Consider the following 72,089-nt stretch of genomic DNA (forward strand, 5'->3'; position numbering starts at 1 on the left):
CTTGTGGGTTTAGAGTACCAAGCGGGTATATTTTGACAGTCTTTTTACTTTTATTAAACTCTTGTTACTAGAAATTGCTGGTTTTGTTTGCTGTTCTTGTCACAAAGTGCATTACTGGCTTCTCCAAAGTCCGTTATGAATCATTACACTTACAGATGGTGCAATCATAGTACTGTAGCTCTGTCAATTTCTAAATATTCTGTATGTCTTTATCAAAATGTTGTAGTGTTTACTTGTATTTATTAAAAAATGCTTCACAGAAAAATGTTTTGCTACTCAAATAATCAGTAGATATGTCAACCATGAGGTGTGACCTTTCAGTGCCTGCTTCATTTGACTCAGTGCACCTGTCCTGGCTGTGGTATTCAAAATGGTAACAATATCTGTTATGGATCCAAAGCACAAATATGTGCTTTCAGTCTACAAAATTCAAAACAAAAATAAAGGTAAGTATACTACAGGTATGGCAACAAAAGCATCTGACTGAGATACTTTTTTCTAAAAACTTAGAGAGGAAGATAAAACAAAGATTCGTATAGATACAAATGTCAGAATGGTAAACGAGGCCCAGTTTTTGAAAACTGAGAAATGGATTTAAGTATAAGGATCCATTTGCAGTGATCTTATTTGTATAGATTATTAGATGCAGTGTAAATGTTGCTGTTACTGCAGACTTGAGAGGTTTTGAGGTTTACAGAATTCTTCCCACTGGCACAAATTGTTTCTTGGTTTATCTCAGAAAAACATACATTGAAAATTCTGAAGAATTTTTAATTAATAAATATAAATCATTTAAAAATATTTTGTTTCCCTCCACAATTTCTACACCTACACAAAAGCGTGAAATTGAATACCATTATCTCCTTCAAGGAGGAACATATTATAGGTTAAGCTTAAGTAAAAAGAAATAAAACCAAAACCCTGACAACATACTAAAGTTTTATTTGTTTCATAAGATTAAGTTCCAAATGGTAGGGGGGAAAAAAATTCAGTAAACATTCATTATTTGCTAGCTGGAACTCAGCATCAACTGGAATTTCTGAAAATACTTTACATTTGTAAGCACAGGGACTCCAAAGAAATTAGAGCACTCCTCACTCTCTGTAATCCTTCCTCACCAGATACACGCACAATTTGAGTTATAATAACCATTTCCTAATTATTCTGTAACTCTGTTTCTATTTAGAGCACTCTGAGAGGCTTTGCTCTTGCTATGAAAAACATATTCTCACCATCTTATCACGTTTACTGAGAGGCACTGGTGCCAAGAACTAGGCACATAAAGCTCTTCCCTACACAGTCAAGAACATTTTTAGGACTCATATCTCAGCCTGCCTGAGGCTATCGGAAAAGGAAATGAGGAATCACAACAGTAGCCAAAGATAAGAAATTAAGTGAGTCAAGATGATGATAGCTAAGTGATTACTGTTCAGAAAGCCTGTGGATGATACTTAATCTTAGAGTTTTAGATTGAAAAAAAAATTAAACAGTTAAACATTTTCTGAGAAGATGGTGATTCAGTCTTGAAAGTACCTCCCACAAAGAGTAGTCCAAGGCACAGAGAGATACATTTGTGAGACCAAGACACATCCAACATTTGAGAGAATAAAAGGGACTCGGGTGAATAATCTGGGCATTGTTTCCCTGGGATCTAATGTCTCTGAGTGCATAAATATTGGATTTTGTTAGGGTTTTTTAATATGCTGTTTTGAATTAGCCACTCGTCCCAGAAACCTAGAGAAAATATTCATCCAGATATCTAATTTTGTTTCCAGGTTCCAGCACAGGACCAAGTCAGGGGTCCCCAAACATTCAAGTGCAAGATGATACAGGGTTTAGGTCTAATCCCCCAGTTTGCAGATGGGGTGAAAGTCTACTCATTTACTTAGAATGTTTGCAAAAAATAGAGGTCAAAAATAAAGCCAAAGATAAACGTCATCACTCTGTGCTACATAATTAGGAATCTTAAGGGTTTGGCACAGACAGAAGGCAGAGGCTGATGTAGTTAATGTCATGCTTTGTCATTACCAGAACAAGTAGCAGAAACAGGAAAGTCAGCAAGGGAATTTACCCTGCCTGTGTTTCCAGGAACACAAGTTATTATGCATAAATGTATATAAGTGCGTGGAATAAGCTCAAAGAGAAAAAAGATGGATACAAGTTAACAAGATGTGGGGGTAATGAAGTAAGCATGAAATCAGAAAGTCTAAGAAAAGGAGAAGTAGACTGAAATAATGCATAGCTATATATTTCCACACATATAGTGTATGCATAAATTGAAAAGCAAAAATCCTACTGGAAATGAAAGGAGTTTGCACATAGCTCAAAATCACTCATGAAAGATTTTCAAGTAGATGTCAAAGATGGAGAAAGCGTGACAAATCCCTAGAGGGTTTGTAAGGTGACATAAGAGGGCAGAGCTGATTGTCTTCCCCATATTATTTTTTATCATCGCAGGAAAAATTAAAAAGAAATGCAGAAGTTGAGAGTGAAAATGAAAAACATGAGCAATGAGAACAAATACAAAATGAATGGAAATAGGTTTCAAAAGTACAAATAGACTAAAATACAAAAAGAAATATGAACCCAAATACAGTACTGTGCTAATCTGTTAGTAATGATATGGAAAAGGAAGAAGAAATATTCTGGTGTGTATATACACATATAATATTTATACAAACACTTCAAAATAAAAACATTGCTTATACAATACATTTGAAAAATAAAATCATAAAAGTTAGAAGTGTTTCTAAGTATGGGGTCATTTTTACTATTAAATATCACTTAGGATACTTGAGCAAGACTCCAGAAAGACTTACATTTACTATTTAACAGAAGTCCAAGCAGTCTGATCAAAATTCTTTTCCTTAAAAGAAAACAAAATAAGAAATACTTTGGTTTGAAATTGCTAGTGCTTTCTGCAACAAGATTTTGCTTGCAGATACATAAGAATTTAAAAGAGCTGTAATAATTCACAACAATGGTTCTGAATTTAGCAGTACACAATTGTGCTCTAAGAAGCAATATTTGCAGCTAATAATGCTGCCAATAGCACTCTTAGTAATGATTTTTAAATGTAAAACTTTAATATCGCCCTCCACGAAACAAGGATCTCAGTTATTCTAATAAGAAAAACCTTAAGAGGTTAGAGAACACAGAAAAAAAATTCAAGCCTTCTGTGGCAGAATAGCCCACCCTGATAAGGTCTAGAATCTGATCAGAGAATGCATACAGTGCAAGCTATCGTGCAAGTTCAACTGCTGGCTGCCAGGGTGCTGTATTGCTGTAGAAGTATGCTAAAACCAGCCTGGTTAACCAGACTTCGAATACAGGATTTGACAGATAAGCTAGTCTGTGGTCTGTAAATGTGTGACTACCAGTCCATCACATTATAACTATAAAAGCCCAGGCCAACTTTCATAGAGTAGATTCTTCCACGTACTTTCTTGGAGTGTGGAGGTTGTCCCGTGAAGCAGGGACGCCTCTTCATGGTTACTCCCCAGGGGCTGAGAGAAAGAGAGAGATCTACCTGCTGTCTCGTATGGTGAGTTGTATCAACCTCTACTTAATGATCGTTTCTTTTGCTAATTTTGATACAATTGCTTTAATATAATTGCTTTGATAAAGTATGCTATAATACTTTATGCTATATTATACTCTACTAGTAGATTTTTAGCTTTTACACTGTGTAGTAAATAATTCTGCTTAAGATCTTTCATCTGTTTACTTTCCTGTTCGTTTGTCATAATAAATAATTCATTTTATATGAATATATCCATCTTTACATTATTATAACTTATGGGACAAAGTGATTTAATCACACCTCTATAATTCCTTACATTTAAAGGGTTGACACAGTCTAAGGCTAATATAGGATTCAACCGCACCTAAACCCTGCTCTGAGAAGGAGTTTAGAAAGCAGGGGAGTTGTTTCTGCACCTCGTGACTCAACTGCAAGGCTTTTTAATAACTTTGTCTAAGCCTTTCACTCTTCCGTGACACCTGCCCAAAGCACCAAAGTCAGCCTGATTAAACACCTGAGATGGAACAAGGTTTGAAAACGCTTGTCTGCAAAGATACACCCCAATCTCAAAAAGATCAATCACACTGATCACCACAGGGAAATTTCAGTTAGTTGTAAGGTGCTAAATGCCTTTAAAAATAAAAGTAAGAACACAGCTCTCCTTGGGAATTTTTCCCTTCACTGGTATGAAAAGTAAGAATATATGCAATAATCAGTGGGATTTTTTTGGCTAGAAGTAGATATACACCTCTGCTACAATCAACTTCTTCTATAGTCAACACAGAAAAAGAATAATTATAGTAAGGTATTAACCTCTTCCTAAAGTCAACAAACTAAACAGATTACAAGAATCATGCCACAGAAGTAAAAATGCCACTAAAAGGCTGAGGGTTACAGAGGTCTGCATTGCAAACATCCAAATTCAAACAAAGATAAAGACATGCATGACTGTTTCTTTACACCTTCAGTACACTGCACAAAGTCCCACAGACTAATCACCCACATTAAGTAGCTTGATTACTTTTCTTAGAGCTCATAGTACATGAAATATGGTTAACTCCTGTCTCATTCCCTCTATAGTCAAACTGTTCTTAAAAAAAAAAAAAAAAAAGAGTCCTGCCTCTTATTTTCCCCTGGTTTATTTTTCTGTTAAAGTCTTTTCTTGCTTTTTATCCCTCTTATTATTTTCTCTATCCAATTCAAATTAGTTTTACAAAGCATTTGACTTTATACTTCACCTACATGATTAATTCCCCACAGTACAACTAAAAGCCTAGGCAGAGATAAATAGATGGATATAATACACCTCTGTTGCTTTGACAGAAAAAAAAAGATTTATTTTGCATATATGTCTAAGTGTGAGTGCATTAAAATATGTTGTTTTGGTAGTTTATCAATTTCAACTTCCAACAACCCACATTTTAAAATGGAAGTAGTAATTTCCTGGTCCTAATTTCAGTCTTCAGAAATGGCCAGAAATTTCAGCCTATGTGTTCCCCTCTGTCATAAATCAATCCACCTATTCTGGGGATTTCTAAGCAAAGTGTTCAGAATGTACATTTAAATTAAAACTTAAATTGCAGAAACATAGGACACAGCAATCTTGATAACTCATAGGATAATGTCCATAACAGATCAGCAAGCATGAACAGTACAATGAGGAGACACTGAGGCAACTGGGGACTGAGGCTACTGAGCTGCCACAGTCCACTGTGTCTTACGCTTTCTATTGCCACACAACCAGGTGGTACCAATGCTCCTACCCAACCCTCACTGTGATAGGATTCCATACAGAGAGCAGTTGGTTTTCACAATCCCAGAGTTCATTTAGTTTCACTTCAAAGTTGTGCTTTCTTCTCTCTCAGTAGCTTCCCTGTTCTCAGTCAGATGCTTTTATATCTAGTTTTAGAAAAGAGCTTAAAATCTATATATTCCACAAGAATTTTCCTGTTCAAGAAAACGGCATAGAAATGAAAGAAAAAAAAGAAATGTCTTTGTATTCAGAAAAGGCCAGGAATGCATGTCATAGAACACATAATAGCAAAATGCAGGAGCAGGGAGCAAGGAGGAAGGTTCAGCAGCAAAAATGTTTGTTGAGAACAAAAATTCTCCAGAACAGTTTGCTGCAAAGTAATATATCATTTAAAGATCTTCTGTTTCCAGATGCTATAATTTCCCCAGATGCTCCAGCAAGCTTAGATTATCTTTTTTATTATGCAAAACCTTCCGTCACCCTCTTTCTCTCATATTTCAAGTTGTAATACAGAAAGACACACTGAATTGTCACCACGAGTCACCCAAGAGCCCTTCAACTAATCGTTTAAATCACTTTTTCATCTTATGAAGCATATAGAGAAGGCAACATGCAGGCTGCAGAAATATTTTACTTCTATCTGCATTTGTCTTACTAGGATTCATATTTTTTCAGAGCTGTATATATATTTCGGGGGAGTCACCATGTAACAACTCTTTCTAAAGAAATGTCCAACTGAAAGTAGCTTTTTCCCTTTAACTTTGAAGGCTGTTTTCTTTTGCTTTATTTACCTGATTTCCAGCACTTCCCAACAGACAAAATCAAGCTGGGCTGAGCATGTTTCCGGCAATCTTCTGGCTTTGGAGATCGTTTTTTGATAGATGTGAGAATCCTTTGACCTTTTAGCTTTAGAATGTTTCATGATGAATGATTGAAACATTCTTTTCTAACTTTCCTTATACAAACATAATAAAGTTCGTACTTGATGGTGAGAGTTTTATCTACAATGAAAATAAACCATTTGTTCTATTTATTGCTATTTCAACTTTGCTACACTATTCTTCAGAGGGAAAAAAGTAGAAGATCAACTATGACCCAGTTGCCACTAGCTACCTATCCACAATACACCTGTACAAAAGCTCTAGCTGTTCCTGACAAAGAGTTTCTAGAAGACTTTTCTAAAAGGAATTAAAGAAAAAAAACACACTTTAGGAAGTTCATTCTGCTCTGAGTTACACCAGAGGCAGAACTACCATAATATATTATGCAGGAAGATGAGAGCATATGGGTCCCTCAGATCCATGGCTCAATCTGAGTCTCTTTTACCAGTTTGTAGGCTCATTTAGAAGGCTTGATTTAGGCCAGATAACAGTTTCTTGATGAGGCAGCAAGTCTACTGCAATGATTTTTCTGTGGTGTTCTCTGGAGTGTTGTAGTCAGACTTGGCATAAATTCCTGGCCCTCCTGAAGTATAATTAGAACTTGTTTTGGACTGGACTCTGCACAGTTTTGTTTAAAGAAGCAACAGATTCAAGGCAACACAAAATGACAGGATTTACTGTCCTTATTTTTGCACACTGCCTCAAAGGAAATCATACATTAGCCAAAGTGTTAGGGTTTCTTCACCTTAATCAAAAGAGGTATTCCTTTAAGCTAGTCCAGAGGAGAATAATTTTTCAGATTTTTCCTCTACACATAGTCTCCCCACATAGCGTTTCCTCTTGCAGTTCACAGATAATCCTCCATTTCCAGAAGTATCACCCTGTGGCCTGTGCACAAGCTAAATACTGAAACAGAGACAGTGCTCACATTATTTCTTCATGGGTTACTGGAAATCAGTTTGATTCTTTACCAAGACTTGGAGAAACAAGTATTGTCCTAAATCATCTTTCATTAGTGATAGCACCTAAGGACTATTAAAGTAATATGTAATTGGTGGATTGCAAAATCATCAGCAAAGTAGGAGAAAACACTGAGGCTCCTGTACAGGATGTCTTTCCTTTTTTCACTTTAGTGTAGCACATGAAAGGAGAGGTTTTGAAATAGAATAGAGAACTGACATGAAGAAACTGGCAGCTGTGAGCCATAATGACTTTCACTGTACTAATTTTTAAAATCATAATATTAGCTTCATGAGATTTACAAGTCAATATATTTAATATAATATACTTTTCTGACAGTTGCAGCAAAAACAGCTCCTGCTGGATGTAGTATGACATTTATAAAACACGTGCAGAACATGTTGCACATCATACCTCCAAAGACAAATGTTAGGTTGAAGGACAGCTCAGCGTGGTGAAGTAGTTCAAATTCCCATTTAAAGTAGGGCTAAAAAATCAGGTTGCTTAGGCCTTGTCTACAGGTCCTTTGTACCTACACAGAGTTGGCAGATACTTTTTCATTTAGGACTGAAACTCTCCTCTCTGAGAAACCTATTTCACCACTTAAATTACTCTCATTGTAAAATTTAGTCTCATTAAACAATGAACTAGTGTTTTCTCTACACATTACTTCCATTGTTAAGGTAACAGAGGGAAAGATAACAGTGTAAACAATAGTGAGAAAAAATTAATTGACACACAGAATTATGGAATCATTTAGGTTAGAAAGCACCTTTAAGATCATCGAGTCCAACCATAAACCTAACACTGCCAAGGCCACCACTAAACCATGTCCCTAAGTGCTACATCTACACATCTTTTAAATACCTCCAAGTTTAGTGTCTCAACAACTTCCCTAGGCAACCTGTTCCAATGATTAATAACCTTTTAGTGAAGAAATTTTCATAATATCCAATTTAAACCTCCCCTGGTGCAAACTGAAGCCATTTCCTGTGGCTTGTTACTTGGGAGAAGAGACCAAACCCCACCTGGCTACAAACTCTTTTCAGGTATTTGTAGAGAGTGATGAGGTCTCCCCTGAGCCTCCTTTTCTTCAGGCTAAACAACCCAGCCCCCTCATCTACTCCTCATAAGACTTGTGCTCCAGACCCTTCACCAGCTTTGTTCTCTTCTCTGGACACCCACCAGCACATCATTGTCTTTCTTGTAGTGAGGGGCCCAAAGCTAATATCGTTAGTGATCAAAATATACTATGTACCTTTGGACTAGTGTGCAGAGCCAAAGTTTTTGCAGCAACGTACTCTTATAATAATAGTAATAATAATAAAACATACACCATACAAATGCCAGTAGAACTGGGCGTCAGCAGCTTCATGGTGAGAAATCACCAGACAGATAACTTGAAATCACCTGAAGGAAAAAAGTTTAAGATAGAAGCATTATCAGCAGGAGGCTTCCCTAAGGATGATAAGCCTTTTCTCAGCTTTTTTGATGGGCTGAGGAAAGTCTTTCTTATTCATATTCTTTCAAGTTACAGATAGAACATTCTCCAAATAGCAATTAAAGGAAAGCTGCTTTCTCTATTCAGTTTCTTTGTTCCACTTCAAATACGAGAAAGACAGATATATCCAGTGTCTAGTGCTACACTGCCTTTCGCATTCCATTTCCTTCCAACTATTTCTTAGTATCTTACAGCCTTTTGACTATCTGTTTTATTAAGCAAAGTACTTACAGAGTCTCATCTTTAGCAATCGTGAATGATCTGGGAAAGACATTCACACTGAGAAACCTATTTCACCACTTAAATTACTCTCATTGTAAAATTTAGTCTCATTAAACAATGAACTAGTGTTTTCTCTACACATTACTTCCATTGTTAAGGTAACAGAGGGAAAGATAACAGTGTAAACAATAGTGAGAAAAAATTAATTGACACACAGAATTATGGAAATAATATGTAAATAATAAAACATATTTTTAAATTAGGACTGGAAAGAACCTCAAAAGCATCTGGCAATCCTGAGTACCTGCACAGGAAATGGCATACAGAAAGTTTAATGGGAAATTTCCCTTTTCAAGGGAAAGAAATACCTCTAAATATACCTGAACTTATCTCTCAGAGGAGACATAGAAAACATTGATGATAATTCTCTGAAAGCATTGGTTCCAAGTCCAGAAATAAGTAATAAATACATTTCTGATATACTAACTACTTACATAGGGGAAGATGTGTTAAGAATCATTCTCATACACTTTTTTTTTCCTACACATGTGTTATCAATCACTGCTAGAGTCAAGACAATTTCTATTTAGGTTTCGGCCTGGTCCAGTTCTCAGAGGAAGATGCAAACCCATATATTTACGCCATTTATGCCCATGTTGAGCTCATGTAACTTAAAAAGAAAATGTAGGAAAAAAGCAGAAGTCCAGGACACCAAATAAGTATTACAATTAAAACTATAGAAAATCCCATTTTGTGTGGAAAAAAAAAAAAAAGAAGGAAAAAATCTGAAAGATTCCTGCCTTTTATAACCTTTAAATTGGAAATTGCTCTGAAACCTCAGCTGTATAAAGGGTATCGACAGTTCTTCCATTGGTAATATTGAAAAAAAGTTAAACTTCGGAGTCCTGGTTACAACTGCCATTTTATACCTTTGGTGCTTTTAGTCTATTTTAAGTTTATTACATGATGTGCAACACAAGGGACTCCACAAAATGTGCCTGGAATTTGATTTGCATTGTTTTCTGTCATTTGGAAATTGAAAGAATTAAATGCCTGCATCTCATATTTAGAACTAAAGAACTAAAATGTTTAATCAATTTGCTGCTTTTATTACCCCTGCATTTACTGGTTGCTATTTTTCTACAGCATAATCCTTCAGGTAGCACCATTATTCTTTTTCTGTTACTTTTCTGCTATGATAGAACTGTCATGATATTTATTTCTAAGTATAGTTCTTAGATGTACAGTACTTATGTTTCACTTGACATATGAAAGTCAAGAGAATAATCAAGCGTACAATAAATATGATGGATCTTTTTAGGTCCTGGCTTCTGGCTCGTTTAAATTAAGAGTTCTGTAGCAGTTCATATAACCATAATTTTTCAAATTAGTTACTAGATCTCATAAATAACTTCTTCAATATCAAAAATATTTCACAGCCTAAAAATAAGGCTAAAATTCTAGTCTCCTAAGAGAATTACACTTGTCAAATCTCATCAGACTCTTGCAGAAGTGCTCAGAGCACAATTCCAACAAGCAGAGCACGATATTTCTTACAGATGATGGGCCATGCTGCACTTTTCAGTCAGTTTTCTAGCTTCCTGGCAAGTACGTGTTTTTCTTCCACTAAGTCCCTTGTTAAATCTCTGTGAAGGTCACCTTCAAAATTAGGATACTGGAAAGCTGAAGGGGGATCTTCCACACAGGACTGCAGAGTCTCCTAAATGTTGATTTTGGTGTGAATGGATTCTGTCTGTCCATAATTTCTGTTCTACATTTATTTAATGAAAATATACAAGTTAGAATACACAATTTAGAATCTATGATTCTCAGTGCCTAGGGAAACTGAACTGTAGTCCAATGGCCAAAATCCTGAGAATAAAAAGAAGAGAGGCAGATGAAAGGCATTTAAAGTCTGGCAATCATATCAAACTGGGTGGCTGCAGATATGCCTAATTTTTCAAATAAAGTTGTGAGAACAGAAAGGGAAACAGATTATCATATTATTCATAAACCTCAGAGTTCACTCTGATTTACAGAAGCAATTTTCTCCTGAGCACTAGCAATTTTTGAGGAAGTGCTATTAAGTAATTACTCAAAGATATTTTAAGAAAATAAAATATACAGAAGTAACTTAGGAGTTTGTTGTTTTGGGTTTTTTTTTAAATGAAGCTAGAATGTTCTTAAGGAAACATGATGTAACAGTTGTAAATACTGTGTAAAGTAAGTCTACTACTTTGAATACTGCTTTGTACTGACTTCCACAGAAGAAAATGAAATGCATTGAATTTTCAATACATATGAAAATAGTGGGGAAAGAATTACAGTTATTCATTAAATATTGCTATACTAGGGAAACCCTAAGTTTAATCATAATCAACAAAGAAGATGGATCTATATGCTTGATTCTTCAACAGAGAACTTGTAGGTCTTCCATTCACATATGGATATAAGTGCAAAATAAAACTAAGGCACCGTACAATTCTGTGAGCAAGAAAAGTTCTCTAAATTTTAAGTTCTACTTCCTAAAACCGTGGCTGCAAGTCATTCTATGTCTGTGCTCACAGGTGAAAGCCAAGACAAGGAAAAGGCTGATTAGTAACAAGTTTTGAGAACTGTTCAGCATGCAAGTTACACCCAAAACACTATTACTTCCTCTATACTTTTCTGAGTAAAAAGTCAGATTGTAAATCCTAAGTACAAGGAGGTATTGAATGATTTTGCCAATATGTAATCAGAGTAGCTAGGCTAAAAATGTAATAACAGTGTGAGGTTGTATCTAGGCAATATAAATTTATCTAGATTTTACTCTCACTGGCTGCCGCCTGAGAGGAGCCCCGAAGAAAAGATACAAGGACTCCCTGAAACGACATCTCAGCCTTGGCCATATTGATCATCATAACTGGTCTACTCCGGCCTCCAGTCGGGAGGCCTGGAGACACACCATCTATAACGCTGCTGTCTCCTTTGAGAACACGCGCAGGATCACTCTCGAAGAAAAAAGGCAACGCAGAAAGAACTGTGTATTGCAGAATACACCACCTAAGGAGTCTTTCTGCTGTGCCTTTTGCAATCGGATATGTCTGTCACGTATTGGCCTCATAAGCCACCAGCGTGCCTGTAGCAAATCTGGATAGAGCCTTCCCAAATCTTCGTTCGCGAAGCCTAGCCATGGGACTCTCATCATTCAAAAGTCAGTCAGGTGAGTTTACTAAATTTCTTTACATGCACACTGTTTATTTTATCAATTTTGTTTTTAATTCACCACTGCCTGGTGCAGGAGTACCAATGTAAACAAAGCAAAGCAAAAGCTTTCTGCAAAGGGGCAGCAGAGAAGTAAGCAGGTTGTCCACTACACCTTTGTCTACTTCAGAGGCATGAAAAACGTGTAACAGTACATGCTTGAAAGAGGTCAAAGAATTATGAAGTTAGCACAAATAGCTGTGAATCTCCTAAGGTTTCACCTGTTAGAACAGACATTACAGCTGTAATTAGGACAGGTCCGTTAAGTCTTTGAGTTTCCTTGGTACGTGATTTTAAATTAAGTAAAGAGAAAACGTCAAGATTAGATGATCAATCACATTTGCAACTGTTACATTGACACGTTTACAAAGCCAAGTGAGCACTTTGTAGATGATCACCTCTCAAGGTTGGACTCGAAGATCTTGGAGGTGTTTTCCAACCTTAATGATTCTATGAATCTATGATTCAACTGCAACAATGCTCATCACTCACAGTCACAAAGACAGAACCTGCTTGCCCTGCCATTATAACATTTACTGGGCAGTACCAAAGATATAGGTTTTTACACAGTTCTAAGATTGCCCTACTCAACTGCTTAGTCACACAAAAAAGTTTCTTCCACAGGTAAAGGTGGATTTTGTTCAGAAAGCTTGTTTAAATATGCCATAAGTGAGTATAACAACGCTTGATGTCCCCCACATTCCTATTTCTGTAAAATTTTCTGTAAAACTGTACCATCACACTTACTGTAAGTTGGTTTCTCAGAGACAGGCTCTACCTGCTTTCTGCCAGAGGGATGGGAAAAAGGCATAACTGACTGCGACTATGTTACTTCCCCACCACCACAGGTATTCCAGCTTTCCATGAGACTCTTAATAGACCATCCATCTAACTTTTTAAATATGTTGTTTTTATTCTCCCTATTGCATTTAAACAACCAAAACCTCTTAATATACATTTGTTTCCATCTATATTAAAAGCAAATAGAATGTGCCTAAGAGCCAACACCCAACCTAATCAGATAAGACTATTCCTTCACAAAACAGTGTGTTGAATACTCTCTTCCCCTTTTGGTCTACTGAGAAGCTCCAAGGATACCATGGACAACATGAAGTGATGCATTTCCACCAGGACTGAGAGGAGGTGTGTACACCGAGGACTACTTGTACTGTCTGAGGTGTTACATTCACTGAATACAGGTCAGGGAAGCCACCATGGCTGGCAAGAATCAAGATGAGAACTGAAGAAACAGAGTTTACTGCTCTGTCATGGGACTCCCCCACACACAGTTGATTCAAGATAAAGTTGAAGATCTCTCAATGTAACACATTGCTGCTGATGGTGTTACTGTTTCTTCCACTTCTGCACTACAACGAGCGAATAATTAAGGGGAAAGATACCAAGTTTGACTCATACAGGCGGAGATTTAGGGGTTTTTTTCTGTTTCTTTACAAAACACAGTAGGGGTGGAAAGTTCACAATTTCTATATCTAGATTTAGCCATTAATGTAATTTAATAGATAATGAAGCATAAGGGGGGGCGGGGGGGGGAGAAACAACCACAAAAACCAAACCAAACCAAACCAAAAAACAAACCACCCAAAAGCCCACATAGAAACTGAGATCAACACAAAGAAATTTACAGAATGCACCATAGCACCCAATTCAAACCTCATTTCTTAATGCAGTCTAATTAGGTAAACTCAACTTTGCAACTCAGAGCTAATGAGTTATAGATAGTCATGGTTTGTTAACTCAGGTACCAGATCAGGGAATTCAGGTGGACTGCAAGTGGACATATACTGACTTGTACCCAGTTACCTCCAACAGCTCTGCAACTTCTGGCACGGAGGCTCTGGCAGAACAACTGCAGCTGCAGCTACACTCACTGGGGTGTATTATCTCTGTGTGCCTCAAACAAATGATTTCTTGTTACATGAAAGCAGAGAGCCTGATGCAATGAGGTTACTCAAAACACAAATTTAATGCAGATAAAATAGTCTGATTTCCCTGAACACCATATCTAAGCTTATCCATGTCTTCTACTCCACTTTTTCAATTTTTCTAGTGGGTTTGAATGCTTAAATCTGCCCCTACAAGGAAGTTTCTAAGTAAAGCTAGCTACATAAGATATCCAGTTAAAGAATGTAACATAACAAGTAAAACACAATTTCTTTGAATGTAGAAAAAGAGGTTATAGATTCATAGAATGATTTGGGTTGGAAGGGACCTTTAAAGATCCTCTAGTTCAACCACTCTGCCACGAGCAGGAACACCATCACTAGACCAGGTTACTCAGAGCCCTGTCCAACCTGGTCTTGAACACTTCCAAGAATGGGGCACTCACAGCTTCTCTGGGCAACCTGTTCCAGCATCTTAACACCCTGTTCATAAAGAATTACTTCCCTTCAGCCAATCTAAATCTCTCCTCTTTTAGTTTACAACTGCTGCCCTTGTCATGTCACTATAGGCCCTGGTGAAAAGTCTTGCTCCATATTTCTTATAAACCCCCTTTAATGATTAAAAGGATGCAATAAGATCTCTTCCTCAGGCCAAACAAACCCTATCTCTCTCAGCCTTTGTCCACAGGAGAAGAGTTCCAGCACTTTGATCATTTTCGTGGTCCTCCTCTGGACCCACTCTAACAGGTCCATGTCTTTCTTGTACTGGTGGCCCAAGAGCTGGTCGCAGTTCTCCAGGTGGGGCCTCAAAGAGTAAAAGGTCAGAATTGTCTCCCTCGACCTGCTGGTCCCACTTACCTTGGTGCAGCTCAGGGTACAATTGGCTTTCTGGCCTGTAAGCACACATTGCCGGGTCACGTCCAGTTTTTCATCCATCAGTATTCCCCGAGTCCTTCTCCACAGGGAGAAGGTCTCATTCCATTCATCAACCACTCTCTATTTATATTGGGGATTGCACTGACCCAGGTATATGACCTTGCATTTGGCCTTGTTGAACTTCATGAATTTTTCACATTATCCCACTTCTCCAGCTTGTAAACTTCCCTCTGGATGTCATCCCTTCCCTCCAACATATCAACTGCTCGGCTTAGTTTGGTGTTGGGTTGTATGTTCATGTTATGCAAAATATATTAGGTACACTAAACATTGCTTTTGTACCTGCATGGTTCCAAATTGGTCTGACTTTGTCTTCAGCAGGTGCAAGCAGGTTGCTTTATAAGCTTACAGGTATAGATGCAATTAAGAGGACTGCAGGCTAAGCCTATGCATCAGGCCTTGGAAGCAGTTATGAATGCACTGTCAACCTTAATTTAATGTCCTGGGGAAATAAGAGAAGGTTGATTGTTCTCCTGTATGAACAGCACAGGTAGCTCATTAATGGAGCTGCACTGCCTGTTTTGTCATTCTGCTCACAGTGCCTTAGGCAATAGTGACAAGAATAAAACTTAAGAAAAACAAACAATTCACAGAACCTGCCAAAACATGTTACTGTGACTTGTGCAGGTCTGTACCCATCACTATCAAATATCAGAGTGCACAAAGGCCAGTAAGTTGGCATGTATCTCAGCCTGGTGGGCAGTCAAGTGCATCAAAATCTTTCTGATGCCTCACAATGCAGATGACCCTGACAGGAGAAAAAGAGAAATTGGATAATTAATGGTAAAGGAAATAAAACAAGACCAGATGTATAACTGGTTGAAATTGAATGGATACTTCTGGAATCTTAATTCTTATGTTTCCCTCACAGACACATTTATTATATTTAAACTGTGGGAAAAATCCACGAGATTACAGCACTAGCAGCTGCTGTTCAGCCACTGCACCAAGTCTATAATCATAATCCATCAAATAGTATAAAGTAAATTATTGTACACTCAGTGCTTAGTGTTGCTACTTTTACTTCTAGAAATAGCTTTGGCTCATTTGGGCAATATGTTCTACTTTTGATTAAAATAACTGCCTGGGATCTGATTGATGTGAAAGTTTGAACAGATAGCAATTGCCAACCTGGTTTGCTCATCAAAAGCTGGCATTCAGAAAAAGTTCATTCATTCATTGAATGAAGAGCTTTTTGCTCTGTGAAGAGTTCTGATACATAACACTGTGACTAGCCATGACCATCATTCTATACTGCAAAGACCCAAAGATAATGTGCTAAGATAGAAGGATTTTAATTACACTGAACTCAGCTATAAGGTATCTGTTTCTTGTATTCTCATCCAGAATAGATGGAAAGAGCAAGTACTGCAAACAGTGACAAAATTGTCATAATAAAACTTCCTCAGAACTTTGAAGGCCATCATTTTGTAAATTACTGCTGCTCAGAAGCAGGGCACCCCCTGACACTAATTATTTCATATTATTGTCTTGGAAGATGATTAGACCTTCTAATCAAACTGGTAATCACTAGGATTAATTTCTCTCTTGCCCTGTGAACTGTCTTTGCAGAAATATTAGTGATGGCCAGTGGGAGGGGCCTTCTGCTCTCATAAGAAAAAATCAAGTTATAGGGTAGCAGTTGAGGTAAAATAGTACAGCTACATGTAATTTCATAGTAATTATAGATCATAATTACAACACTATTATTGCACTGTTCTATAAATTTCCACATAGCTTAATGTGATTGCAGATAACACTATCATCTCTTTAGGTATGCTCATGGAAGCAACTTTACTCATTTAATGATTTTAATGTGAGTAGTTCAAGAATTTAAATACATGCAAGCCTTTGCAGAATTGAGACTCAAGAGCCTCATTCTATACTAACAAAGAACTAGAAAAAGGACCTTTATCTGGAGTTTAGAGAATAGCAATACATGTGTCAATTATAAGCAGATTGTCCTTTTAAAAGTGTAAATAAAACAATTACAAACTGAAAGAGAAAACAATAAGGAAAGTAAACTTCTAAATGTGCTGTGGCAAAGAATACTTCATTATATTTCTATGTGTTCTGATCTGAGAGTGTTTGTGTTATATATATATATATAATTTAAGTTATAATAAGTTCATATTGCAAGTATATACTGCAGCTAAATTAAGGTAAGAATTTAATTTGAATTTTAACACCATTTATACACAAAAAAATCATATCAAGAAAACCATCTGAGTTATGGGGTCAATTGCTGGATTTTAATTCGTATGTTTTTGTTGGAATTATATGATCTTTAAGGTGCCTTCTAATCCAAAACATCCAATGATTCTAAGATTATTTTGTACGAATGGTGATAACTTGCTCAGTACTTCCTGCACAATACTCTGACCTCTCCTACCTGTGTTAACCCCATTAAGTGAAACCCATTAACTGCATTAGTTAGGGTATGAACTTCCAAAGGTTTAAGTAAGATGAGACTATTGATTTCTGATTTTTCCACTAAGTGTTCACTGAAAAAAAAGGGTTAAATGTCAAGAAGGTAACATATGCTTTCCTATAGAAAGAATCTCAGCAAGGAGCAATTGCTGAGTGAAAAAGTGAAAAATACTTAGAAAGGAAGTTCAGTGTCATTTCCTTTGCTTACAATGGCTGCAAATACAGCCAATGGAAACAGGTACAGCTTAGCCTGCCTCAAAGACAATGCTTGATTTGGGGCCTATTAACAGAAAAGAAAGAGAATAAGTAAGGAACCACTGCCTGGCTTACTGCCATACATGTCAGTGATTGTTCAGAAGCCGTCAACTGCAAGAAAAAGAATTCCACAGCCAGTTCATCACAAGGAAGAAATGCAAGAGAACAGAACATATTTTACAGATTCACTCGGCCAGCATCACGTTTTAATTAAAGTAAAAAAGAGAGACCATAGCAACATCCAGCACTCCTTAGCTACCACACAGCTCAGAGGAATTACTGAATGTGCAAATCAATACCTGTCTGCCTTCACAGAACAATGCAGGTGGTTTGACAGAGAGTTAAAGTCCTTTCTGTAATGAGCTCAGTAGAGCCATTGACACTTTAATTTGAGTTAAAGCTAATTCAGGACTTCTGACAAGAAACTTTGCAGCAATGAAAGAAAATAAAAAATATTGTTCATCTCTCCTTTCAATAAGGAGGAGGTGGAAAATTTTCCTTATCAGCATTATAATTCCCTAACTGCCCCAACAAAATCCACGAGCAGAACGAACTCATACTCAATACATGCTTTAATTTTCCATACTCGTCTCTGCAAACTTGATGCATTGGATTACTGAGAAAAATCTGTTATAAATATGCTATGATCCCAGTGCATCCATGGATCTTGCTGATCAAGCTTCCACGTGCCCTATGGACTCACAACAGATCCAACAAGATTCCACATCAGCTGGATTCATGGTCCAGCCACATGTTTAATGTTCTGTTGCAGAGGTGGTTGTATCAGACAAATGCACCATGCTAAGTCCCATTAAAAGGTACAGATAGGAGGCAAAATCGCACAGTAAAAGTAGGAAAATCTCTTTCTGAATTGTTTATTTTATGATCCTTGTAGGTCCTTTCCAACTCAAAATATTCTGTGAAAGTTAAAGGTTCTGGGAAGTCTACTCAAGCCATGAACTCGGAGCTTGTTCATGAGTCCCTGAGAACTTAAACACTATGTCTGATTTAATTTGCCCCTACATGTTTTCAAGTTACTACAGCAAATTGGATATAGCCTCCTAAACCACACTGGTTAGAAAAATCAAACAAGCTAGGGCTTCAAAAGAATGAGAAAAAGAATAAGATACCACAGCCACTGTCTTTAGAGCAAAGTTGTTCAGTTCAAAAACCTCACTATTTTCCATGGCAAAAAAAGAGGCACATTCCTTTGGGCTTACCTTTAAGCGTAGTATATGTCACAGTCAATACAAACATAAGCCACCAACAATGTAACATAAATTTTAACAAAACCCCAACTTTTTCTCCTAAGAATTAAGAGTAAGCAAGACATTTGAAATGTGCCTGGATAACTGGAGTTGAAAGCAGTACAGGACTTGTTTAAGATTAAACATGGCATTTGCTGTCAATATTCACACGTCAATGCTTCAGACTCTGCATATTCTTAAACTAGAGAGAATTCTGTTTACCAAAGTTACTGGCAACTGTAGCTTCAACACAGTGAATCACCACTAAATGTCTGAGGTTGGAAGAGACCACTGAAGGTCATTGGGTCCAAACTTCCTGCTCTAACAGGGCCCCCTACAGCCAGTTGTCCATATCCAGATGGTTTTTGAATATCTCCAGGGAGGGAAACTGCACAAAGTCCCCAGGCAGCCTGTGCCAGTCATCCTTCACACTAAACAATGGACCTGCACTCGCACAGACAAACGGCATTTCCTTGTCCCACCATGTACAGCTGTGGCTGACAGCTGAAAAAAATAGCACCCTTGTAAGATGTATTATTTACTTGAAATAGTCTGAGTTATTACAAGACCCTGTTCACCCAGTTTAACCACGTTACCACCACACAGAACATATAATCCTTGGGAAGGCGTCAGTGGGCCTGTAGCTGATGTTGTCATTGACCTGTGCCATTCTGTTGCATGCTTCTGTTTTGCCCTTCCACTTCTTTTAGTTCTGAGTTACACTTCTTAGGTTTTTCTTTGTGAATCACTGGGATTGGACATATTGATGGTTTTCAGTACTGATCTTTGACACAAAAGTAAGATCTCACCAAATTCAGTCTTATAAAAGTCTGGTATATGTTAATGGCTTATCAGTAGCTGAAAAGTTTGATGTTTATTCTTTCCTGCGTTATCATCTATTTGTTAGATTTTTGTATCTGTATACTTATCACTTTCATGATTGCTTGTTATTCCTCTTATACTCCATAGTCCTTAACCAGATAACTTAATGAAGCAGATATTCTCGTGTTCCAAATATCATTACAGATTTCATCAGAAATGCACCTGGCTTAAGAACAATTTCCCTAACTTTCCATCTGTAGTGAACCAAGAGACATGAGAATTGTTGCCAAAAAAATCCCAAGTGTAGTTATAAAATAACCAAAGTCAGAGAGTACATTTTTAGACTAGCAAACAGAATGGAAAGGAGGGTGAAATGATTGAAAACTGAGCTAACTTACAATGTTATTTCAGTCAGAATACTCTTCATAACACCATTTCATTGCTCAGTTGTAACTGAATTATGTTTATATTGATGAATCAAGGGAAAATGTGTCAAACAGCTCTAAAACCAGGAAACAAATTTGTCAGCATAAATTCTACTCAAACTTAGAATAATGTGATAAACAATGAGAAAACAGCACACTCATTTTTGTAGAAGTAAGAAATAGGTAATAGTTCAGAATTTAGCCTGAAATAGCTTGAAAGGAATTTTGATTACTAGACAGTACAGTTGCTAAAAATTGCAAATCAACTTCTGATTTTCCCAAAGCAGATAGATGAAATTTGTCTAAATTTTATGCATGGCTGTTTTAGATGAGATCCCAAAAGCATTTTAATCATTATCCATTTACATTGTTGTGTAAAATATATCCATTTCCAAAATAGTGTTGCTCTCATTAACACCTGACTGTGAAACATTTTGGTCACCAAATTGTTAGAGACATAACAATTTTCTGTCATCTTCTTTTATAGGGTAAAAAAAACACCTTCTGGTAAACATATGGGGAGGAGTTCTCTATTTAGAGGAAAACAGTACTGCTTTTCTGTGAATACTCTGTCAGACACAGGGATTAATTTGGAGGAGATAATTTACAGATACCATGTTAATGCACCAGCTCACATGTTAACATACCAGTTCATATCTGTCAGAACTGATAAACTGCCAATTTCTAGTTCTTTTGTGTGATTTTGACACTATTTTTCCTTTTTTTTTCTATTCTATTCTATTCAAATTGATAGATGACTAAAATTTTCCCCAACCATAGGTGATATAGGTTCTCTGTAAAGGTTAAGACAAATGGATTTACTTGTCAGCTTGAAAAAAACCTACATGAAAACTACCACACTAATCTTAAGAAATTAAAAAAATAGTTTGGGTTTTACAAATGTGTGAAGTTCCAGGTATGTGGACTTCCTCAGCTACTTGGAGCTTTAACAGGGTAAAAGTCTCTTCTTCTCATTGTCTACTAAATCACTTTTAAAGAATGTGACACTTAGTAATTTTTTTTTCTTTTTTGTAAAATCATCAAGGGGAAAAAAAATCTTGAAAGTACATGAAGAACATATAGGCTACTGTTACTCTCTCTTAGCTGAACAGTGATTTCAAAAGTTACTTTACATTCCAATAATTTTGACTTGGCTGTTGAAGAGAGGATAAGAGTAAGAAATCAGAGTAAATGAAGAGCATGCTCTTATTTCTCCCTTCTTCCATTGATTTATAGCTTTCCTTCAGCGAACATCAATGTGCCAAAAATTACCATTTCCAAGAGCCCATTGGCCAGCAGTCCGTAACATACAAGCCGAGAAAGACAACCAAGTTCACAAACCAGTTCCAACTCCTTCCAGATGTTTATGTAATTTTTAGAAAATTATTCCAAATGCTTCTCCAAATTTAAGTCAATTAATCATTTCTGTATGAGGATAGGAACTATTGTGATGGCAAAGAGGCCTTATGCCAAAGAAATGCTAGGATTCAAACAGAGAAAATCACAGCTCTTGAAAAGGTAATTACCAGCTACTGTGCAGTAGCACTTCCCTTCTATTAATATCCAGAAAAGCTTCAGTTTCCCAGAAGTCTCATACAATTGCATCTTCTGTATGCTGAGTATTAATTTCAGCTGCTCTGAAATCAAACACTCCTAACAACAATACTTTCAGCTCATCATAAAGATGAAACATATCAAAACAGAAGAACATGATAATACTAATAAAGAAGAAAAAAATACATGAGTTATGTATGGATATCTCTGTCTTTTTTCTCTATAATATTCTCTGAAAGACCAACTCTTAAAAATTTTTAAAATAATAAAACCCCTTCATAAACTGAGAAAAGAGAGAATAGGTTCCAAGCAAAGCAGATTATATATGTAAAAGTGCAGTTTTCAGTGGGTATTGCTCATGGGATTTGCATAATTTGAATAATTTTGCATTTATTTATTTTCATTACTGCCTTACATTTTTAAAAATAATTTCATATTTTGTACTTTGTAAATACAAAAGCCTAATCATATGCCTGATATATTGTGGTTAGTCCTAATATCATGTGCAAATTACCAGCCTTTTATTTTAAGGGGTTTTTTGTCATTTTTTAAAATAAATATTTTCCATTAAACCTTGAAGACTTCTAGGATTTCTGGTATTTTTTTCTCTAGGTGTTTATTTCCTGAAATCCCTCTCTTACTGACCTTCACTAAAATTTAAAAATAATAAATAGCAAATGTGTAGTAGAAAAATCTATTTATTGAGACAGGCTTGAATTCATAAATTCCTTAAATAATTTCCTTCAAGTTTCAAAAAATACCAAAAGATTTATCTTCAGATGTACTGCTGTAGATGTTTCTCTCCATGTTGCCCTGACAGCGTGCCCATTTGCTTACAGTGAAGGACCAATCCTTTGTTTTCAGATGTTTAATTTGATGCAACATTCAATAATCAGGGTAAGATTGTCAAAGAAATTACTGGAAAGGTATCACAGCAGTCACTTTATGAGAAAAAATCAGCTAATTTCCCCACAGTAACCATTTATTTTAATACCAGTACCTCCTTGCAAGTCAAACAAAGATCAAACCAGTTCTCTTACAAGCTTTCTGCTTTCCTGGTTTCTTCCGAATTTCAAAAATTTCCCTCATTTTTTCTTAAAAACTAAAACTTGAGAACCTCTATCCCCACTTTGTGATCAATGCAACTACACCCCTGCCATCGCCCAGTCTAAACTTGAAGGTTGTAGTTTAATCGGGCTTACAGGCATCTAAACTTATCTGACCCTCTTGATTATAAAATGTTAATTTCCTTATTAATTACAGTATCTCTCTTCTTCCAAAGGAACTTTTAATTGCTAAGTATTTTTACTGGTCTTTTCTTTCAAGGTAATAATATCTAGTATTTTTCTTCATCTTTGTCATTGTATGGAACTGAGTTAGTTCCTTTGTCTAGAACTTTAAGGAAACTTTGAGTCACTATCTGGCATTCTGATTTATCTGAAAAACTAAGACACATTCAATTTTTACTAAAACTACTTGCTTTAATACAGCATGGTTTCTAGGATTTTCCAGATTACAGCAACTAAAATCCCTACTTTTAAAACTAACCCAGGAAAGCACATAATAATATCTCATGTTATCTATTGCATAATATTTACTATTAATATTTGTTAGTCTGTAGTATTTAGAATCGCCAAATAGAAATGATAGCTGTGCACAAAAGACAATCTGTTTTCCAAACAGCTGAAAATGTATACTTTTAATTTAATCAAATTTGTTATTTTAAACTGTTAGCACAGAGCACTGAGACTGTCACAAAAGCCAGAAATAAAACACATCTCAGCAGGAGAAGAAGATCAAAAGGAAGAAGAAAGGGAACCTGAAGGAGTATTCACTTGAAAGTTGAGAGGTTGGGGTATTAAAGAAAGGAAAAGAGCAAGAAATCAGATTAAATGAAAAAGAGAGGGAAGACTGCACAAAACAATGACAACTGCTTCAATTTTTAGAATCGTTCAAATGCAATACATCTGCCATTACATTATTGCATGACAACAGACAGACAGAAAAAACTTGAAGGAATAGAAGTTTTTATCCATATCATGATTTTCAGTCATGTCCTCTGCTTATCTGGGCCGGGAGACTCTCAAAATATGTTTTTGCTCCCTTCTTCTCACACAATATTTTAACAGAAACAATGAAGGGGAGAGGAGGATAAGACTACTGAGAGATGAGTAAGCAGCTACATCTTGTTCTGAAATGGATCAGGCTCCTAATCCAATTCTCTAATATACACTGCCAAATTCAAAGAGGACTTTACCCTTACAGATTTGAGTGGTCTTATCTAATTTGTTTCTGTCAGTTTATGCCCACTCTTCAGTTTTTTCAGGATCAGCAGCTTGGCTGTTGGGAACAGTGTGGAGTTCCTACCAAGGCAGACTGATTTCTCAGATGACCTGCACAGCTTACAGAGACTGGTCTTGGGGACACAACAGTTAAGACACCAATGCACACAACACCATGCTCTGTTTTAAGTACTGGATTACAGCACATTCTGAGTAAGCAATTCTGTTCACTGGCTAATTATGCATGGGTTTCTGAGACACACTGGTGTGATGAGCTGTCATTTCAAACCAAGTCCTCCAGCGGTATCTCAAAGATTGTTGTATTTTTTTATATGAGCGTAACTCCCTAGTTACATGATAGTTCAATTTTGTATGCAACTAATTGACTTTCATCTTCAAAGTTACTTCTAAGAAACAAAGTCAGAAGCAGAGATTTGACACTGTACAAGTGGGAGCTGTAGACATGATAATATACCTCCCACAATAGCATGAATAATTGAAATTGCCCTGTGACACATCATGTGCCACTTGACTTCAGGCAACCAGTTCCTTGATTATCAAATCATGATAATCAGTGCAAGACCCATTCTTTTGCCTGGTGCAGTTTTACATCCTTTCAGACTCTTCTACTGATGCATAAAAAGATCAGAGCTATAAAGATGAAGTATATCTTTTGAGACATGGCCACTGCTGGCTTTGGCACTACTATGCAACAAGGGTGACTCATTTGAAAAGAATAATCCTTAGGAAGTAATGATAAATGCATGATACCCAAAAGAAAAATTCAGTACAATCTTTTTCACACACTTATACACATGCAGAAACCTTCCAATAGTTAAGAAGCAAAATACTACACCAATAATGATTTCCAGTGGGCAGAAAAAAAATTTAAAGTCTAAATTCCATCTCTGCTGTTATGAGACTACAAAGTAATCAGAGCAAGTAGAATTTTCCCCCTTTTTTGCTTGTTTGTTTCTGGGTCACATCTATTTTACTATTTCTACAAGGAAAAGAAAAGCACTAGATCTTATACCCAAATAACACTCAGGCATTCAAAGGCTTCATAAGGTAGCATAGTACATATTGGCTACTCAGTAAAAATGGTATATTTACCATGAATTGCAAGTTGTTTGAGAAAAAAACTCAAAAAACTACAAAGATAATTTCAATTTCAAACATATTTTTCAGTCTATATCTGGGAATAACTGGCATCTTTGTTATTTCAGACATTGCAGAATAATATTTACACATAGAAGGGAGATAACCTTAGACAGACACCTGCGAAAGACAGAAAATCCTTAGAAAACACATTAACAAAATTAGTATTAAGCTAGTAACAATACAAGTTTCAAATATTTCCCGTAGTGCCTATAAAATAGTCTCCTGGTTGAATATTGTTTACTTCTTAAAAACATAGGGCACACTTTCAAAAATCTTGAACTTGTGTTTAACTATTATTCACCTATTTTTCTGGCTGTACACTTAAGAGTAAGGATACCTTACCTACCAGAACAGTTTCTGAAACTATTCACCTTCATATGAGCACAGATCTACAGGTCTTGTATTCCAATAATAACTTGAAGCATTATGGCAAAATTATGAAAATTGTCTTTTAGTAATTAATTATTTATATAAATAACATATTACATTTTTATTAGGAAACATTTTTGTCTCCCTGTAGGCCAGATGGTTCAACTAGTTTTGGGAGAAAACACATACAAGTCATGTTTGCAAAGATAGAGTATCACATGTTGCATATCAAAAACAAAACCTAAACCAAGCAGGCATAAAAGGTTTTGTCTGTGCAGAGTTGACTTACCTTACACACCTTCTTCCACTCTTGTCTCCTGCTTCACCTCAAACACCACTGCAATTCCTCCTTCTTTCAATCTCTCCTCCACACATGCAATCATTGTCTTTCCTTCAGTGAACAAAAAATCCAGAAAATTCTTCCGTTTCCATGAATCTTCAGTATTACCTTAATGCAAACTAAAAGCCTAAGTCTTTGCATTGTGATAGACCTACAATAAGACAGGCCAAAAACCAGACTTCCAAGAGAATTATTTCCTCTCTGATGCATCTGCATTGATGTAATTTCCACAGGAAGACTGCACTGTATGCATATATTTCGTATCTCCAAGAATAACCCAAATATTCTTGAAGTCTGGTCTAATTATTTTTACAATAACTCTCAGAGCTTAGGGTTTAATATCACATTTTGTTATAATTTCAGGGAATACTTATCCATGTGTGTGTATCTAAATTCCTTGCTTTATTCACTGTACCCAAAAGAACCTCAGTTTTCTGAACAATTCCTTTCTGTGTTTTACATAATGGTTTGAAAACAGCTCTTTTGCTACTTCTCATTGAACCTTTTATCTACTTGGAGACCAAAAGTTTTCTTTTGCCAATATTCCTTCTTAGATGTTGACCAAAATAACTGCTTAGAGAATAGTAGAACAGTTCAAGAAGAATATTTTCATTTTGGTAAAGCAATTACCCCTATATCAATAGTGGGTATTTTCCATCACTCTAATGAGCTGACATAACAGTAAAAAGCTAATATTTGTCCAAGAAGAACAATCTTTTTGAAAACTTAATTTTTATTAGATCTTGACTTTTAAAAGGCATGCTTATTAGATGTGTCTTCTTATACTATTTACAGTAGCATAGGCCATTAATAGTGAATATAATCCATACCCTGCCAAGAAGAATGTTATAAATGATTAGTAATTAGATAAGAAGAAAATTGAAACAGTCCAACATGCAAGGAATGATGGCAATTCAGAGGATCATCTTAACTATTTTGCGGAAAAAGGCTTCCAAGAAGTTAATTGTGTGACACGCTAAACTGTATCATTTAGAAATGCCTTAGAAACATTAGATATTGTAACTAAAAAGGAATTTCAATTACATATTGCTAAATCAGACTTTGAAAGCCTTTCATTTTCTGTCATTCTCTGTAGGGAGGTCATACAGGGTAGGAAACACAAAGGATGAGAACACAAGGAACATATCCAATAATTTATAGCAAAACAAGATAATAAAAATTTCGTTTGTATTCCCTGCTCCATTATAATCAGCAGATGGAAAACTACCAGGATGTCAAAATACGAAACATTTACAATTGACCTTATCTTCTCAAGGTTTCAGCCTAACGTATTTCAGCCTTCTGATGACGCTACTCTGTAGACATTTTAGAAATCTTAGGTAATTTTGAGGTACACTGTTGGAAGCAATGTTAAACCTGACCCAAGTTACTATTTATAAAGCACCACTGTTTTGTTCAGAGTACAAAGAGTTAGGAAACCATCAAAGTGGCAAGTGTTCTGTGATAGCCATATTTTTGTACATATTCAACAGAAGAAACAACAGGAAAGACTGTAAGCACATCCAAATCTCAGGGGTGAGGGTGGTGTTTGGTTTTTTCGGTTTTGGTTTTTTGTTGGGGTTTTTTTGTGGTTTTTTTAATATGATAATAAAAATGTTTACCTTTATCTATTTTGCACCCAAGTAGACTCCCTGAGGCCATGCTTAAGGCTTTACAGAAAGATGGCAATAGTCTGTAGAATCTTAAGATCTACAGAAGTTGTAGTACACTCCAAAAATTTCAATTAGTATCCATTTTGACTAAACCCTTGTTCAAAACACTGGTGACTTTTAAGTCAAACAGGCAAACCCCTTTCTCTTCCTCAAACCAAGATAAATTTCTTATCCCTTAAGTTCAGGGATGGGATGAGAAAGGAAGCAAGAACAGAGAGAACAGAATGAGCCTTTAAAACAAGGTCCAACTAACTCTGCCAGTATCTAAGTTTGAATTCACTGGGAGCAGATCTGAGGAGTTCTTGTGATCCATCTTTTACCATCAGCTTCTGTAACCCCATATTTTGAATACAGTTCCTTGTTGACATAATCACATAACTCAGGATCTGCCACTTTGAAGGCATATTTATTTTTCCTTGCTTGACTCTTTTTAGCTATCTTTACTAGAATTTTCTATCTCTCTCTCTCTCCTTAGTGAATACTTTTTTAACCAGCAGTCGGCATATGAAAAAAACACTTTTCTTCTAAGAGGGAGAATAGAACATAAGAGCTACATACATATATATATATATGTCTGTGTGTATATACACAAATATAGCACTGTGTATGCGCATATATACATATAAACTACATTGTAAATTATAAGCTGTTTGATTATGAACTGTTATAGGTTAGACATTCAGGAGAATTCTTCTTTCCCTGCTCCACTCCAAGAAAAAAACGGAGTGAGTGGGGATGAAGGGAGCCAATTAGCTTTACAAAAGATCTGGCCGAATTCCTGGCTAATGGCCCATCAGAGGCTGGGGGGTGGTTGGCTCTGCTTGGGGAGGGGAGAGTCAGACTGCTGAGTTGGCTCTCGGAGGGAGATGGGGGTCTGTGTGTAGGCATTTGGGGAGAGGGACTGGAGATCTGGTTTTTTGGCTTCTCATCCTGGTCAGCTCGGACTGCTGGTTTCGACTTGCCTGGCTGTCCCGCTCCCCAGATCTGCTGTGTTTCATTGAAGCATTGTGTGCCTGCGGGAGAGAAGGGAGGAGTTTTGAGACGCCGTCACCTGGGACAGCGGTGAGTCCCGTGGGAATGGACTGCTTCCCTTCCCTTTTTCCTCCCACTGAGGGAAGGGTCCCCCATTTCCTTTTCGGCTTCTCCCGTGGTCCGGGATCACCCCCCCTTCCCAGACCCCTCTCCCTGTGTGGTGACCGTCAGAGCCCAACAGTGCCCCCTGCTGGCCACGGTTAGGACTGTGCTAAAGGACAGAGAAGTATTCAGTCAGACCTTTTTTTTTTTCCTAGGACTACTGTCTAGTGGGGTTTTTTTGTGTTCTGTTACTGTTTTGCCAACATACATATATCTTTTAATAAAGGGTTGTTATTTCTTCTGTTTTTTTCCACACTTCCTCGATTAAAGCCCCTTAATTTTGAATTTACAATTGCTAAGAGAGAGGAGTTCGGTCTATCTTATAACTCATCCTCTTTAGCAAACATCCCAGTCTCCTCACACTGAGACATGAACACAGGAAAGTTGCAATAAGATCTTGCTGAGGGAAGAGTAGGTTCTCCACAGAATAAGCACGCATAATACTTCTGTCAATCTCACAGTCATTATTTTTCTATCAGAACACAAAAATTAATAATAATTTGCCATGTTTGTATCTCCTTTGCATTCTGGTCTGCAGTTGAACAATTATCAGCTACAGAATCCAGTTAAGCTTTTAAATAGAAAAAGTTCCCAAGTGCTCAAGGTACAATTCTGCAGACTTCAACATCAGATTCGTGAACTATCATAGCATAAATTTTACCCATGTCAGACAAAAAATACATTGCATTTCTAATCATCAGGAGTGTACAACACACTTACAGTCGCTTCAACTTTTTACATCTATGCTCATAGCAGTATAATAAGCAAATCCCCACCCAGCAAAAACACCACCAGTATAAAGTTAATTTGCTGGTATTTTTGGAGGAGTTTGAAACAGCAGCATATGGTTATACTAGATCACAGTTCTATATAATTTCATTGAGTAAGGACCAGAAATCTGCAGGTGCTGTATAATCAACCTACAGTCTCACAGTTTTTTAAATTACTTCACCCTGCCCAGAAGCTGAGCCAAACTGAACTTATATGAGCTATCAAAAATAGAGACATAGGTGAAAGAAAATAAACTTTCTTCTCTCTTGTGATTTTTCAGTACTCTATGAGCCATGACTAATTTGAACAACAACTTTTAGAAAGTAGGAAATTCTTAGGTAACTTCTCTGCAGGCATTATGCTGTGAAACAATTTTTGTAGTAATGTGGTTTTTCATACAACAGTGGGAAAATTTATGTTACTTCTTTCTGAAGAAGGTAGAAGTGTAGTCATTAAAAATCAGACCAAAAGTTTAGAAGAGAGAATATACAAATAGACCCCACCCTGGATAAAACAGATGGCTATATAAATGGTACACTAGTTAGGGTTTTTCTTCCAAAATTCAGGACTTTCCATTTTAGTTCAAGCATGACACCATTATGTAAAGTGAACTGATTTGGGCTGCTTTCATGAAAATCAGCAATTTATAAAATAGCTTCTGTTCATTTAAGGTTACAAATTAGATATATAAGGCAGCACTTCATCCACCACTGAAGTGCAGCCATCTGTTTTATAGAAGGAATTTATACAGAACAGCTCAAAAAATTAAGAAAAATACACGAAACTGAGAAGAAAAATACAGACAACTTGAACAGAATGCTGAGAACAGCACCCCTCAAGCAGTCAAGAACTGTAGTTCCCACAGCCCAAAGGCCAATAACTACAAATTTCGACCCTAAAAACTAGGTATATAAATCCATATTGAGACAACTAAATACATCACTGTATTTTTAAAGCTGTTGAGTATGTTTCTTTTCAAGAGAAACTGCATATGTCAGTTCTTAAATGTGAACTTAAACAAAGTTAACAAAGGTAAGAAAGTTACCTTTGTTTACCCCACTCTCTAAAGCTACAACCTTAGTCTTCATTGGAGTATGCAAGTGTCTATGGTATGATGTGTTTTGTCCACCATTTAGTGGCCCACAAAATTTTGTTGTTTTTAGTGAACAACACCTCCAGGTGGTCTGTCATGAGTCTTCTGTGTTGTCAGTCATTATAGCAGCAATGAACTTTTGACAGTTCATAGAGCAGACAATGTGTTTTGTGAAAACTGATGTAGAAAACCTGCTTTTCATGCCATTGTCTGAGAAAATAGGGTACCGTTTTCAAAACAATCTTCCACCTAAAAAGAAATTTTACTTTCCTTCTTTAGCAATATTAAACAACTTCTGAGTAGCTTGTCTCAGAAACAGGGGCCTAATGTAAAGCCTGATTTGCATATATCTGAATATATCAAATATTTTTATGAGAAGCTAGAATGTATTTAAATAGCATATTAAAAATTAGAACTCCAAAGAAGGACAGTGGTACTTTAATTATGCCTTAGAACTGTATACATTTAAGTGTAGTGTGTGCATGTCAAACCAATTCTTTCTTTAGATCCCACCATAAAAAAAGAGCAGTTCATAACTGCTGATATAAACTCATATATATGTGACTCTAGTTTGTTTCTAGAAGCTCTAAACATCAAGTAGAAATTAATGTAGAACTGTAGAAAAATAGTAAAATTTTAAAATGATGGTCGTTTTTTAAAGAATTAAAATTAGGAAGCTCACAAAATTCAGTGCTAGCATCAATTTTTGAATGATGACAAAGCATAACTCTGCAGAGAACATATTGTGATGATGTCACATCAAGCAAGTCAAACCTACTTGAATATACATGATGAAAACCTGACAGCCAAGCATACTGACCTATAGTGGCACTAAATCCTCTGAGGTCACTACAGACCAAGAAGGCCACCATTTTTGAGTATTAATTTTACAAATTCTGTACTTTTTCATTTCATCACATATTCATTTTGCTGATTGCCATAATCTTACATAAAGCATAAGAACTGATATTGAATTACTAACATCTTTCTATTAAAGTGATTACTTGGCAAGGAGACACACAACATCAAAAAATATACAGGCCACAAAGTGTCACCTTCACATAGAAGGAATTCCCTGCAGTGAAACTGGCAAACCTCAGGCTGGTCATGAGTCATGCTAAAGATTCATTTAAATTACTGGAGGGCATCCAACCTATTTAAAAGTCTGGCTACAGGGAGTAACATGTTGCATTTCTGCCTTAGTGCTGATGCATTTGAGCATAACTAGACCATCTCTTCATTTCTCTTCCTCCCACTCTTGCCAAAGTACACTCAAGTAATATTCCACTTAACTATCAATTCCTCTCCTTGACTCATTGTTTTGCCTCTTACTTCCATTTAATTTGCATGCCCCTGAAGATGCTTCTGCTTGGAAGACTAATGACCCTACCACTTCAAATCAGTTTTTTGAAGTGACCTCAGATTTATGAAGACATCAGTTCTGTTTCAAGAACATTCAGTATTTCCTGGGCATGTGTTTGAAGGAAAAAACAAGAACAACAACAACACACTTCAACCAACATTCTCAAGGAGGCTTTCATCACAATTCAGCAACACAATAAGAATCTCTTGGACATGACTGTTAGTAGACAGATTATCTGCTGACTGCTGTGTAATGTAAAAGTGATTGCTCTGGAGGAAAACAGAAACCATGTTATGCACTACAATAACAAGACTACTGAAGCTCATTATCTTTATGCTGTATCTTTGAATAGATATGTATCTGGTTTGGCTCAATATTAGCTTGTAACTCTTAATTTTTCTGTGTCTCACTGCTAATAGGAGCAAAGTCTTGTTTACATGTCCATGTTTTTTTCACAGATAAAAATAGAGTTTTCAAGCTGAATAGAAGAATAAGCTTATCTCAAAATTTCCTATTCAATAGCGATAGTTTAACGTACATTTTTCCCATGCCCAAAAAAATTTCAGCTCAACCATTATTTTTTGTTCCCTTAAGAAAACAGCTGTTGCACAGACTGAAGAAAAGAAGCATATTCTGCTCCCATACAAAAGGCAAGATAGAGACATTCAAAGTGTGAGGTCAGAGACAAAACAGCAGTGACACCATCAACTGATGTGATTGCCCAAAATGCACACAGACTGCAAAATGCATATTAAAATTCCATCATATTTTACCTCTAATAATTTTTCTGTTCTTCCTTTCAGCATCTCTGGAAAGATCATAGGCAAGTTCTGTCTTACAGAAAGAGAAACTAACAGGACAGAGTGCAAAAGCAAGCATATATTTCTTAACTAACAGCATAAAATTGTCACCAGCAACTCAGTTTCTGAAAATTATTTCCCCAGAGTTACTAAACTATTGTTCTTAAGAAAGAAATGAAAATAATTAATTATGGTAGCACCCTCCATACCCAAGTCTAATCATCTAACAGTTAGGTGCCTGGAGTCTAGCATATAGCCTGAGCAATCAATAGAAAAGTATAGATTCATCCTCATTGATTCATCCCCTTGCCTTCTGGGGAACTATTAGTCACTTAGCTAACTACACTGGACACCCATCTTCTAAACAGCTTAAATTTACTGGGATAAATTCCAAACAAAGCTTTTTAAACTTTTATAAATTGAGAACAGGAAAGTTGATCCCATATCTAGAATCCTGAAAGTGTTGATTTGCACCAATGTTGTGCAGGTAAAATATTCAGAATACTCAGTAAAATAACATGTTTAAGTTAGGGAAGTACCTTTTAGTAGTTTAAATGACTGATCACTGGTTATGTTCTGGTTCTGTGTTCTTGGCTCTGACCCATGCATTATGTTCAAATGGCAAACAGTTTAAATATAGCAAGATCATACAGTATTCTGACTAGGTCAGCATACAATGTGCCCTAATCTGAACATACAGAAAAGCCTTAGGGAAAGTCACTTCACATCAGACTAATAAAGGACTTACAACATTCTTATATACTTCATCAATAGACCCTTTGCACTCAGTTGTACAGTCTTACCAGATCATTTAGTAGATTTATAATACTTGTCCTCAAATCATCCATCAATGAATTGAAATAATTTTGCAGCTTCAGGAAGCTGGACAAGTAAGCCTCTTCTGGAGTCCTATTTATAGCAGTCTATACAGTGAAGTATAACATACCAGCACATTTTGAGATGAGCACTCAAAACTGTCCATGCTTTTGTTACATACTCAGTGCCATACGTCTGCTAGCCCTCTGTTTACACATGTGCAAAGGCACTGTGTGGAGGTTGAAAAAATTTTTACTCATCTTCAGAAAAAATAGTTTTAGACTATAGTCAAACAATGAGTCATCCTAGATAAGTCACAGAATTCTCATTTACTTGACTGCTCAATATTTAGTACTTTTTCTAATGCTAATGCAAATAGTCATAAATCCTAGTAATCCTTTGGGACCTATTAATAGTGGCTTTTCACCAACATAGTCTTTCTCTGTTGTTCGTTTTATTCCCCACACAATCAGAGACATACCACAGACTATGCAATATAAATGCATATCCTAAGAGAGAAAACTAAAAGCAAGCATAACAGATAAAGAGAGCAAAGAAGTAGAATGGAAGATGTATGAAGACGAGACAACCAAAGGCAAAAGCCCATCTAAGTAGGCCACCCACACTGTTAATGTGAATAAGTGAACAATTTTAAAGAGGAGTATGAATGTTAGCATGTTTGTATTACAAACTGGTAAATGCTCCAGTTACATCTTCCCAAAATAGCAAGAAAGTGGCACATCCCTCCTCCTGAGATCTCAGCATCACACTCTGAGCTACAAAGTAAACTAGGTTACACAGGTTTATTGGAAAGTCTGCTTATTGCCATTGGGAAAAGATCATTTAAAGGACTTGGCTAATTATGAGGCTGTAATACTGAAACAGGTCATATGAATACACATAAAACATACCTCTCCGTGTATTTCCACCTTCAGCATAGTTAAAAGTGTAAAAATTCTCACAGTTCCCCCCAGGGATAATGAAACAAAAATTACAAGTAATGAAACTTCAAAACAGAAGTCTTTAGGAGATTTGTTTTAAATGTACAAGAGGAATAACTCCATCGGGCAACTTAAGTTATTCCATGATAGTTTTTCTCTCAGGCAGAGATATTTTGAAATTTGGCTGCTGTAGAATAGTTGAGTATGTCTGTATTTTGTGCGTTGAGCAGCCTCTGTAAAAATCCACTGGTTAAGCATACAACAACCTCTTTTATTCAGGGCTCATTTGATGAACATCAATGGTTTGGATGTTCTGAGGAAACCTAAGACAAAACCAAGTAACATGTTTATGTCTTCATGTTTATGTCTATAGCTATATGGCTACAATTTCGCCATCCACAGTTTTACACACCTTGAACAAAGTACAGTACAGATGGCTCTTTTGGTATTTGCTTCACTCTTCTTTATTATGGGGATATGTACTGATACTCTCCTTGACAGAGGGTTCCTAATCCTAAAGCCAGATGACCACATGAAGTCTAATCAGATCTCTAGAACTGCTTAAGCCTTCCTGTAATCAGTTGTAATTATTCTCTTCCTTTCCTAATGTAACACAGAACACATCTTCTCCATTTCCATTGAAATGGGGATGAAAGATGCCATTATTTAAGTCTTATAAGCTGCTCACATAAAACACACAGAAATGCTAGATGAATCCGCAGAGAGAAAACCTGAACCCAACTACCTTACTTGTTTATTTAAGAGAGAAGAGAGTGAAAACTGTGAGTCATCTGGATTTTTAGATCACTTGACTTATATTGCTCCTGTCTTCTGGTCTTTAGTAATCTTTCTTGTCCATTATTTTATGAAAAGTTAAAGAACAAATTTTTTCTGGAGTCTATATATCCTAGGACACATTCACAGGAGACTCCTGCCTTCAGATACAGTAGATTTCCTGACACAAGTGTTCAAAATCATACAAATATTCAGGAAGAAAAACTTTTTTTTCCTACCTTCTCTTGGGTACATTAATCTGATTAGAGTAACAAATTTTAAAGAATGAAAACAGGTAGTTATATCACATTAATATCACTGAAGCTATTGCAAGCCAATCAAAACTATTCAATATCCAAACCCATTTTATAGCTTTTAGGATAATCAGCCTAATAAGAGGTTGATCATCTTCAATTTCCTTCAGACTGAATGCCAGAATATTTCTCCTATTAAGTTGATTAAATCAGCATCATCATCTTCCAAATGGGATATGTTTACAGTAGAAATGGCTAGATCTACAGAACTCAAAAATAACCCTTAAAATCCAGAACATGGATTTATGAGCACAAAGTTCAATGCTTTCTTGTTCATTTTGCAGCACTGTTGAAATTCTGTTGGTTTGAGCTGAACCTCCTCCATGTAACTGAAAGGAACCCCAAGTTCTACAGAAATCTATTATAAAATGGGCTTGAAATATTAGAGAGCAACTAAAATTCCATTCTTTCAACAGCTGTCAGAGCTCTTCAGGAATTTGTACTGTTTCTTTGCCTAGAATGAGGGACTTTGTGCTTACTGAATTCCCACAGAGTTGCATGGGAGCAGTACCCATCACTGCCCAAGCAGAGGTGGGATCTATACTCAGATGCCCCAGTTGACAATACTTCTGTATAAGAGGGGAAGAGGTCCTACCACTGAAATTTGAGATCTTCGGTACTAGAAGAAAAGTTACACATGAAATACGTAATTTCAAAAAGTTCTAGGTGAGCATCATAGTATGGATGATTTACCTGAATGAACACTTCAATGAAAGACATTTCTATATTACTAAGACAGAACATGAGCAGGGTTGGTTGTAACTCTAAGATAAAAAATTAGGTTTCACTAGAACTGCTTCTTGTTAATTTGTTAAATAATGCCAAATCTCAGAGGAGATTATGTACCTATAGCTCATTTACACTTGGGCTTTGTCCATGCACATATTGTCTGTCCTGGACTGAAACAGAAACAATACCTGTTTGAACAGAAATTACTCACAAAACAGAAAATAATCAGCCTAATTTTACTAATTTTTAGGTAGCCGTGTTGATATTTGTCATGTTACACCTACCAAATTTAAGAGCGCAGTTTGCAAGGTGCTGTTTTGGTTTGGGGTTTTTCCTTCTCCTCCCCTATAGACTTATAGCAACATATTCATTTTGCAGTCCAAGACCATTTATGTTCCTAGAGCTGGCAGTAAAATAAAAGTCAAACTCAGATGTACGCAGCCTCTAATTAAAAGAAGGAAAATGGTGTTTAAAAAAAGGAAAATGGTATTTAACTAAAACAGTTTTAAACATAGTTCTGTTTTCCAGTTGAATGAAAACAAAGGTTACCGTGAAACAAGTGCACATCCACAGATGTTACAGAATGAAGCTTTAAGAAACAAAGATAGTATCATCTAACTATTTTAAAACTCTCACTGTACTTACTAAAGAATCCTTAAGCTATAGAAAAAGAAGATTTTTGGAAAGCAAAGTCCACTTTTCACAAAATATTTTGTAATGAACACTATGCTACATGTAAAGAGCTAAATCTGAAAATAATGAAAGCATCGTAACTAAAATCACACAAGACCATTGAGAAGAAGGTCAAAACCAGCAAACCTTGTACCATCATGACAAAATACTGGTTAACAAACAGGAGACATACTTGGAAGAAAACAAAACCTCTTTCTCACCATGAGGGGAGAAGTAACATGAGATTTTGCCTTCCCTTATTCTTAGGAGAATTGGGTCCTCCTTTTCCTTTTTGTTTCTAGATAAAGCAGGGGGGGAAAGTGGAACAGATCTCTGATACCTTTACATGTAGAGAAACACGTATGTCACCAAACCACAATAAGAATCTTTGCCCCCGTAATTCATTTTCTGCATGAAGCAGAAGAGAAAAGAAGGTGGTGGCAAGAGATCACCTTCTTCATCATTACTCACACAGCTTTATACGCACACCAAAATAGGTACTAGCTATCCTGGAGCTAAATTTCATGTCATTTGCCTCTGCTGTTTCCAGAATAATAAGCCAAGTCAGACAAAAAAAGGATAAAGAGGCAAATAGTTTCACAGATGACATGGTTAGGAGAATACACCATACTGGATCAAATACAACTATCTTGTTCAACTTAGGAGTACAGTCTTTTCATCTTGCTCATCTTTCTTGATAGAAAGATTCCCTGGGAATCCTGTAGGGGAAAATACAAACACCAAAGTTTAGAACAGAATAAGGTTAAAAATTCCTAGCTAGCTAATCACTTCTGAGGCAGAATACAGAAAACTCACCCTGACACAATCCTGAAGCAATAAGAGGAATTGCAGTATTTCTGATTTTCTACCTATTTCCCACCCTCAACTGAAAGTGATAGCTCAGTAACAGAAAACGTATAACCCAAGGCTGTGGTAAATTAGAGAAGAGGACAGATTATTGCCTACATAGTGAGCCAGTAAGGCACCATTTTCAACACCTGTCAGGTATAGCCCTCCAACTACAGAGGGACAACAAAATTCTCCCTACTGAACAGCTATATGATTAGAGGTGATATATTAATACAATAGAGCATGAAGGAAAAAGGATATCAATTCATCACCAGCACCTCTTCCTCTAACATATACCAGGCAATGTCAGACCAGAGCTTCTTTTCTAAGCAGGATCTGAATTATATTAAAAAATAAATTCTGACACAGAAATGCATTAAGCAGAGAAGAAGCATACTCTGCAAGTCATGGATGAATGCACAGACATACAGATGGGAAACTGATGAGTGTTTTTATTGGCACCCTGTCATTTGTCAACCAGCACTGGATAAAAACAACATCAGAAAGTCTACAAATTCTTGTCATAAAGGTCTTCAAGAGCTCCTGAAGAAAAATCTTTGTTCCTTGTCTGGTGTGTTTCTTTTCTGGCATCTTTCACTTAATAGCTGTCCAAAAAGTTTTTCAGGTTAGGTTTATCATCTTCTGCATTTTTATCCTGAGAAAATAGCTTTGTACCGAGAAGTAGAAATTCCCTTGGAAATCTGAAGGAAGTGATTCAGTACACAAACAACGCGAAACGAGAAGCAAGACACACACTTTGTTTTACATAAAGTTCAGAAAAGTCATCTATATCATGTGACCCAATTCCATAAATGCAGAAAGTACTTCCTGGCGACATCCTAAATAAGCTGCTGCACATATATCAATGAGGGAGATGTGCACAAAAAGCTACCGTTTTTAACCAAAAGGGTCTTCAACAAGTATCTTCAGACTGAAGTAATTGTATACATCCAGTGAAAAGTAAAGCTTTCAAAGTACAGTATCTAATTAAGAAAGAAACCTGAGAAAAGTCAGAAAAGCTAAAGGATTTAACTATTCGTACTTCCTCTGTTTCTTCTACTCACTTGATAAAATGTTGTGTGAAAAAGCCTTATGGTGACCAATCTAAAAATAAGTGAGTAGTATTACAGGATCACTAGAGCAGAAGACAGCAATTCTTCAGATACTCATTTTGTCTGGGCTGCTGCCAGTATCGATAGCCCTGTCATTAGCTCAGCTCTGGTGGCGCTAGTAATGACATTTGCAGACTGTGACTGTTATAATGCCCTGCCAGCTGTTTGTGCCTATTGCTGCCTTCCTAAGGCACATCTAGTAGTCACCCTCTCTATACTTTCATTGGGTAGTATTTACAGAAGTGAGAAGAGAGCTTTACACCCGCCAGGATTATTACCATATAGTTTATTTGCTTTTTACGTCAGACTAGATCTGTGTGAGGGATATTCCTGAGTGATTTACCAGAAGGTTTCCCTCTTTTCAACAGTTTTTCCTACAAAAAGTTATCAGAAACAAGAAGTAGTTGCCAAGATTAGAGATGCTTATTCAGACTTTAGAAGAAGCCTTTCCAAACTCTCAGACTCCTTCATGTTCAGCTTTCGTTACTGTTAATTTAAAAGCTGAGAAAGAGTAGGTGGTTTTAAACAGTGAAGAGGCCAGGTGCGTCAAAAGCCTCCTCTGACTGCAGAGAATATTTTGGCTGCTACTTAGAAGCTGCTGCCATAATTCAACTCTTTTAGCTCCAGCTAGGCTTCAGCCTTTTGAAAGAAAGACTGGCACAGGAGGGAGAAACATAAAGCACCAGAATAGCAAAGCTCATATCCAGATTACAGAAGGAGAAGGTATACAGTTAATTACAATTAAGCAGGGTTTTTACAACTCTAAAACTCTAACACTACTTGAAAATTTTTCCAATACCTACACCATTAGGATCCAATAGATCACAGAACAGAGTTGAATTCTGGATATACATTCCTCGAGGTTCTGAACTATAATTTCCCTTTCATATTATCATTTTTTTCTCGATCACATTTCTTATGATTTATACAAATGTAAATCAAAAAATTATGTTTGTGAATTACACAGGATATGTGTAATTGTGAATTACATGGTTTGTGAATTGATATAGGATTTATATCTATTAAATAAAGCCCTCACTGTCTTATTTTGAAGCACAGAGTTGCAAGTACCCAGAAAAAAATTAAAGGGAATATTAAACATTCGAGAGAGAATATTTGAAAAAAAAAAAATAAAAAAAAAACAATTTTTTTCTCCTTATTTCTTGGATACTATTTTTATTCTATCAAAGTCAGAAACTAAGGATTGTGGGGGGTTTTATACTATGAAGTCTATAAGAAGTGATGGTTGATGGGATCAGAAATTTTATCTTGTGAGCAACTTCATGTTCCATTAACAGCAGTTAATGGAAACTTGATTTGTTAAGCAAAGCTTGACAGGGAATTGCATAAGCAGAAATAAAATTGTCTTCTTCCTTCTCTAATAAACAACCAGATTTGGCTATTCAAGACTGCATTTAGAGGATAAAATTTTTTTGTCAACCTTTATTAAGAGCATGTAAGGACACGATTCCCTTCCAGACTTATGAAATACTCTTCTATGTTTTTTTTTCTTGTCACCTCCTCTGAAGTAGTTCATTGAGGCTGAGGCAACCCTCGGCTAGCTGGACTAGCAGAGCCTTTCATTTTCCCTAAAAATTATTCTGTCTATCAGGTTTGGTTTTCACCACACATTACTCCTAATTTTGCTGTCCTACCTTTCTAGTGGCATCACATAGCTTGAGATTCTTGCTGTGAGGGGAGGATCTCAGTTCCTGCTTACCTCCCAGGAAGTTCCAATCAAAATATTTTGAGTTTTTCTACTGAAACTGTCAGGATTTCCACTCTGTAAAAATCCAGAAGTTTCAGATTCTTGTTGTGTGTTATGTTAGCATGAAAACCAAACAATGGAAGATCAGAATTTCCCAGAAATTCAGCATTACAGATCTCATTCATTTGTCCTACACAGAATATATACTGCTGGCCATATACTACTGGATTATTGCTTGCTTGGGAAAGGCCTTTTTCTCATGTTGCTAATATATCTGTGAAAAATCAGATGCTCCAGACAGGTAGATTCAAACACTTATCTGTACCACAACATATCTGGCCATTTGCATCTGTCAATACAACTGCAGGGAATCAAAGCCAATGAATTTTTTCAATATAAAGAAAGGACTGAAAACAAGTGGACAGGTCATTATTTCCAGCTCATATCATGCTTAAATAGATAGAAATAATAAGTTTTTAATACCAAATAGCAACAAGACAGTATTTGCTAGAGCTAATACTATGCAGTGATTATTTTTATTAAATCCATATCCCTGATGAAATGTCAGAAAACTCTCTCCAGTCTAAAGTAAAGTTTAAGAGAATGAAAGATGTCATAAAGTAACCATATAGAATCAAAAGATATTAAACTTACCTACAGACAACTCCCAATTCTTAACACAGCAGCTATACTAGATTGTGTTTTTCCACATGCCCGTTTTAATCGTAATGAAAAAATTCCAAACACCAATAACTTCATGATACAGAATTTTATCCCTTTCACTAGTGAAAATATTTGCAACCTTTCCCTTACACTTTTCTGTTGAACACTATATTCTACACAAAAAACATCTACAACTTTCTTAAACTGTAAGCACTTTACACTAAATATTTCAAAATAATTTTCAAGTATTTAATTCACTGTGTTTCCCACCTTCTAAAGACTTTTTTTAAGAAAAGTCAAGTTCACGCAAAACATTTTCAGGATCCATCCCATGCTACATATACAACTAGAGTAGTCCAATGACTTTTCTACACCATCTCAAGCAACTTGATTCAAGATCTTAAAAAAGTGTTCTTTTGCCATTAATTTTAATGCCTATTTTAGTGCAATTCAAATTGTTTGAAAGAAAATAGTTTTTTAAAATGGTTTCAAAAATGCAAGTATATCTAGCTGGATAAATATAAGCAAAGTTGAAGTCATCATTACAAGCTTTAACTTTTACTCCTGCTGATGGCAAAATGTCAGCAAAAGGTTCCCAGCAACACTTCCAAAAATGAGTGCTATTCATGAGACTAATTCTTGAATGTGACAGTGGAATCACGTCCAGCCTAAGCAGAAGAAAATCACTGCCCTTTCTGCATCTATATGGAAAATACCAGGCTTTCTTGCTATGCTGAAAACACTGAAAGGTGCTGGCATTACACACACATCTGTGAGAATTGAAATGTCAGGTTCACTCTGGGAGAGAAAAGAATCCTCAGGTGCTCATTACTACTAAAAAGTGTTCCCACAGAAACCAAACCCCAGGCTATCTCTACATGATCAGTTTTTAAAGGTTAATTAACAATAGCAAGTGATAAAAATTTATAACCTGATGCTTATAATTTTTTAATGATGTGATTTCCAATCTTTTATCATCAGGATTACGCTTGAAATCAGAGTCCCATCTGCTCTTATCTCAGAAAACCCTGGGGAAAAAATAAAATTTAATATTCTAAACCTTTTGCTCCATGCAGGAGATACAGAACTCATTCATTTTCCATCCCCATGCCCCCAAGACACAGATTCTAAGCAATTTTAAAATAAACATCTTTAAAAGCTTTCCATCATAAGCATGCTACCAGTTTAGTAAAAAATTTGGAAACAGCGTATGATGGTTTAACCCCAGTCAGCCACCAAATCCCACACAGCCACTTGCTCAGTCCCCTGCCAATGGAAAAGCTAGAAAACTTGTGGGTTGAGATTAAGACAGTTTAATAGAAAAATTCAAGACTATCTGAGATTTTAAGAATCCATTCAATCCAGCACAAGATCAAGTGCCTAACTGTACTAGCATCTACTTTCTGCAGATTGACTGTCAGTTTACCATGCCCACATTGGTCCTACAAAACCCTGACCATTTATTTTCTACATATCATATTACCAACAAGAAAGGAAAATACCTATCAAGCAATTATATACTGCACTGGACATGCTTGCAGCTGAACTAGACTGTAAGAGTAATGCTATTTAACAGAAATTACTAATATGTTGAAACAATTGACAGAAAAAAATCGTTTGGTCTAGTGATCCACTAAAACAAGATACTACGATGTAAAAGCAACCATGACATTAAATTCACACTCTCAACTTTTGAAAGCCTTGCCACCTGTTATTCTATCTGCATATCTCACTGTCACTACTTCCAAAACAATTTCAGGGAGGGGTTTTGGGGCACACAAGTACACAGATGTGCAGTAATGCCATTAGCTTGAAGCAGTACAGTTAGAATTATAGGCAAGGGTCATCCTTCTTGGTCTCAAGGTCAATATCTCAATGCTTTAATACAAAATGTATGGATTTTTTAAACAGTCTTTTTTAAAACATGTAGAAAAGACTAAAAAATAACCCATCTATTCACTCTGCTGAGCTCTAACTAGTTGCTAACTAATTCTTCAAAGGCAAATCAGGTAATATGATAATATATTTCTGGTATCAATATGGATGGATATAATAGCATACTCATTATTTTGTTGCTCAGTACAGCTTTTTTCCTTTAGCCTCCATTCACGTTTACTGAATTTGAAGTCCTTTCAACACAACAAAACAGATTACAATCCTTAATGTGAACATATGTTTATTTTGAAAGAAAGAGTTAGGGGAAAAGGCAGTAGAAGAACAATTATAAAGAAAGAAACCATTGTACCATAAATCACATGCTGAACAAGAGATTTACTGTATCAACATGAAAAGTTGCATCAAACTAGTAGATTCATTACTTGTTACTCTAGCTTTCAAAACTGAACCTCTGAAATGAGCTAATTAGGGTTTCCAGGACATTGTACAATTTTGTCATACAAATAAACTCTTGCATAATTGATTCCATATCATGAACTTTAATCTAAAGTGTCAGAAGTGCACCTTGATTCTCTGAGAAATCTACTTGAAATCAATCTAAAAATAAAATCTAGTTTTAGAATGTATATGTGTGGGCTGCACAAATCTGCATGCGTATGTAAGACTGCAAGTGTGCACAACAGAAAAGCAACCAGAAATCTCTAGCTCTGAGAAAATGGGTCTATTTTTGTAGTTCATTGCATCTACTCATGGCTTGAAAATGTTCATCTACGCTATAGCATCTGACTTGCACAATAACCCAACAAGCATCATTTGCAAGCTAATTCTCAACCTGACAAAAACAGGTTACGACCACAATACAGTTATAAATCACTGGAAGTTTTTGAACGTTCACCACAGGAGGGCAATCCTGATACAATAGCAGAAAGGTGTGTACCTGTGTGGGTTCTTATGTCCATATTCCCCTCACTTTCAACTGACTGGACGCAATTTGCATATTGGAAGTTGTGTCCTCATGACCATATCTATATGAAAGACAACAAATAATTCTTATACATTAAGAGCACTTCTTAAACTACTTTGGGATATAAGTATCTCTCAATAATTGTCCCATTTTTGATCTAGATATTTTCATCAGTAGCAACTTACTCCGAGAGCAGTGCTAGTAGTTTCTTCAGCTCACAGTTAGATTGCTTGATATCAGCAACTGAGTTTTTTTAAATGTCTCAACTCACAGAGAAAATATCTCACAAATATAAGTGGAAGAATTTATTCCTTCACTATATCTTGATGGGTCCATCAGCCTAAGAGAATAATTGCACCCCATTTAATTAAGTTGGTTCAACTAAAAAAACCCTTATATGTATCTTATTTCCAAAACACATTTTAGAGTGAAATGTTTGATGTATTTTTTTCAAGAACACTACCATTTTGAAACCATTAGATTTCTGCTATGCAAAACAGTTCAGTACTTCTAGTTTTGTAGCCTAAAAATAAAATCACTCCATACTGCCAGCAATGATCTCCACTAAAGACAAAGTTTGGAACTTACATTGAAATAAAAAATTATCAAACTTCACGATCAAACTTCACAGTCCATATTTGTATTTTTTATATTTTTGTTGGAAACAGAAGTCATACTTGTGATTTATAGCAGTATCCTGGCGCCTGCTGATCTCTCGTCACTATAATCTGACATTGCCTGCATTAAGCAGAGCTGCGATTACTTGTTTTCCTTTGACTACAAGCCATCCTTTTATTTAAGAATTAGAAGCTTACTGCTTTTGCATTACTCTAATATGGCTACTCAGTAGAATATTTTTTCATGTATCTATATTATTTTTCTTGGAATGCTTGGAATTCAGACAAAAGTGTTTTGAAATGCTTGCTTTTTAGAGTATGTGTATGCACACACAAATATACCCATTCCCACACATTATGCTTGCACAGAAGTACAGCAAGCATACATAGCAAAATTTTGCTTTGGGGCACTTTTCTGGTGCACAAACACGAGGTTCAATTCAAGTTGTCAGAAAACTGCAGTGAAAGGATCCCGTTCGTGGGTGCTGTGTTAAAGTTCAATGGTCTCTGAATGTCTCTTGGGCTGTCTACAGGATAGAGTTTTTTCTTGCATTGTTTCAAACTCTCTGTGTAAAGTAGGATATATTTTAGTGCACTGTGACCCCTTCTATGTATCTAATGCAGAAACCAGGTCATGAATCAGTGGGGCAGATTGCAGAGCAAGGAGCAGCATGCATTCATGTTAGATACATATCCAGGTTCTTAATACAGGCATTGCATCCTTGGATGCTCTTGTGTTAGGCTGCCTGCAAATATCGTAATAGATTCCTGGTACTCAAAGAAACCTTCATGGTTTGTTTTGTTGCTTCGATCTTGAAAAAAATTTTAGTTTGGCTTTCCACACAGATTAGGCATTCTGATCCAGGTGTGCAATAGTGTTATTTCAAGCATCAAAATAAAAAAATTAGTTGAAAAATAAAGATACTCCAAGGTTATTATTGCAATAACTGCAATAACTTACAATTCTTAATTACACAATGAGAAGGGGAAGTGTTGAATCTCAGGGTATCTTTTTAAATTATCTTTAGATCAGGAATTTTAAATCTATCACTAATTTTTGAAGCATTGGTAGCTTTAAACTCAGAAGTTGTGCGACAATGTATATCTTGCCTGGTTATACTACAAATCATCATAAACTAAAAATACTGTTCTTGAGCTACTGTAAAATACAATCTAATTTTGACACGAATTACTATTGATTGTACAGATTTTGTGCCTTGATATATATCTCTTCTGATTACATATATACAAAGCTTAAGGTATTCAAAAGTAGAAGCAACAAATGCCACCAAAAACCTCTTTATCTGGACATTTGAGGTGGCTGTGTACACAGTTAAATAGTCCATCAACTTCAAATTTACCACTGCAAGGAATTTCCATTGATAGCAGAACATACTCTCCTCATACTTATTTCAGATAAAAAAGGAACTCCTCCATCACAAAGAAAATCTAACGTTTCACCATAGTAAGTCAGCCTGCTTTTATTTACTTAACACATGCACTTTACAGCTTAGTACCTGAAAACAGACAGTAAAGTGGTTTAACTCTGAAAAAAATCAAACAGTTGCACACAGAGTAGCTTGGCCTGATGTTCTCTATACCATTTCTGAATTTTTATCTATATTGCCTGTTTTCTGCTGTTCTTATTCCTATAGGTGTAGTCACATTAACGGAGCTGATAACCTTGTTTGTTTTGGTTTCGCTTTCATTAGGGAAAAGACCACTTTTTTATAGACTCAAAGATCAGCTTCTAGAATTTATGATGGCTATTGGGTTTTCCCCACCTTTTTTCCCACTCTTCTTCCTCTTCAGAATGGCATTAAATCACACAAAATAACTCTTTTGTACATTATGAAGTTTATGATTCAGCATCTGCTGGAGTGAATGGTTCAATTTCACAGAGAGAGACATATTTATACATGATACTGAGAAAATTTACTATATATTCAGTTTGTACATGCTCAATTATAGCATCTTGATTCTTCTTGGATTTAACCTTTTCATAATTTATAACTGTCTTTTCCCTTAAAATTAACATGTCAGAAGTTTAGATGAACACATACCCCTTTTAGACATTGACATGGATAAATTGGTTACTCCCAGTCCCTCAACTAATACAAAAAATGTGAGGAATATAATTTTATATAGAGACAACATTGACCTTACAGGTTGTGCAAGTAATTCTTCAAGACAGGAGAAAAATACATTTATTGCGTAAAGCCCCATAAAAGAAATAAAAATTAAAAAGTTCCAAATATCAGACTGAGTAGTTTGTAAAAATGTGGAAGGGAGAGAAAGTTCAGCACCATTAAATGTTTCATTTAATTTCAGAAATATGTATTAAACATCTTGAACCTGATGTTGTGGGGTTTTCTTCTAGAACACCATTGTTTTCTATATATTCTTTCTTTTGCAGATGAGAAAAGTCAAGAGTTACTAGAAATCCAAATACCACCTTCTGAATTTTATCACAATATGCAACACACTTCAATATCAAGAGGGAAATCTGCAACGTGTCATACATAGCAACTAGAGAAGATAGTTTTCTTTCCTCTTTATCCCTCCCAACATGTGATCAACAACCTCCCAAAAGCTGAACCTAAGAGACAAAGATGGTATGTTCATTTTAGGGACAATCATTTCACAAACATAATATTATGCTTTTCTGTCTGACAAGGAGACTGGAAGACATTATTAATGGTGTTTTAGAGCAAACACACTAGCTTTTGCTTCTCTTGCATTAAAGATCATCATTTTTGTCTCAAGTTATGTTTAGCTACAACACTTTTTCCAAAATCCTTTCCTGATTCACTGTGAGAAGTAGATGGACAAGTCTTCTGACCCTCTGTCTGAAGATATGTTTTTCATGGAGAGGAAAATGTGCATGAACATGTATTTGCTTCCTATGTTGGAGAACAGCTTTTTCGGAGTGTGAATATAATAAACACTAAAGTTAACTTTCATTATTGTAGACCAGCAGTTCCCAATATCCAGTTGCCAATAAATACATCTCCTTTTTCAAGAAACAACAATATATGCTTTAAATCACTGAAGAGCACATTTATTTCCAAATTTAGGAATCACATTATGAGAACAGTAACACAAATGACTGACAACTGCAACTACTTATTTGGTGGCTTACATTATTTAATACTGCTGACAAGCAAATCATGATTTTTTTCAGCTTTATAAGCAACACCTCTACAGGTTTTAATATGTTATATTTTTTTCTCCCCTCTTTGAAGACAGACATCTTAATAACACAGAATTTATAAATGCATTATGTTAAACTAATATCTGTCAATGGGGTTTATTTGATAAAAGCTTTTCATAATATATTTTTTTTCCATAATCACTGCTCTTAAGTCTACAGGGAAAAACAAAGTAAGTGTTAGCTTTAGTATTTTGTCTTACAACTGACAGATTCTTCATTCAGGTTGGAAGTTCACACACTCTGAATAAAATGAAAGCACATCAAAAGGTGACTCTGACTGATGACACAAAACTGGGCAGAATAGATAATTTCCTGCACATCACAGGAGGGTTGTGCAGCAATTCAGAGAGATTTCAAAAAACGCAAAAATAGGCTGACAGGAACTTCATGAAGTTCAAAAAAGGGGAGTGCCAAGTCTTGCGCCTGGGGAGGAACAACCCCAGTCCTCCAGCATTCACTGAGGATTGACCAGATGGAAAGCAGTTTGGCAGAAAAGGAGTCAGAAGCCCTGGTGGACACCAAACTGAATACAAACTAGCAATGTGCCCTTGCTGCAAAAAAAGCTAGCAGTATCCTGGGCTGCATTAGGAGGAGTGTTGCCACTAGTAGTAAGCCCAAACCTGGAGTTCTGAGTCCAGTTCTGAGCTCCTCAGAGCAAGAGACACATATTGGATTGATTCTTACAAGGAGCCGTGAAAATGATGAAGAGCCTGAAGCACGAGGAAAGTCTGAGAAAGCTGCACTGTTTAGTTTAGAGAAGGTTCATGGGTCATTTTATTTATCTACAGGAAGAGAGGGTGTAAAGGTTCTTCTTGACAGTGTTCAGTAATAGAACAAGAGGCAATGGGCATCAATCAAAACAGAGAAGACTCCAGATGAACATCTGGAAGTCCTTTTTCACTGTGAGGGTGACTGAGCACTGGCACAGGTTGTTCAAGGAGGTCATGGAGTCTCCCCCTCCGGCGATTTTCAAAAGCTACCTGAACATCATTCTGGGCAACTGGATCTATACAGCCCTGTTTGAGCAGGCAGTTGGATTAGATAACCTCCAGAGGTTCCTTCCAGCTTCAACCACTCTGAGATTAAAAGTAGAATCAAGACGCAGTAGCAAAATCCTTTTATAGTTAAACATGATTTAAAGTTTCATATCTTCCAGTTCAGTCACAGAACAATAATTTTGGAAGTGTAGCTGTGTTGGGTTTTGTCGCCTCGATAGGCAGATCACATTTATATTAACTAATTTTTATTTTATGCTTTATGCTTATACTCTCTAGGAAATTTAGACATCAGCAAATATCTGTCCAAGTACCTGTAAGTATCTGGAAAGCTTAATTAAATGTAAATCAGAACCGCTCTTAAAAATTCAAAACCCTGGAATCCTCAGTCCTTCCCATTCGGCTCTTCCCTAAGGACAAAGATGAGTAGATTAATAACATGATTAGTCATCTGAAAATCCAGACTTGGGAAAAACAGTGAGTTGAATGAATTCTAACATCTTCAACACAGTGCAGTGAAAGAAATAAGAAAAAAATTCTAAGATTTAAATATAGCACTGGCTGTTTGTATTGTCCATTATGATGAGCAAGAGACCTCAGATGTTCCCATTTATGGACAGCCAGATACTTTGCCAACAGCTGCACCAATTCCTTTGTCAGGCATGTTTCACCCATTCTCCCTGAGTTAGAGATAGAAGTAAAATTTTAATTGTGAATCTGTAACTGTGAATCTGTAACTGTTTAAGAACTGCTTTACACTAGAGGAATTAAACTCACAGCAATTTTGAAGCACAGACAGAAGAGTTCATATTAGGCATCCAGTAAAGATACAATGGATAGGTATATACAGTGCCTACTTGTACGAGGCATCTACACAATTAACATTTTTGTCTGAGCTGGAAAATAGGGATGAATTAAAAATTGTGAATTTTTAAAACACAGTAAAAAGAAAGCTATACTGATTTTCAATATTTCTGCCAACCTCCCAAGGAGAGATTTGTAAAAGCCTTCATGCAGTTCATCTACCTACAGTTAGTGTTAATGGCAATAAATAATCTCTACTCCTATTAATCGTATCCTTGAAATAGTCATAGGTTCTACCACAGTTCTCCTTGAAGAACAATAAATACCAATTTTAATAGTATTTTTCCAGTAATCTTGGTTGATTGATACAAGTATTCACAAAAACAAGATGTGGAACCAGAAGGATCTGAAACTTCCAGAGTTAAAACAAACAAACAAAAAAAACCCAAACAAAAACAAAACAAACAAAACAAAAAAAAAGGGTTCCTACAGAAACCACAATAGTAAAAACAAATAAAAATACTACTGATTTGCCTTACACAAGACTTTTTCACAACAGTCCTTGCTTCTGGTTTTGAACCAAAGTTTTATGTTAGTCCTCTAAAGTCTAGAAGAACTGGATTAAGAGGGATTTTGCACCTCAGTAGTCTCTTGAAGGAAAAGAAGGGCACAGATGTCCACGACCTCCAGTGAGAACTATAATACTAGCAAGGTAGAAATAACTGCAGCCAGTAACCTACTTTCACAACCAAGAGACAGAGAAAAGAGTGACACAAAACACAGCATGGAAGTAAAGGGAGCCTAACCAAGTAGAAAACTAGCCAGCAATGTGTCCCTGTGACAGGAAAGGCTAACAATGTCTTGGGTTGCATTAGGAGGAGGGAGACCCTTGCCAGTAGGTCAAGGGAGATGACCCTTCCTCTCCACTCAGCAGAGACAACTCTTGAAGTGTTCTAGTTCTGTGCTCCCCAGTACAAAAGAGACATATACTGGAGACATTCTTATGAAGGACCATGAAAATGATAAAAAGATTGAAGCATCTTTCATGTGAGAAAAGGCTAAGAGATCCTCTTATTCATTTACAGGTATCCCTGAAGGGAGAGTGTGTAGAGGACAGAGCCAGGCTTTCTAGTGGTGTCCTGTGACAGGACCCTTGGCAATGGGCATGAGCTGAAACACAGGAGCTTTCTTCTAAACATGAGGAACCACTTTCTCACTGTGAGGGAAACTGAGCACTGGTACAGGTTGCCCAGGGGAGTCTGCATCTCTGAAGATATTCAAAACTGTCTGGACACTATCCTGGGCAACTGGCTCTGGATGGCTGTACTTTAGCAGAAGCACTGGATCAGAACTTCCTGAGGTCCCTTCGAACTCCAGTCATTCCATGGCTGTGATCCTACTGCACTCTTGCAGTGTAAGAAAGACCATTTTGCTTCATAAACATTGATTCTGGCCAGATTCATGTCAGAAAATGGTGGAAGGCCCAACTAGACAACAGACATCACAGCTAGAAAAGCAAGGACTGCCACACCTCTCCAGCCACAAGGTATTACAACAAGCAGTATCATACTGACAGAAGTGAAAACAGCAAGGCCTGTTTCCAAAGAAATACACTCAAAAAGGACAAAAGTAATCCAGTGTACAGACCCAGAGGGACTAATGACCCAAAAGATTAGGATTAGAAGGTTAAATTCAATATTTACTTCTCATTCAGATTCCTGAATTAGGCAGCCAGATACTACCATTAAAAATAATGAAGCATGATGAATAGCTACACTTTTAACTACTGTATGTTCTAGGAAATAACAGTTTTATTTTTAGTAGAAAAATATCCAAAATTGTTTGGTTTCCATCTTGCCTTCAGAGTATACAGAGTACATTTTTCTTGTGAGGCTTGAATTGTGGCTTTTTGATTGGTTGTTTTGGGGTTTTTTTGGTGGGGGAAAGAAGCTAAAGTATGCAGATTGCATCCTTGAAAAATAATTGCAGAGCTGACTAGAATGTTCTAAGTAACTACTGCCATTAGTACAAATACTATTTTTCCTTAAGCACTAAAAAAACTTCCCTTATTATACATGTACCTAAGAAGCTATTCCATCTTCAAGAAGCACTTAGAATGTCTTGGTTGGACCACAAAGCTTTCCTTCTCTTTCTAATTGTCTAATTACTCTAGTGGTCACAATTGCAATTGAAAGAATTGCATAGAAATTTAGGTTAATTTTAAAATGAAACAAAAAACTTTTATTTAAATAGACTTTGCCAAATGTAATGAATGGGAAATGTAAATTATTTCAGTAATAGGGAATTTTTAAATTTCTCTAATATCATCTACAGCTCCCTTCTGCAAATCTAGCACCCTAATTTTACCTCCTGAGGTTGTGAGGTCCTTAGAAACTCCTGTTGTTCTCTTCCAAATGCAGTCAGAGTACTAATGATAATTTCACAGCATTTGTTAGTGCCGCACATCTCAAAAACCTGGAGGCAGAAATAACTTCTGGAGTATGTAGGACCTCTGACATTTAGATCCCTTCTTAACTGGCTTTAATTAAAATTATCATATCCTAAGAGTCTGACAGACCAAGTGTATTTCTTTAGGTGCTCATCACCAAACCTACCCTCATGATGATTCTAATTGGAGATTTCTGCAAGGAAATAATGGAAATTTGATCATCATCTTCCCAGATCAATTCACATGGAGAATGTCAACCTAAATTCAGACTGTCAATCTGAATCCATAACAGGATAGCAGAAAGTTCTGTGCTTTCTGTATAGATAGTCAATATTTCAACTCATACTCAGTTTATTCACAAAGGAAACGAGTATGTAATTCCTTAACTCTTTCATGGGCACTGAATAAATTGTATATATTATGAAAAAAATACACCTGAAACAATAATTTTCAGGAAAATTCTACATCTGGAGAATGTGGCCCTCTGGGCTCTGCACAGAATACCTGGAAAAAGAAATTAAATAAGTGAGAAAATGCTAGCAATTTTATTTGCTCCTAGAATCACATCTGATACCACCCTGGGAGACAGAGCTTTTGTTTGATATCCACCTGTCTGACCTGTCAGAATAAAACCACAGTAGTTGTAGCAGATGTGAGTCCAAGAGAAAATATCACTAAGTGACAACTTTGTCAGGGAAGACAACCTTCCTGCTGAGACAGTTATGCTAATTACCTGGAAATTCAGAGTTGTTGAATATTAACCTCAAGCTGTTTAAAAGCAAAACCTGAAATTTTTAAGAAAAAAAATTGATACTACTTTCTACCTGTAAATCTGGCTTCAAAGCAAAAATGTAACCAGCTCTGCTTGAACATCCTTTAACTCCAGCCAGACCTCTACTTTGACTTGCAGTATAGCTGATGCCCAACAAAAAGAAACATTATGCTAAAAATTAACAAGCTCACCTGACTTGCAATTTATTGCATATTTATCTGAAAGTTTTGGTTTTACCTTCAGGGAGATGCAAAAATAGCTTAATTTGGAAAACAGTTGTGTGCACTTGAGAAACAAAAGTGAATTTAATGCTGTTGAAACCAGCTCTAAAACAAGATTCTGTGCCTAGAGTTTAGAAAGATAATTACATAAATGAGTAATGACCTGTCACAAGTCTTGTTCCCTTGACTAAAGAGCAGTGGATATTTGCCTATTCAAAATAAAGGAACTGCACAGTAGGAAGCTTCGAACTTGCATTCCATAAGACTCAATTTTCCACAGTTATAGGCAACACGTATCTTACGCTGTGAATGCAAACACAGAGGCAGATAAGTGGGGGGAGGTTGTGGTGGTGGTGTGTAAGGAGGCAGTGAACATCCAAAACACAACTTCTAAACTCTCAAACAAAAGCCTATTTGCTACTTGCAACCAGAATGGGCTGATTGCATATTTCAATAATATCTAAACAAAAGCAGCACATCCTGAATTTTCCAATGCATGAAAAAACTGAGACATAACCACAGGTTGGAAAGCTGATCACAGACTGTCCTTCTGCATACAGACTGTCCCTGTGTAGAAACCAGGGATCTGAGATTCTGTAAAGAAAAACTGATGCAAAAAGGAAGCGTTCCCAAAGGAGGAGAGCTACAAGAGACAAAGAAAGTGATCCTTGCTGGGGAAAAACCTGGAGATGAAGGATGCATGGAGACAAATGCCAGGAGTGCACAGGGACTTTGGTCAATAATGCCAGAGATTGCAATGGCATAACTGTGAGCATCCCCACAGCAGGAATCACAACCTTCTGCCCAACATCCTTGGACCAGCAGCAATCTCTTTACCAGGAAGGGAGGGCAAGACCTAGAGAATGCAGCACTGTGTACAAACAACCAAGCTTACGTGAGAGCTAGCCAAGCAGGGTAAAAGCCCTCATCTTGTCTGCTCTTAGATAAGCCCAGCCCAGTATATAGATCTGCAGTAAATTTACTCTGCCTAACCCCTGATGAGACATTTTCCAGCCCAGTTCCAAATCCTACTAACTTTTGCAACTTTTTTTTTTTAGTTTCATACACATTAAATGTACCTAATAGATGACTAACATACCTGCCTTGCTAAACAGTGACACCTATACATCAGGCTACAGAACGGCAGTTTTAATTCAAAATTCCAATTATTCAGATTAATATCAACACAATGTCCTAAAAATTACAAGAAAAAGATTCAGACATCTGTTTACTTTTAGAATAGATTCTCCGATTTTTGTATAACCTTTTTTTATCAGCTCTTTTCCCCTCTTAATAAAGCCTCTAAAGCAGAGATTAGGATTTAGACTATGTATCACAGAATAATTAACATGTATTCAGTATAACGAGTATATATTTACCACCTAAGGTTATTTTCCATTTTATTTTCAGTAATTCCTCGTTGCAGCTATAGACAAAACAAACATCATTGAGGAGCTAGGAAGAAATAGAACCATACTTTAAGAGCACCCATTAGTGCCTTTAAAAAAAATACTTTTCTAAAACAGAGTCCAAAGAGAAGAGGATACCATTTCAGCAAGAAAAAATCCAAATATTTTTGGAGAAAAAGGTTCATATTATGAAAACCTTCTCTCTTTCAATAACTCAAATGAACGTGCATGATGAGATGAGAGCTTGGAAAATACTAAGAATTTAAGGTATAATCCCAGGCAGACTTAGCTAAAACTTTTACCAGTTTGCACAACCAGCCTTTCCTATCTATTTGAAAAAGCGGTTTAACAAAAAAAAAATACCATTAATTAAAATTATTTCATTAAGTACTGTTTTTGTATTTATTACTCATTAAAACTTAAAATAAGGTGCAGTACACAGAAAAACTTCAGTGCAGCCTCACCTTGAATATTGTACACGGTTTTGGGCACCACAATATAAGAAAGATATTAAGCTGTTAGAGAGTGTCCAAAGGAGGGCAACAAAGATGGTGAAGGGCCTTGAGGGGAAGCCGTATGAGGAGCAGCTGAGGTCATTTGGTGTGTTCAGCCTGGAGAAGAGGAGACTGAGGGGAGACCTCATTGCAGTCACAACTCCCTTGTGAGAGGAAGAGGAGGGGCAGGCACTGATCTCTTCTCTGTGGTGACCAGTGACAGGACCTGAGGGGATGATCTGAAATTGCATCAGAGGAGGTTTAGGTTGGAGATTAGAAAAAGATTCTTCACCCAGAGGGTGGCTCCCCAGGGAAGTTGTTACAGCACCAAACCTGCTGGAGTTCAAAAAGTGTTTGGATGATACTTTCAGGCACATGGGTGTGACTCTTGGGCAGGGCCTCCTGTGCAGGGCCATTGATGATCCTTATGGGTCCTTTCCAAGTCAGAATATTCTGTGATTTTGTGAAACATACTAAAGCAATCATTCCTTACCATCTCTGAAAGTGATTTTATCTGATGCCAAAACATTGCATGTTTCACTTATTTCCTTCAACAGTACTTTACACCACTTTCTGTCTCTCCATATATGAGCTATTTCGTGGAAAATGACTTGGAAAAATAATTAAGTATAAATAAAGCACTATTATTCCATTCATTCTCTTGGTTACTGCCTGTAACTCTAAATAAAGGCCTTCGTCCCAAAAGTACAATGAAGCAGATGTTCTGAAGGTTATTGCAGACTAAAGGCTAAAATTTTTTACTGGTTTAATTGAACATCAATTCACTGAAGGCAGAGTCACATCAGTTTCCAGCAGCTGAAAATATGAACAATATATTTGGGATATCAGTATATTTGGGATACTCTCTTAAGGTCTTTGCTATAAGATAGGGAATCTGAAAGGCAGATTACTTTCGCTAGTTCCTGAATAACAAAGAGTAGCCACCATATAACTTCATTAAGTGTAATTTCTAGTTGAAATATCAATTTGCAAACTTTAAACTCTTAGTGTTTTTTATATCAAAGATGGCCTACTAAAATTTAGAGTGACTTTTGGGTTTACTCGTATTAATTAATTCCTATAGTCCTCGCTATTACCTCAGGTTATTATTTCCAATAAGCTGGTTAGTAACAAAGTAGTTGGTTAGTAACAAAGTAGTTCACTCCACCTACTGGAGTGACTGCATTGGTGGAAAAGGGAAGAGTAACAAATATATCATGTCATCTACCTTGACTCCTTTAAAGCCTTTAACACCGTCCCACAAAACACCCTTGTCTCTAAATTAGAGAAATATGAGATTGATGGATGGACTATTTGATGCAGTATAAGGAATTGACTGGATGGCCACATCCAAAGAATTGGGGTCATTGGTTCAACGTCCAAATAGAGAATAGTACAAAGCAGTGTCCCTCAGGGGTCTATATCAGGATCAATCCTATCTGCTATCTTCATCAGCGACATTGTGCTGTTGAGTTCATATAATGGGTTGACCCTGGCTGGATGTCAGGCACCCACTAAAGCCACTCTCTCACTCCCCTCTGAAACTGGACAGAGGAGAGAAAAAAAAAAACAATGAAGGATTCATGAGCTGAGATAAGAGCTGGGAGAGGTCACTTACTGATCACCATCACAGACAAAACAGACTCAAAGTGGGGATATTACATAAATTTGTTACTAACAGGATCAGAGTAAAAGAGTGAGAAGTAAAATAGTCTTCCCCTCACTCCTCCTTCCTTTCATGATCTCCCTCCCCCCCCAGTGGTGCAGGAGGACAGGGAATGGGAGTTACAGTCAGTTATTTCTGCTGCTGCTCAGAGAGAAGTCCTTCCCTGGTCTCATGGGGTCCCTCCCATGGGAGACAGTCCCTGATGGATCTGTCCAGCATGAGCCCATCCCTCGGACAAGAGTTTTTCCCACACTGCTGTCCCGTGGGGACAGCACTCCCCATGGGGGGACATTCCATGGGACACCTCCATGGGGTGCAGTCCTTCATGAATGAGCTGCTCCACCATGGGACCCCCACAGGGGCCACAACTCCTACCCAGGAAAGAACCTGCTCCAACTTGGACTTCCCTCTCCACAGTCCTGCAGATCCCCAGCAGGACCCTGCTCCATCTCGGGCCTCCCAAAGGGTCACAGCCTCCTTCATGCCTCCGCCTGCTCCAGCATGGGCTCCTCCATGGGCTGCAGGTGGGTCTCTGCACCCCGATGGTCCCCCATGGGCTGCAGGGGCACAGCTGCTCCACCATGATCTGCACCACGGGCTGCAGGGGCCTCAGCTCCGGGCCTGGAGCACCTCCTGCCCCTCCTTCTACACTGACCTTGGTGTCTACATTGTTGTTCTCATGTTCTCACTCTGCTCTTCCCTGGCTGGAATTCTTTGTGTGCAAAACCCTTCTTTTCTTAAATATGTTATCACAGAGGCGTTATTATTGCTCCTAATTGGCTCGGCCTTGGCCAGCAGCAGGAAGTCCCTGGCATTGGCTCCATCAGACGGGGGAAGCTTCTTGCAGCTTCAAACAGAAGCCACCCCTGTAGCCCCTCTGCTACCAAAACGTAGCCACAGAAACCCACCACAGTGCATCCTCAGCAAATTTGTGGACGGCACCAAGCTGAGGGATGGAGTTAATATGTTTGAGAGAAGTGATGATATCCAGAGAGACTTCGACGGATTTGACAAGTAGACCAGTGTGAAATTCATGAAGTTTAATAAGGCCAAGTGCAAGGTCCAGCACCTGTGCTGAGACAAAGGCTGATATAAGTACAAACTGGTTGATGAATAAAGTGAAAGCAGCCTTGTGGAGTAGGGTTTTGGGATACTGGTGAAAAAAAATTGGACATGAGCCAGCAACATGCACTCATAACCCATAAATCCAATTGTGTCTTGGGCTGCATAATAAGAAGCATGGCCAGAATTTTAAGGGAGGTGATTCTTCCCCTCTTCTCTGCTCTCACAAGGGCACACATGGAGTATTGCATCCAGCTCTGGGATTCACAATTGTCCTAGTTAGGACAGCTGAGACCAGTTCCTCATGGTATGGGTGTAACCCAAAACTGTGTATTCTATAGCCTTCCATGCCATTTCCCAGAAATTGTTAGCAGTAGAGGCCTGCGAGATAGGAAGATGTTCCTGTCCTCATACCCTTTTATGGAATTCCCCTCTCTGAGGGAAGGACTGAGCATCCTCATACCCTTTTATGGAATTCCCCGCTCTGAGGGAAGGACTGAGCATCTTCATACCCTTTCATGGAATTCCCTGCTCTGAGAGAAGGACTGAGCATCCTCATACCCTTTTATGGAATTCCCTGCTCTGAGAGAAGGACTGAGCATTCCTGCCTGAACTGGAGAATATATAAACTTGGAGTTTTTGAACCTTTTTACCACTCATGGGATCCAGAGGAAGACTGCAACTCACCACTCTCAACCAGACTGAGACCACCATCCTCAACTGGACTGCAATCACCACTCTTGACCAGACTGCAACAGCACTCTCACCAACAGGTTTTCCCCTCACTTTTTCCTTTGGACTCAGGGGGCCCAAAGAACACCACTCTGTTCATGCCCCAGGGTGCTGGGTTATACATTTGGGTTTTGTGGGTTAAAACCCACTGTTTGCCTGAATAATCGTACTTATTGTATTATTTTATTAAATTGTTATTCTGATTTATAGTCTCTCTTTTGAGTTGAGTTCATTTTCCCTGCTGGTTTACCTTTAAACCAGCACAACAAGAAAGACATGGAGCTGGTAGAGTGGGTCCAAAGGAGGGTCACAGAAATGGCGAGAGGGTTGGAGTGCCTCTCCTATGAAAACAGATTGAGAGAGTTGGGGTTGTTCAGCCTGGAGAAGACACCAAGGAGATGTTATTGCAGAAGTTGAATAATTAAAGAGGGCATATAAGAAAGATTAAGCTAGACTTTTTATCAGAGCCTGCAGTGGCAGGACAAAGACACCAGTTTTAACTGAAAGAGGGGATATTTAGACTGGCTATAAAAAAGAAATTCTTTATGAAGAGGGTGGTGAGGCACTGGAACAGATTGCCCAGTGAAGCTGTGACTACCCCATTCTTTGAAGTATTCAAGGTCAAATTGGATACGACTTTGAGCAACCTGGTCTAGTGGAAGGTGTCCCTGCTTATTCCAGGGAGCTTGAACTAGAGGATCTTTAAAGGTCCTTCCAACCAAACTAATCTATGTTTCTATGACTTCTTCTTTAAATGAATAATCTAAACACATTATATTACTTGATCATGTTTCCATATTATAAACTTAAACATCAAAGTCTTTGTACAATTCTTGATGCTTCTTTGTATTCCCTTCTGTTTTAAACATGTATCTCAACATGCAAGCATATTTTTTTTATATATACATATAAAAATAAATATTCCCTTGTGGTCTGCAAACAAATCTTAATTCTATTCATCATTGACATTTATGTTTATTTTTATTCACAACATGTTTCCCTTCTTATAGGTCACCGCATAGCACCACAGCCCACTCAGCACCTCCAGCAGAGACTCACAACAGCTGTTCTCCTGTGCCTGAGAGAGCTGTGTTCTAGACATGAGAAATATTTTGCCTTTCCAACTTTTTCCTTCATTCCAGGATGTTATTTTTAAGAAATGTAAATAAATTAAGCATCTGCCTCTACCAGGTGCCTGATTTTCTGCCCAGGTATTCATGATTCAATACTTCAGAAAAAAAAAAAAGTAGGTTTAGGGAAATTTAAGTACTATTTGGAAGTATTTTCAGCATAGGAAAAAGTACTTAAGTAGAATTGATTGGCAGGTTCTGGGTAACAAGGGCTAGGGTCAAGTCTCAAAGAGAAGTACACAGGACCTCTAACAAAAAGTCACATGTGCTGTTCCCAGTGTCCTACAGCATCCAGATGCTGTCTCCCACAATTGACTTAATACTCTTCCAAGATTTCTCATTGCCTTTTCATAACACAATGACAGTGGATTACTAAAAGAGTAGGAAATATGTACCTAACTTCCCAAACCTTTACTTTTCATACAATTACTGACACACAAATGAAAAACCCTAGCACTCTATAATTGACCGCAGTGATTATATAACTGAACTACTGGCTATGGTAAATGGTAATCATAAAAAAAACCAAACCCTGAACTAAAACCAGGCCTAAGAGGAAGGACTTCCCTCAAGCAGATAGAATAATAGTCTCCATTCTCTCTGATGTCAGATATTTACAATACATAATTCAAATCCCCATGAAGACTTATCCATTTCCATTGTTTGGAAAAGAAAAACCAGAACACCAAGCTGCCTTCTAAGCAACTAACCAAAACCATAGGAACAAGCAAAAAAGAAAGTACAAAAAAATTAATATGCACAAAAAATATTGCAAGTAATTAGTTTATTCTGACCACAGCTAATACAAGTTCTGCTCAACAATGGAAACTGCGCTATTCTGAAATATTCATTCAGACTGCATAACTGACAAATATATTTTGTAACATTCAGTTCAGTGACTTAAAGCCATCCCACCTTGTTAGGGGCCAGAAGTTGTTTTAGTTTACCATCTGTTAAGTGGCTTTTCTGCAGCATGCCAGCGATCTCTATCAAATTCAAAAGCTGATGTGTGTCTACCACAGCACTCTCCCAGATGCCACTTGACAAAGCATCTTGTATCCAGATTCAGGCAGACCAGGTGTTTTATATTTTTCTTTTCCATCAGTAATTCTTACAAATAAGGCTACATATGAGTGAAGTATGTGTACAAAGCTGCTGATACAGATGTCCAATTTTAATTGCTTTCCCAGGTGTATAAAGCAGAAGGCACAGATTCAACACTGTTATCCACAAAATGTCAAGGATGAACAGCCATGGGAATTGTTATAACCATCATTCACAGAGGACACAGTACCAGGGCTTTCCCAGCCCTTATCCAATTGCAAGCATCGCTATGGTTCAGGACTATCAGGGTAGAGCCAAATCTTTACCACTGCATTGCGAACTTTTTGTCAATATCCAAATCCACTTTAGAAACCCATATACACAAAGGTCCAAATGAAACTGTCTGATAAGATTTAATGGTTTCCTAAAACTATTTTAAAATTTTTTTAATAGAATATTATTGGTAAATAATTTTATAACAGGCACCTCTTAAGACTTGCTAAAAGCCTTTGGTAGGCTTGTTTGTTTTCCCAGAAAAAGGAGATAGATATATTTTCTAAGTTTATTTGACTGCCTTCAGTCCCTTTCCATTTAAAACATATTTAAAATTGTATCAGCTTTATGTCAAGAAATGGAATAACACAAACATATAGCTTTTTGTATTTAAATTAAATGACAGAAGTGCCTGACTGAAGAAAATAGTTTAAAAGGTAGACTGTTCTTAACTTTGAAGATCTTTAAGGACAAAATGGAGTGGGAAAAGAGTATGTAAAACCTGAATTGAGAAACAATTAGGTATAACAAAAAAAAAAAGGAAATAATAACAGAGTTATACGAATTAAGAATTGCCTCAGCTGCAGTGTGCTCAGATTCTTACGTCTTCACCCATGATTTTCTTCTAGGAAACCTTCAGCTTCTAGTATATTGAAGCCAAATCTTCTGAGCAAGGGAGAGCTTCAAGCAAGTGATGTGCAACCATTGATACAGGGTTGGGTTAAATACCACTTTTATATCATCCTCTGTTCAGGGCTTTAGATGTACTTCTGAGCTGCTTGAAAGTTTGAAACTGAGGAAAATCACTCGGCTGAGATTTCTGACACAAATCCCTCTCCTGGTTAGATAGCATCCTTCAAGCATGGAAAGGAGAGGTTCAGATATCAATGGTACTCATCTTTGTGCCCCTAGCTTGAACTGATCCCCTTAGAAAGAAGAATCCACAGTTAAATACCAGCAACTTTGAAGTAGATCCACTGACAATCTGTACATATCTCACCCACGTGCCTGATCAAAAGCAGCACAAGAAGACAATGTAGTTCCAGTGCTATAGGAAGAACTAGACCTCTAAATAGGACCTCTGTGCAACTCTAGTGGATCAAAAGTCTAGGTACCTCTCCATGGAAACAAATCACTAACCTTGCAAAAAACTAAGTTGGAGGAGAATTTTCCATTACCATAGAGAAATATGAGCCTATGAGGCCTGAAGTTACCCACAGATTCCATAACGCACCAAAGCACATTTTATCAGGTCTTCTGTATTTTAACAGCTTAATTAGTTTAATTAAATTGCATTTCAAGTGAAGTATTTATCTTAATACAACACTAGACATAACACATCTCTCCTGTGCATGAGAGTGAAGGACTCACAATACCACACATAGGATAAGGCAAGGAAAGAACAGCCTCTAGTGCGATGTGAAAAGAGATAGACTACAATGGCTGCTGGGCAGCAAAATATTTGAGATTCTGTTTTTGCTATGTCTCTGTCCTAAGAACTTACAAGTCTGCTGCTTCTCACCTCCTGTGTTCTTATTTGACAGTCTCCCATCTGCTTTACTCCTTAGATTGTTGATGCTTTCACACCTATTAGTTTATCTACTGTCTTCTTTGTCAGCTAGCACATATCCTGGATGAGAGATAGCAAGCTAAAGCTTAGTAGGGACAAAATAGACCTCTTGTTGCTCTCACATCAACCCTTTCTGTAGTTTTTAATTTCTTTTGGCAAACCCTCTGTTTTCCCCATTATTTAATTTTGCAGCACAACAAAGCCTTGTACTTTTGTTCATATCTCATTCACTAAACTTTTATCAGCTTAAAGAATATCTCACAGTTTTCTTTGTCCAATGGCTTTTAGCACTCGCCACACTCTAGATGTTAAAACTTCATGTCTCAATACACACAATAATGTTTTCTGGAAACTCTAATAAACATCTGTTACAATCTCTTCTTTCAAATCACATCCTTCCTCCAAACCTCTACAGTACACTTTCCTTCACATCACCATATCAGATGAGGTCTGGTCTTAAAGGTTTGCCAACTCAAATTATCCCTTGGACCTTGCCTCTTGTCACAACAGCTTAGTCAGAAACGCCTATTTGTCCCTTTCTCCTGCTACTTTTTCACACTCCCACCATGCTGCCCACTCTGCCAAAAAAGAAAAAAAAAAAAGCAGCCTTCACACTCCAATATGCCATCCCCCTCCCCCTCCATACACACTGTCATTCAAAATCCTCTTGAGACTTATTTCTGGTGAATCTTAATAAAAGTCACACTTCTTCGACCCCAATATTTAGCTAAGAGCATCCTGAAGATCTACAAGGAAAATTTAGCTACAAAAATGGTCCTCTTTCCATTCTGCCAGACTTTCTCCTTATAGTCAGCTTCTCATAAAATCTCTGTTCCATCTTCATGTCCCCTGTGAATGATGCAGTTCTCACCTCTTCTGTGCAGTCACTACTGCACAGTATATAAATCTGCCTAGAAGATGTACTTCTGTCATGCTGCTTATCCTATCTCAAAACTGATTTGTAAATTAGTTAAATTGTTATAAAGCTCATTCCCATCATTGGTACTGAAAGTTCCCAAAACCAGAGACAATTGCCCACTTCTGTAGGGATCAGGGAGATACAATGTGCATTTCAAGTCAATCATGTCTATATTTTCTCTCCTTTTTTGCATTGCATAATTATTAAATGTATTTTTAAAGAGCCAAACAGAGCTCTTTGACTTTCTCATTGACTATTTCTCATAGTCAATGAAAAATAAAACAGGAGACAAATCAAATTGCATTCCCAACCGCAGAGGTAGATATATTTTTAAAAATCAAACTCACAGATGTTCCAGAAAGATTAACAGAAACAAGCAAATATTCCATCAATACAGGATAGACAAGTGGCTTTAGATTAAGAAAATATATGTTTAATTTTATAGAAAAAAATACATCAGTAAACAATCAGCTGATGAGTGAGAAATATGATACACCCTTGGACTACAATGGATAGACTTATGGTTTTTTCAGTCTTCCAGTATGAAAGCTACTTACATCTACTAAAAGTAAAGTCCTTTCTCATTTACATTGCAAATGCCCACATCTAGTCACACAACCAAAACCAAGAGTAGACCTGTATAGCAATTCAGAACAGATTTCCTTGCTGCAGCAAATTCAGTGCCTGCTGTCATTGCAGCACTCCAGAGAAGTTGTTACTCAACTGACAACTTAGAACAAATTTTGAAATAATTTTATTATACATTACAATTAAAATCCAGTAGTTAAGTCCACTATTTCTGGAAGATCTCTCTGTGAAGTCTCTATAAATTTCTTAATTGTTGGAAACTGTTTTCCTCTTTAATCCTGCAAATTACTCCATTCCTCCCACAAGCTCTCTCACAATGCACCTAAGATATTGTTTATACTCAGAAATTATTGCTATCTCAAAGCAGCCACTAAGTTGATACTACCTGTGAGCAGAGTCAATACAAAGGAAAACATTTCAGTTTTCTGCAACCACTGGACCATTTTTAAGAGGTCTTCATGAAGAACATATGGATTCAATACACACACCTAACCTTTTTCTCACAGAGAAACTCAGCAGTAGCAGAACTACTCTAAATCAAAACTGATAAAAGATGGGATTTGGCATAATTTATAGTTATATAGTCCATTTAGGTACATCCAAGCATTTGAGTAAGACATACTACTTTTCACAAAGATATTCAAGGTAAATTATCCTGGTTTGTCTTTTATCATCAAAACTAAAGGGTCTGCCATGTGTAAGCTGCCCACCTGTCATGCTTTGACCCCAGCTGGCCACCAAGCCCCATTCAGCCACTCACAAGATAAGGGAGACAATTGAAAGGGAAAAAGTTAGAAAACTCATCGGTTGAGATAAAGACATTTTGATAGGGAAAGCAAAAGGCATACACGCAAGCAAAGCAAAACAAGGAATTAACTCACAGCTTCCCATGGGCAGGCATGTGTTCAGCCATCTCCAAGAGAGTATGGCTCCATCACACGTAATGGCTATGTGGGAAAGACAAATGTCATCACTCTAAATGTCCTCCCCTTCTTCTCCCACTTTATCTACTGAGCTTGAGGTCGTATGATCTGGAATATCCCTTTGATCAGTTTGGATAACCTGTCCCAACTGTATGTCCTCCCAACTTCCTTGACACTGTGGCAGTATGAAAAGCAGAAAAGGCCTTCATTCTGTGTAAGTGCTGCTCAACAATAACAAAACCTCTCTGATTATCAAGCCTGTGTTCAGCACAAATGTAAAACATAGCCCTGTACTAGTCACTGTGAAGAGAATTAATTCTAGCCCAGCTGAAATCAGTACACCACCTCATAATTCCCTCAGTAGCGTCATGAGGCTACAAGATGTTCGCAAGAAAGAAAACCCATTTCTTTCTTGTGAAAAGAAACCATTTCTAAGGAAAACCATTAGAATTATTCATTTACCTGTTGACCCTCTTCCTAACCAGCTCTGAGATGTCTCTGAAAATCATGGGAAAGAACCATAATCCTAATGAGATTTTCTAGTAGATAAGTTGTCAGCAGAGGGAGAGAGTACAGCTCCATGAGTAAATAAATGAGAGCAACAATTCGCTAAAAGAAATCCACATTCATGCTCACATTAATTTACAGTGAACAGACATTCATTATGCTTGACTTTTTTAAAGAAATGCAAGCAGATGGTTGCTATTTATTTTAAACAGTCAGCGTGGAGTTTTCCATGGAGTGACTGTCCCTTAACAGGACCTGAAATCAGCAGGAAGTGGAGTGAAAAATGACCTGATCATCTTCTTCCTCCCAGCATGCAGTAATGTTTGATGAAAAAACACGGTGATTTTGAACTTACAACATTAGAACAACAAATCTATTACTGTGATCAAAGCAAGACAACTTAAACAAGAGAGACTCTACAGCTCCTCAGGTTTTTTGACTTCAGTGCTGTTTGGGATGAGACCAAGAAAGGTAGAGCTATAGCCTCTTTTCCATTGTTGTTCCTTGGAACTTATGGTTATATGCAGCATGGCAAGTTTGGACAGAGAAAGCAGTATTAACTAGGCAGAACACTGACTGTCTGTCTTTTAGGGCAGGGCTAGGATTTGTGACCTTTTACCACAGGTTAACAAACTACTGCATGGCATCTGAGCTGCATGAGATGGTCCGACTGCCCCTGGCTCTGCTGTGGGCAGCTAAGAGCATACCCAGGAACTGTTAGTGAACAACTGTCCAGCCAAGGAAATTTAATCTTGAGGTGAGTTCATTAATAAGGACAGACCAGGCTTCAAGAGGAGGAGACACTTGAAACATTCCAATTTATTAATAACACTAATCATATTTTTTTTTCTTTTCTACAGTGCTTTAGGCCATTAGCAATGCACACACACAAGGACAGTGCTGACATGCCACGGTAACATTGCTGATGTTACAGACTGCATGTTTGTACAAAGGCATTGTATAACATCGCTCCTGGCAACAGACACAGCAAAATCTATATCACATGCCTACAGTCACATCCTGTAACCATCAGAACATAAGAAAAAGCAAAGGACTAAGAAGTTGTCAGACAACTACTGCCACAGCTCACATCACACAAACAAATGCTGCCTGATGTCACAGCAGATTTCTTGTATCAGAAGAGTTATCCCTATAGTGTAAACGTAAACAGCTTTGATCTGTTAGAGCAATATATTGTGCTCAAATTCAAAAGTGTCTTCTCTTCAGCTGTGTTATGTGTAGATGAATTATAACCAGGACTTCATAAAGACTTCTGTTGGCCTTTTACTGTTTCAAGAGTACCCAGCATCAGCATTATCAATATAGCTTCCCTATTACTTAGTGCAGAGCACTAATGATACTGTCTTTCGTACCAGGGAACTTCTGTTGTCAGCTACAATTTCACAGCTATCCCCTGGTAGCAATTCATTTCATGTTGCATGAGTTTTTTAAAGAGTGTGTGCAAGACTTGCTTTCTAACTGTTGTAAAGCCACAGGAGGTTCATATCGTATGCAGGAGAGAAATTATGAACTGAAAAAAGCATAGATATGACAGAACATCCATTGACTTAATGAGTAACGCTAAATATCTCTAGTACCATAGCATATATTGGTATCTAGATTGCACAGATTTCCGGAACTTACCTATTTTTATATGTGTTTTTTATTAAATTTTCAACCTGGGGGAATGCATCTATGTCTTTCTCCCTGTCTTCTTATCATGTTCTGTATCGTCTACTTGGTCTCTTTTTCATAGCACTTTTTGCTTTCAGCAATATAGTATATTCCCATGAATTTTAAAAAGCCTTTATTTTCACAATCCAGTCATCTCTACAGAAACCAGAAAGAGCAATATAATTACTGATGTATGAATTATAGCAAGTGTCAGCCTGACCTTCACATCAGATGCTTCCCCACATCCTTATTAATTACTATTTATTCATGGTCATAGCTATGAACCGTCCAATAAGTATTTTTTTTGTTTTACTCTTCCACTCTTGTGAGTTACTCTTCCTTTTTGCTTTTCAATCTGTAGTATCACCACTGGAAAATTTTATGTTCAGATGAAGGTATTTTTCTTTCTTTCATTTGCAGTAATCTCATCTCTCACATTATTTTTATGCTCTACCTACAAGGTGCACAGTTTGTGGTTTATCAGACACAAAAGGCACTTTTTTTAGAAATGCAAAACAGTCTTTATAGAATCCTCACATTAAGTCTCAGCTTGTGTTTCACTCCAACATCAGCATGAAGTCTCAAGTACATAGGGACAAGAGCCCAGTCATGTGCCAACATAGTAAGGTCCAAATACTACTGGCCCAAGATGTCGATATTTTACTGTTGCAAGTTCTAGTACTGATGCTAACAGCAGACTTGTTTAAGTTTTATCTAGAATAGGTTCATGTGTCTACTTGTATTTTAAATATGACATTGTGTAAAGATGTAGTCTGTTATAGATGAAACTTTTAACGTCACTATCCAAAAAATAAATAAAAATACATGCAAACCAAAACTTGTAATCCACATAACTCCTAAGGATGTCTCAGCTCGCAGCAACATTTCTGCTTACAATTAACACAGTAATTTTGAAAAAAAACTTTGAATTCAGAGAGCAGCCAGAGGAATCTGTCAGAAAAGTCAAGTATAAATGCTTTATACAACAGAACAAACCAGCGTTCTTTATATTGGTTATGAAACAATGAACACATTTTAATAAATGAGACTAAATCCAAGAAATACAAAAGAAAAAGCATCTACTTGTAAGCACAATAAATATCCAAGTGAGTTTGACTTCAGAAAATTATATAAGAGGAATACTGCACATTACTGAGCATAACCCACTCAGACTATTCAACCTATAATAAATATAGGAGTGATCACAACACAAATCAAGATTTCAAGTAAGGAAAAAGGGAAAGAAAGAAGATTACAGGAGTTGAAGTCACAGAAGTCCTGAGGGTCCTAAGTTATGATAAAATCTGGCTTTACATACAGTATCTATTTCGTGAGATGAGATTATTCAAAGTGCAAACAGAAAGAGTGTTATAATAGAGCTCACAGTATAGAAACACAGTACATGTTCATTACACTTATGGTTTCATAATAGCTCAAACATCCTAGACTTCCTTCTTTATATCTCTTAAAAAGTCTGAGAAGAAACAGAACCTTGTACTTTCAAAGAAAGTTAAAAGCATGTATTTTCAAATATTAAACAAAACATTATATAATGTTTTGAACATTACAGTCAGTTTTTCCAGTGTTTAGAGATGGTAAAAATCTCTATTTTGAGCTCCACTTCCAATACAACACCACAGTCCTATGGCATATAGCAGATAAACCTCACTGCCGGTGAAAAACAGTTAAGTACATTCTAAAATTAAGTATGCTGGGGCCCTTACCAATAACAAAAAATACTTCCATACATAAGACTTAAAAGACAGTTCTGTCTTTCGTAAGCATTAATGTTTAATTATTTATATCCAGGTCAAGTCAGTGGCTACCAGACACTTGAATTTTTTTTTTCCCTACCTATGAATAAATATAGCAGTAGAACCAACACATCCCTTTAGCCGCAAAATCAGTTTGGTCATTGTGGTGGGGGGAAAACAGTTTTCCCCCTGAAGTTATAAAATGGTAAACCCCCAGGGGGTGGTGACCCTGGAAGTTTGAGCCAATGAGCGCTTTTGCAAAATATAAACGTATCACAAGCAGACCAGAAAAGAAAGTAGTTGTAGTTGTTGTAGGAGAGGTGGCCATGTTATGAAGCCACGAGGAGAAGGGGCAGGAGCCCGGCTGGGGGGCTACAGGGACTTGGAACAGTGTAAGACTGGGATAAGTATCTGTACCTAAGAGCTGGGGGAAGTTTCTCCACTGTGAGCAGCAGCAGGAACAGCATACGGAGAAATGGTGGCAGAGAGCCAGAAGGAGATAAGAACTAAAGAAGCAGCAAACAAACATGCAGCTGAGCAGGAAGACACAGAGTTGTCTGAGAGAGAGCAGCAGAGAGAGAACTAAGCTCTACAGAGAGAGAGAGAGAGAGAGAGAGAGAGAGAGAGAGAGAGAGAGAGAGAGAGAGAGAGAGAGAGAGAGAGAGAGAGAGAGAGAGAGAGAGAGAGAGAGAGAGAGAGAGAGAGAGAGTTTGGATAAGAACTGAAACAAAGTCCCCAAACCCCTCTGAGACCTCCTAGAGAGAGGAGGATGATGGACTCTTACTTGAGAAGAGTCTTGGAGTGCTAAAGCACTGTAGAAAGGAGCTGAAAAGCTCAGAGAAGGAATGTGGAGGTGGTGACCTTGGGCCCCTCACTGCTACTGCCAAGTTGGCAGTTTTGAGTCAGAGCACGGGAGCTCTGCAAAGGGGGCTTGAATCCCCTGAAGATACAGACCGGCACGAAGGCTCCTGCACTTCGTTGATATGACGTGGTGAAGTGACCTTTGTCCGGGTGAACACAGCCGACGGAAGAGAAGACCCTTGCTTGGAGACGAAGGGCCGAGGGGCTTGGATACCCCGTCGTGTGTGCTGGCAGAGATCCAGCTACGGCTACTGCATAGAAGAAGAGAGCCTGCTGCCTTAGAGACATTGCTGCTCTGAAAGTAGAAAGGATCTCTTCCTTCTTCCCTCCTGGACTTTTATTTGGAAGGGAGAAGAGATTTGATCCATTGTAAATACTGCTTTATCATAATAGAGATAGTTAAGATTGTGTCTGTAATGTATTGTAATATTTATTTGTACAACCATTGTAATACACAATCCCTTTCGCCCCATTTTGAGTCTCATGTGGTGTCTGGAAAACCCATCTCACACTGGGTTGAGATGTGGGAGGGCAGCTTGAACTCGAGAATTGGATTTTGGGGCTCTCAAACCATGACAGTCATATACAATTCTTACAGTAAGATGCTAAAACCAAGTACCTTTCTGGTGTTATTTTCTTTAAAATCCTAATATTAATAATAAATTATTTTAAAATAGGACAACTGCTTTGTGACAAAGTTGCCTTGTGCTATTTCAAAAAACCGCTATCTTTAATGGTAGCATGAGGCCCAGAACCACCAGCAGGCAACATTAACTGATTGATTTTGACTCCCTTTGGGTCTGGAAACAGAGAGGGTATACAAGTGCAGCAAATGTTGTTTCTAGATTAGCATGCTATTAAAATAAAATTAGACAGCAGGTCTCCCCCAACATGAGGATTGTCACATGCCACTTCACTGTACAACCTGCACTTGCCCACAGCTTCACTCTCCTCCAGAACACTTCTCTCATGAGGAAAAGCCAAATATCCAAGTGTAAAAACATCTTCTTTCACAATGTAGACAAGGCTAAATGTAGTCATACTGTTGCTCATGTACTTGACCATCCATTTGTCTCATATAGGAAGAATTGCATTTTACTAGTAATTCTTCCTGAAGCACAATTCTGATACATTTTTGGAGCAGAATACTTCATTATGCAAAGGAGTTATTTTTTCCTTTTACACCCTCATGCTAAAAAGTTGAGATGCTGTCTGTCTTAGGTCTATCTTGAGATATGTGGGTTTTCTTTTTTTTTCCCCTATATGCTGCCTTGAATAGATATATTCATATTTGAGAGACAATTAGATAACAATTATCCAATGGGAACATACTGTGAAAATGGACCCAGACTACTCTGCAAAGGGCACAGAAACAAGCAAGTTATAAAAAGGGACATTCTGTTTAGGCACAGAAATTTCGCCATGGCAGTGGTCAAGTGTTGGCGTAGGTTGCCCAGAGAGGTTGTGGAAAGCCTAGACAAACCCCAGATTTTCCAGGCAATCTCCAACCTCATGGTTTTGAATGAGGTTCAAAGAAAACTCCAAAGCTCCTTTTCAAGTTAAATTGTTCTATGATTCTGTAACTGACAGGTAAATCAAAGGACCATTTTGGCACATAAAGAAATCAAACAGCTGCAATCTAATTAAGAAGAGGCCACAGCTTCTTGAATTCTAATTTTTGAGTTAGACATTCCTGAAAGTGTACAGCACCTTTTTCACATTCCTTCAAAGAGCAGCACATGTGAGACATTATCACACTCTGAAATCAGACTTTAGGGCTTGCTTTCTTTACAAGTTAGTTTTCATTTAGTCTTTCTTTATAATCTTATTGATGTTGAAATAAGTAGCCTACAGCTTTTAAATAACAACTTAAAAGTGTGTTGTAGGTGGTGCTGGTTATTTTAACTCATGTTTTCTTTTCACAAGATAGATGCTGGCAATTCCTCAGCATTTGCAACCATCATCCCTTTTAAAAATATAAGATCCGAAGTACATAACATCTACCTACTCATTTCCTGATACCTAATGGTAAAGTTATTATGCAAATGGTGAGATGGTTTATACAACAAATAATTTTGGTAGCCAGAAAAAAAATTAATTAGTTATACTAGAATTTTCTCCACAGTTGAGCAAAGCTGAAAAAGTATGATCCCTAGAAGAGGTGGCATTAGAAACAGGTCCTCAAGCACACAGCTGGGAGCAGTGGATGAACACCTGCACTCCAGAAACCCAACAGCTAGTACTCTATGCATCCCAACCTGCAGCTGCACATCAGAAACCGTTGAGAGAAATGCAGATGCTGAAAATATTTCATTGGTTCAAACTTCTTACAGC

This window comes from Manacus candei, unplaced genomic scaffold, assembly GCF_025592945.1.
Source record: "Manacus candei isolate 608988 ecotype Guabito, Panama unplaced genomic scaffold, ASM2559294v1 h1tg000028l, whole genome shotgun sequence".
Lineage (NCBI taxonomy): Eukaryota > Metazoa > Chordata > Aves > Passeriformes > Pipridae > Manacus > Manacus candei.